This window comes from Hyperoodon ampullatus, assembly GCF_949752795.1.
Source record: "Hyperoodon ampullatus genome assembly, chromosome: 2".
In the NCBI taxonomy this organism is placed as follows: Eukaryota; Metazoa; Chordata; class Mammalia; order Artiodactyla; family Ziphiidae; genus Hyperoodon; species Hyperoodon ampullatus.
Window position 1 is genome coordinate 170,028,458 of NC_136915.1, and position 72,089 is coordinate 170,100,546.

The window sequence follows — 72,089 nt, forward strand, 5'->3', positions numbered from 1 at the left end:
GAGGAGCAGAGAGTATGGTGGGTGGTACATGGTGGTTTGAGAGACCTTGTTCAGAAGAATTTGAGAGTTTTAGAACTATTTGGAAATTTGGGAAAGGGGAGTATTGAGGGAAAGGTTAAAAGTTCTGTAATACAAGTTGGACCAAAGCAAACTTTTATAATGCAGTTGCTGAGTTAGAATGACTAACTGCATTATACATGAGCTAGCCACAGTGTGATTACTATTTGCTGTGTACCCTTGCCATGTTTCTGTAGGGCATAGTGTGACACTTGTTGAGGTCCATTTACTAAAGGGATGCACCATGACTGGCTCTACATTATTATTTGTTTTCCTGCATCCTAAGCCAGTAATCAATCCATGAGATATTCCATTTCCCTTAGAAATGACCATGCAACACTATGACATCAAGCTTTCTTGACTAAGTCTTTTAAATTGTATACTCAAAGCTAAATGCTTCTCAGATGATAGCTTTGGGTAAAATGAGGTAGAGAACTTGACACTTGAAAAGATAATATGTTCTAAGGTTAGAGCTCCTTATTATAAGCCCTCTACTTATAATGAAAGGCAGCTTCCAGATACTCTCAAATTATGCTTGAGAAATTATTAGTAATTATTAAGCTTGAGAAAAAATGACTACAGGAAAGAGCAAACAATACAACAGCTAAGTAAGATTGAGGACAGAACCAATGACTTTTTCCCTTAAAACTTTACCTGTGTCACAGTTTCTAAGTCCAGGAAAAACTGAAGGGTCTGCCCAGTTGATTAGCATATGTGTCTGTACCCCAAAGAGACTAGTATAATATAATTATAGTCATAAACACATTCCCCGTAACACAGTTTAAAAAGCTCAAAAGTCCATACCAGCTATACTCATCCAATTTCTATTTTGGGATCTTATGAGTCTTTTCCCCCAATCCTTCCTTTGAGTAGTTAGAGGAATGGTGACTATTTTAATTTTAAGATAAAAATAATGAATAATAAAAACAAAATTTCAGAATTCCCACATGACACAAGATTTAAGGTTCAACATGTATGTTATTGTCAGTAGATCTATTACTACTGCTTTCTTCTAGTTGATATTCAACTGTGACACATATTTGTATACACATTATTATGGATACACAAAAGTAAAAAATGGATATTGTGCATTGCTGTTCATTTATTGCCCCTCTCACCCCTCCCCTCCCCACCTATCAATATACTTTCTTTTATTCAATCCGGAGATCAAATTTTGTTGATTTTCATTGATGCATCTCCAGCATCATAGCACTTGACATATGGTAGATATTCAAGAATTATACGTTCAAAGAATGAAATTTATCAAAGGAGATCACTCTAATGGATTAAATCTCTTGAAACCATCTCCTCTTCTGAGAAATCTAAACAGGGTTTACTCTTAGGCTACACACTAAACTATATGAAGCACATAATTTTGAGACCTAGTATTTATTCATTTTTGTTACTTTACCCTGAAGAGTACATCTGTAAATCAGGCAAAAAAGAGGCCATATGTATAATCATAAGGTGGGAGCATTATAAACCTTTTCATAGAAAAAATATACACAGCTTCTGTGTGTGTAACGGCATTATTCCTCCTCCTCATCAGCATGATGATCCCCATCTTCATCATCCACTGTGGGCTAACAATCACCACAGAGAGATGTAGGGAACGAGGCAAAAGGTGATGCCCAGAAGGAAGCCTCAGGAGACAGTAGGATGTACTAAAAAAAGCACCAAAGTAGGAATCAGGAGCCTGGGGTCTTTGATAAATTGCATTACCTCTTGATCCTTCATTTCCTCAGCTATAAAATAGAAATCATATAATTGCTTTGTCAATCTTAACTGATTGTCAGGAATATCCAAGGAAATCAGTGCTTGAGAGCTCTGACATTCTCTATGGCTATAAAGTGCTATTATTATTCATGTAACAATCTATTTAGGAGATAGCAAGGCATTAGAATCAGACAGACATGAGTTGAAATCCTGAGTCCTTTATACTAGAGTTATATGGTCTTGGATGGGTTACTTCATTTTGCTGAACCTCTTTTCATTTTTATATGTGGCTAATCATACCTGTTAGAGCGGACATAACAATAAATAACTGCCAGGTTGCTAGACACAGCACTTGGGTACCTTGTTCATGTAAGCTTGATTTTGAAATGTGATCATTTTAAATGATCAGATATTTGTGGAGGATTTTGTCTCAAGAGTTTGACAAATTAGACCTTGTCATTTATTTAGTAAATAAATGGAAACTTTGTTGCACTATATAAAATATATAATGCAGGCTAAATTAATTTTCCTGAAGATGAGGCTGTAATCTGCTTCTTACTGGCAATGTGACCCAGAAGAACCCAAGAAATTTCAACCAATTAACAGTACCTTGGTCACACGATGCTCACAAACAGAATCATTGTTTTCCATCAGATCTCAGAACTCAGTAACTAACTTAAGCAGTAGTTGATATAGAATATTAAAATAGCATCAATCAACTGGAAAAGTGAATTACCTGTGATGAGTCACAAACCATAAAAGTAAGAAGGTTTTACTCATAAAAATGTTTACAAACGGTAGATAACATAATAAGGGGAGATAATTCAAATCAAATTTTAAAAATAGATAAAAGACTGGAAATAGACACACATAAAGCTTTTTCCCGAGACCACTGGATTTGGTGAACAAAAACTCTCAAACCTACTTGACCAGTTTACCATGGTATGAAAAAGGACAAAATGACCCTGGTGTCTTTTCTTTCAGTGTTATTGTTCTATTTCTGATGAAACTTGAAGAAGAAAGTCATTTGCTAATAGAAATAAAGCAGTCATTCAAAGGTGAGACCATTATTGATGAGACAGCAATAAAGAATAAAACAGGGGCTTCCCTGGTGGGGCAGTGGTTGAGAGTCCACCTGCCGACGCAGAGGACACGGGTTCGTGCCCCGGTCCGGGAGGATCCCACATGCCGCAGAGCGGCTGGACCAGTGAGCCATGGCCGCTGAGCCTGCGCATCCGTAGCCCGCAACGGGAGAGGCCACAACAGTGAGAGGCCCGCATACCGCAAAAAAAAAAAAAAAAAAAAAAAGAATACAACAATCATGAGAAAATATAGTAAGGTCAAAACCCAAGGTTTAATAAAAAACAAATATGAAGATTCTTCTAGAACTTCCGGGGAAGATGGCGGAAGAGTAAGACGCGGAGATCACCTTCCTCCCCACAGATACACCAGAAATACAGCTACACGTGGAACAACTCCTACAAAACACCTACTGAACGCTGGCAGAAGACCTCAGACCTCCCAAAAGGCAAGAAACTCCCCACGTACCTGGGTAGGGCAAAGCGGAGAGATTCCCGCACAAGGGATCGGTGCCGACCGGCACTCACCAGCCCGAGGCTTGTCTGCTCGCCCGCCGGGGCGAGCGGCGCTGGGAGCTGAGGCTCGGGCTTCGGTCGGAGCGCAGGGAGAGGACTGGGGCTGGCGGCGTGAACACAGCCTGAAGGGGCTAATGCGCCACAGCTAGCCGGCAGGGAGTCCGGGAAAAAGTCTGGAGCTGCCGAAGAGGCAAGAGAATTTTTCTTCCCTCTTTGTTTCCTGGTGCGCGAGGAGAGGGGATTAAGAGCGCTGCTTAAAGGAGCTGCAGAGACGGGCACGAGCCGCGGCTGAAAGCGCGGACCCCAGAGAAGGACCTGGGACGCTGGGGCTGCTGCTGCCGCCGCCAAGAGGCCTGTGTGCGAGAGCAGGTCACTGTCCATGCCCCGCTTCCCGTGCAGCCCGTCACTGCCAGGGTCCCGGAATCCAGGGACGGCTTCCCCGGGAAAGCGCACGGAGCGCCTCGGGCTGCTGCAACGTCACGCTGGCCTCTGATGCCGCAGGCTCGCCCCGCCTCCGTGCCCCTCCCACCCTCCCGGCCTGAGTGAGCCAGAGTCACCGAAGTGGCTGCTCCTTTAACCCTGTCCTGTCTGAGCAAAGAACAGACGCCCTCCGGCGACCTACACGAAGAGGCGGGGCCAAATCCAAAACTGAGACCCGGGAGCTGTGAGAACAAAGAAGAGAAAGGGAAATCTCTCTCAGCAGCCTCAGAAACAGCGGATTAAAGCTCCACAATCAACTTAATGTGCCCTGCATCTGTGGAATACATGAATAGACAACTAATCATCCCAAATTGAGGAGCCAGGAGTCAGTGCTGTGCCTCTGAGGTGGGAGAGCCAACTTCAGGACACTGGTCCACAAGAGACCTCCCAGCTCCACATAATATCAAACGGCAAAAATCTTCCAGAGATCTCCATCTCAACACCAGCCCCCAGCTTCACTCAATGACCAGCAAGCTACAGTGCAGGACACCCTATGCCAAACAACTAGCAAGACAGGAACACAACCCCACGCATTAGCAGAGAGGCTGCCTAAAATCATAAAAAGTCCGCATACACCCCAAAACACACCACCAGACGTGGACCTGCCCACCAGAAAGACAAGATCCAGCCTCATCCACCAGAACACAGGCACTAGCCCCCTCCACCAGGAAGCCTACACAACCCACTGAACCAACCTTAGCCACTGGGGACAGACACCAGAAACAACGGGAACTACAAACCTGCAGCCTGCAAAAAGGAGACCCCAAACACAGTAAGATAATCAAAATGAGAAGACAGAAAAACACACAGCAGGAGAAGGAGCAAGATAAAAACCCACCAGACCTAACAAATGAAGAGGAAATAGGCAGTCTACCTGAAAAAGAATTCAGAATAATGATAGTAAAGATGATCCAAAATCTTGGAAATTGAATAGACAAAATGCAAGAAACAGTTAACAAGGACCTAGAAGAACTAAAGATGAATCAAGCAATGATGAAAAACACAATAAATGAAATGAAAAATACTCTAGATGGGATCAATAGCAGAATAACTGAGGCAGAAGAACGGATAAGTGACGTGGAAGATAAAATAGTGGAAATAACTACTGCAGAGCAGAAGAAAGAAAAAAGAATGAAAAGAACTGAGGACAGTCTCAGAGACCTCTGGGACAATATTAAATGCACCAACATTCGAATTATAGGGGTTCCAGAAGAAGAAGAGAAAAAGAAAGGGACTGAGAAAATATTTGAAGAGATTATAGTTGAAAACTTCCCTAATATGGGAAAGGAAATAGTCAGTCAAGTCCAGGAGGCACAGAGAGTCCCATACAGGATAAATCCAAGGAGAAATACGCCAAGACACATATTAATCAAACTGTCAAAAATTAAATACAAAGAAAACATATTAAAAGCAGCAAGGGAAAAACAACAAATAACACACAAGGGAATCCCCATCAGGTTAACAGCTGATCTTTCAGCAGAAACTCTGCAAGCCAGAAGGGACTGGCAGGACATATTTAAAGTGATGAAGGAGAAAACCCTGCAACAAAGATTACTCTACCCAGCAAGGATCTCATTCAGATTTGATGGAGAAATTAAAACGGTTACAGACAAGCAAAAGCTGAGAGCGTTCAGCACCACCAAACCAGCTTTACAACAAATGCTAAAGGAAGTTCTCTAGGTAAGAAACACAACAGAAGGAAAATACCTACAATAACGAAGCCAAAACAATTCAGAAAATCGGAATAGGAACATACATATCGATAATTACCTTAAATGTAAATGGACTAAATGCTCCCACCAAAAGACACAGATTGGCTGAATGGATACAAAAACAAGACCCATATATATGCTGTCTACAAGAGACCCACTTCAGACCTAGGGACACATACAGACTGAAAGTAAGGGGATGAAAAAGATATTCCATGCAAATGGAAACCAAAAGAAAGCTGGAGTAGCAATTCTCATATCAGACAAAATAGACTTTAACACAAAGACTACTAGAAGAGACAAAGAAGGACACTACATAATGATAAAGGGATCCATCCAAGAAGAAGATATAACAACTGTAAATATTTATGCACCCAAAATAGGAGCACCTCAATACATAAGGCAAATACTAACAGCCATAAAAGGGGAAATTGACAGTAACACATTCATAGTAGGGGACTTTAACACCCCACTTTCACCAATGGACAGATCATCCAAAATGAGAATAAATAAGGAAACACAAGCTTTAAATGATACATTAAACAAGATGGACTTAATTGATATTTATAGGACATTCCATCCAAAAACAACAGAATACACATTTTTCTCAAGTGCTCATGGAGCATTCTCCAGGATAGATCATATCTTGGGTCACAAATCAAGCCTTGGTAAATTTAAGAAAATTGAAATTGTATCAAGTATCTTTTCTGACCACAATGCTATGAGACTACATATCAATTACAGGAAAAGAGCTGTAAAAAATACAAACATATGGAGGTTAAACAATACACTACTTAATAACGAAGTGATCACTGAAGAAATCAAAGAGGAAATTAAAAAATACCTAGAAACAAATGACAATGGAGACACGATGACCCAAAACCTATGGGATGCAGCAAAAGCAGTTCTAAGAGGGAAGTTTATAGCAATACAATCCCACCTTAAGAAACAGGAAACATCTCGAATAAACAACCTAACCTTGCACCTAAAGCAATTAGAGAAAGAAGAACAAAAACACCCCAAAGTTAGCAGAAGGAAAGAATCATAAAAATCAGATCAGAAATAAATGAAAAAGAAATGAAGGAAACGATAGCAAAGATCAATAAAACTAAAAGCTGGTTCTTTGAGAAGATAAACAAAATTGATAAACCATTAGCCAGACTCATCAAGAAAAAAAGGGAGAAACCTCAAATCAATAGAATTAGAAATGAAAAAGGAGAAGTAACAAGTGACACTGCAGAAATACAAAAGATCATGAGAGATTACTACAAGCAACTCTGTGCCAATAAAATGGACAACCTGGAAGAAATGGATAAATTCTTAGAAATGCACAACCTGCCAAGACTGAATCAGGAAGAAATAGAAAATATGAACAGACCAATCACAAGCACTGAAATTGAAACTGTGATAAAAAAATCTTCCAACAAACAAAAGCCCAGGACCAGATGGCTTCACAGGCAAATTCTATCAAGCATTTAGAGAAGAGCTAACACCTATCCTTCTCAAACTCTTCCAAAATATAGCAGAGGGAGGAACACTCCCAAACTCATTCTACGAGGCCACCATCACCTTGATACCAAAACCAGACAAGGATGTCACAAAGAAAGAAAACTACAGGCCAATATCACTGATGAACATAGATGCAAAAATCCTCAACAAAATACTAGCAAACAGAATCCAACAGCACATTAAAAGGATCATACACCATGATCAAGTGGGGTTTATTCCAGGAACGCAAGGATTCTTTAGTATATGCAAATCAATCAACGTGATACACCATATTAACAAATTGAAGGAGAAAAACCATATGATCAACTCAATAGATGCAGAGAAAGCTTTCGAGAAAATTCAACACCCATTTATGATAAAAACCCTGCAGAAAGTAGGCATAGAGGGAACTTTCCTCAACATAATAAAGGCCATATATGACAAACCCACAGCTAACATCGTTCTCAATGGTGAAAAACTGAAACCATTTCCACTAAGATCAGGAACAAGACAAGGTTGCCCACTCTCACCACTCTTATTCAACATAGTTTTGGAAGTTTTAGCCACAGCAATCAGAGAAGAAAAGGAAATAAAAGGAATCCAAATCGGAAAAGAAGAAGTAAAGCTGTCACTGTTTGCAGATGACATGATACTATACATAGAGAATCCTAAAGATGCTACCAGAAAACTATTAGAGCTAATCAATGAATTTGGTAAAGTAGCAGGATACAAAATTAATGCACAGAAATCTCTGGCATTCCTATATACTAATGATGAAAAATCTGAAAGTGAAATCAAGAAAACACTCCCATTTACCATTGCAACAAAAAGAATAAAATATCTAGAAATAAACCTACCTAAGGAGACAAAAGACCCATTTGCAGAAAATTATAAGACACTGATGAAAGAAATTAAAGATGATACAAATAGATGGAGAGATGTACCATGTTCCTGGATTGGAAGAATCAACATTGTGAAAATGACTCTACTACCCAAAGCAATCTACAGATTCAATGCAATCCCTATCAAACTACCACTGGCATTTTTCACAGAACCAGAACAAAAAATTTCACAATTTGTATGGAAACACAAAAGACCCCGAATAGCCAAAGCAATCTTGAGAATGAAAAATGGAGCTGGAGGAATCAGACTCCCTGGCTTCAGACTATACAACAAAGCTACAGTAATCAAGACAGTATGGTACTGGCACAAAAACAGAAAGATAGATCAATGGAACAGGATAGAAAGCCCAGAGATAAACCCACGCACATATGATCACCTTATCTTTGATAAAGGAGGCAGGAATGTACAGTGGAGAAAGGACAGTCTCTTCAATAAGTGGTGCTGGGAAAACTGGACAGGGACATGTAAAAGTATGAGATTAGATCACTCCCTAACACCATACACAAAAATAAGCTCAAAATGGATTAAAGACCTAAATGTAAGGCCAGACACTATCAAACTCTTAGAGGAAAACATAGGCAAAACACTCTATGACATAAATCACAGCAAGATCCTTTTTGACCCACCTCCTAGAGAAATGGAAATAAAGACAAAAATAAACACATGGAACCTAATGAAACTTAAAAGCTTTTGCACAGCAAAGGAAACCATAAACAAGACCAAAAGACAACCCTCAGAATGGGAGAAAATATTTGCAAATGAAGCAACTGACAAAGGATTAATCTCCAAAATTTATAAGCAGCTCATGCAGCTCAATAACAAAAAAACAAACAACCCAATCGAAAAATGGGCAGAAGACCTAAATAGACATTTCTCCACAGAAGACATACAGACTGCCAACAAACACATGAAAGGATGCTCAACATCTTTAATCATTAGAGAAATGCAAATCAAAACTACAATGAGATATCATCTCACACCAGTCAGAATGGCCATCATCAAAAAATCTAGAAACAATAAATGCTGGAGAGGGTGCGGAAAAAAGGGAACACTCTTGCACTGCTGGTGGGAATGTGAATTGGTACAGCCACTATGGAGAACAGTATGGAGGTTCCTTAAAAAACTAAAAATAGAACTACCATATGACCCAGCAATCCCACTACTGGGCATATACCCTGAGAAAACCATAATTCAAAAATAGTCATGTACCAAAATGTTCATAGCAGCCCTATTTACAATAGCCCGGAGATGGAAACAACCTAAGTGTCCATCATCGGATGAACTGATAAAGAAGATGTGGCACATATATACAATGGAATATTACTCAGCCATAAAAAGAAACAAAATTGAGCTATTTGTAATGAGGTGGATGGACCTAGAGTCTGTCATACAGAGTGAAGTAAGTCAGAAAGAGAAAGAAAAATACTGTATGCTGACACATATATATGGAATTTAAGAAAAAAATGTCATGAAGAACATAGGGTTAAGACAGGAATAAAGACACAGACCTACTAGAAAATGGACTTGAGGATATGGGCAGGGGGAAGGGTAAGCTGTGACAAAGTGAGAGAGTGGCATGGACATATATACACTACCAAACGTAAGGTAGATAGCTAGCGGGAAGCAGCCGCATAGCACAGGGAGATCAGCTCGCTGCTTTGTGACCGCCTGGAGGGGTGGGATAGGGAGGGTGGGAGGGAGACGCAAGAGGGAGGGGATATGGGGACATATGTATATGTATAACTGATTTTGTTATAAAGCAGAAACTAACACACCATTGTTAAGCAATTATACTCTAATAAAGATGTAAAAAAAATATGAAGATTTTCCATGGATAAACAAGAGTCAACTGAAAAGATGGGCAGCTACAATTTCCTGCACCAGAAGATCATAGGTCAAAGAGTAAGAGAAGGAGAAAGATGAGGCACATGGGCGCAGTTGTGGAGGCCTCCTGGGACAGCACTGTGGAATGCCAGCTGCCAGGTGATAGCTGTCGCCAGCTCTTGGACATTAGGCTGAAATCTAGGACTTCCATTCCCTGCTGTCTGATGAAAAGCTCTCCTGTATCCACCATCAGATTCTGCCTGGTCCTGACCTCCTTGCTAAGACACGTGCAGTCACCTGTGTCCTTGAGTCATCCTGGACTCTTCTATTCTCTTTTAGGGCTGAGTGCAGCATGTTTTTTTAAAAATCCTCATTTTTTCCCCACTTTTCTGGTTGGAAAATAATGTGAATATAAGATAATTAAGAATGGGTGGAAAATGCGGAAGGGCATTAGACCTGCTTGTAATCACGGTGCCTTGTTAGGACTGATTTATGTTTGTCCAACTTAGAAAATGTATTTACCAAAACAAGCCAGTCCTAATTCATAGAGCTATGAAGTTTTTCACCCTCAATCTGACTTAAACTACTAACATGATTTAAACTCTGAAATGCACACATTGCCCAAGGCAAGGATTTAAGGTGAGAGTCAAGTTTGCAGTCTTTTACAAAGTATACTTTCTCACCCCCTGTCCCTTCTCTAGTTACCAGATCTTTCCCAACCTGTCTGGACCTTCTGGGGCTTGGGCATAAATCAGGAGAAATGTGGTTGGAAATGGCTTCCTTTTCTTCAAAGCATCAGGTACCCACCTCAATGGTGCATTAGAAATCCATAATAGTGCATGTGGTTTCCGTTATGCCAAGGGAAATCCTGTCTTAATTGCTCTAAACTGTCTCTCCAGTGTATGACATCGCAGCCCAAGTTGATTTAAAAAATTCTGAAGTCCTTGGGTTAAAATCAAGAAGGGATCTTCTAGGCTCTCAGATCTAGTTTATTATTCTGAGAGACACAGACAGCGTGTGCTTGTGATGTACGTATGGTGCCTTGGCATGGTCTCTGAAGAAAAGATCGTGCTATGAGATTTCTGGACTCTAAATACCACTGTCCTTTTGGGACTTTAGAACTCCTCTGAGGCTGTTCCCAGCCTGAGCCAGAATGGTCACGAGAGTCCTGGGAACAAACATAAGACACGCAGCCTTGAGGCAATAGCGATATGTTCACGGCATATTTTCCTTTCTTTTTTTTTTTTTCCTCTCTTTCTCTATCTTCCTTCCTTTTTCCCTTCCTCTCTCCTCTCCTTCCCTTCCTTCCTTCTTCCTTCAATACCTTTATTACTGATTGTTTAACTTTTATTTTTGAGGTTTATGGTATATTTTTCAGAGGGCTGTACAGGTGGAAAAGGTTAGTAAATGATACATATTTGTCCAACGCCTTCTTATAGCTTTCTTGTTTTTTCCAAGATGGTTATTATTTTTACTGTGTTGCTGCTTCCAGCAGTGGGGAGTAGCATTGAAGTCCATAGATAAATGGGTTACCTGCCATGATGAATAGATCTTTATGTGCCATTGAGAGTCATCTAGTCATCAAACAGGGAGACCAAGGACTCAGAAGAAAACACTCATCAAAGCTCCTTGAAACACTCATCAGAGCGAGTATACCAAGAGATATATGCACAAGCCCTGTCCTCCAAAAATTACAGGCTATGGGGCTTCCCTGGTGGCGCAGTGGTTGAGAGTCCGCCTGCCGATGCAGGGGACACAGGTTCGTGCCCTGGTCCGGGAAGATCCCACATGCTGCGGAGCGGCTAGGCCCGTGAGCCATGGCCGCTGAGCCTGCGCGTCCAGAGCCTGTGCTCCGCAACGGGAGAGGCCACAACAGTGAGAGGCCTGCGCATGGCAAAAAAAAAAAAAAATGACAGGCTAGTGGGAAAAAAAACCCCAAAAAACGAGAACCAACACTTACTGCACACTGATTATTCATTAATTCATTTAATACACATTAATTGAGAACATGCTCTGTGCTAGGAACTCTTCTAGGTGCCAAAGATAAAGCAGAGAACAAAAGAGACAAAGCTCTGACTTACTTTGTAGTGTAAGGGACCAGGTACTCTGTATATATGACTTTATTTGATGTTCCTAAGAACTCTGTAAGCTAGATATTATTATTTCCAGGTTACACATGAGAAAATGAAGCTGCAGATAGGTTAAATTACCAGTTTATTAGGGAAAGGTCCCAGATCTCCAACTAAGTCTATTTGATTCCAAACCCTATACACTTTCTATCATCTCTCATGGCCTTCAGAGGCTAATGAAATCATATGAGGTATCACAAGGCAACGCAGACTGGCCTAGTACCAGAGGAATCCAGATGAGAGAGACCTGGGAAAGCCTGGAGCAGCCCATGAGAGTTTCATGGAGGCATCTAGTCTGAAGGATAGAAAGATAGACTTAGACAAGAGAAAAGAGGGGAAACAGAGCACATTGAAGGTGCCGAGGCACATGTGTGCGTGGCCTGGTTAAGGACAAGTAGAAATGGCCTAAATGAAAAGAAAGATTCTCATAGGAAAAAATTTGGAGACAGAGCTAAAGAGACAGAGCCACAGTATACGTCCTCCAGCTCTATTATTCCTAAAAGATTTTTTATCTTTTCAAAGTTATGATTTCCTTGTCAGTGAGATAGAGGATAATCATGGACATGTTTTTAGATGACTTCAACAATGACCAGCTAATAGGAACATTGGTTAATTGCTGGACAAAGGGTTAGCCCATGATTAGATTTCTACCCTGGATATATTTTTTAATACCCACTCAGATTCTTCTTTGGGCGGGCTTGGTGTTCATATAACTGGATACATGAGTATTTAGCCAATAAAACTGGTTGAAGAATGTGAGAAATTTATCTAGTACATGAAGTCATTGTTTCATATTTGTCTGAAGCTCCCAGCGGACTCTGAACACCAGATTTTCGTTCCCCTCTGCTTTCCACATTGCTCTTTCCCATGAGGAGATTCTTTTGATATCAGCATGGGGTATATGGAATTCTTTGGGGGTGAAAGGTGTTCTTTCTATTATAGTAACTTTTTATTTAACTAGTTCATTTCCATGTAAAAGCTGCTATTGATGCAATAAAATAAGAAGGGGCATATCAGATTTGTTTTTAATTTTCCTCTGGTGGGGCAGAGTTGCTGAGCAAATTTGTTGAGCAGCTGGAATGGCTAAGGTCACACTAACTTTGAAAAAAGAAGGTCCTGACATCAACATAGCCAAAGATCTGAATAATTCTGGGCTGCCTCCAATTCTGAAATCCATTTCTTCAGGCTGTTCATTTCTTCCTTTCTTTCTCCCACACTGGTTTCTGGCTTTTCCCGTTTTTCTAATGAACCGAATACTATGTGGATGTTTTAATTTTGCCTGCTCTAATGCAAACAGTTCCTATGGTATAACCTTTAGGTCAATTTTATCAAGTATTATTTGCTTGGTCGGTTCAGGAAGAAAAAAATCACATTCTTTTGCCCAGATCTCATGTAATTGCATGAATTCTCTGATTTAGTTGGCTCTGCAAATCTATCCCAAGGTGCACTGACTGCAGAAATGGAAGGGAATTCATTATACATTCCCTGTTGAAATAGTGACCTGCAAATAATGATGGGGAAATCAACCTTGATCGCTGTGCTTTCCCTTTAGTCTAATTTCTTCTGAACTTTAGACTATAACTTGTTTTTCGGCTGGATAGCCCCAGGACATACTGGAGTCTGACCAAGGGGGTGCTGAGACCTGGATTTTCACACCATGAAGCTGGTAACAGTTTTGACTTCAATGCCTTGAAAAGTGGGTGATTTCAATTGCCCTGTTTCCTTTCAGGGGAAAATGCTTTCTTTGCACCTAAACAATCTTCCGGTGCTTTTGACTGACAAGCATATTGTTATGATTATGACTGGACTTCTTGACTCCTGCAGGGATAGCATTTAAAACTGCCTGAGACTGGCACAAATCAAAATATTCATCAACTTAAACTATGTCAGCTAAAATGGAAAAGCCAAAATTGTAGTGTTTTATATCATGTCAAAAGTCCATGAACACGGTGTAAGACTGCTTAACTCTTTCCCTGCCTAAAGAAAATTGTAGCATATAATAGAAGGTATCTGGATACTTTTTCAAAATTATATCTGTCATGTAAATGCCTTATATTTCTCCCCTTATAGTATCCATTGATTTTGGGGGGAGGGCTTATTGGTTCAATTAACTCTTTTTTTTGTTCCCATTCATTGATTCTTTTTTAATTTATTTACTTATTTATTTTTGGCTGTGTTGGGTCTTCGTTGCTGCATGCGGGCTTTCTCTAGTTGCAGCGAGCGGGGGCTACTCTTCATTGTCGTACGTGGGCTTCTCATCACAGTGGCTTCTCTTATAGCGGAGCACGGGTTCCATGTGTGCGGGCTTCAGTAGTTGTGGTGCACGGGCTTTGTTGCTCCATGGCATGTGGGATCTTCCTGCACCAGGGCTCGAACCCGTGTCCCCTGCACTGGCAGGCAGATTCTTAACCACTGCACCACCAGGGAAGTCCCCATTGATTCTTCAATGGATGCTTTTGAATCCTGTATTCTGCAGGGTACTGTGTTTGCCCTTGTGGGGAGGAGAAACTAAGTTCTTGCCCATGGTTGCTTGTCCCATTAGAAGAGAGACATATCCCTAAATAGCTATGAAATGAGTAGTCTGGTAGGTAGGTAGAGATAAGCTGCCAAGATAGTTTTGGAAAGGTGAAGTCACTTCCACCCAGAGAACAGTAAACTAGACATCTAAAGCACTATCTGTCCAACCTCTTTTTTTCCCAAGAATTTTCCTTTCTTCTGTTGGGCATGGGCTCTTGGCAGTCTTTGTAAAATGGGATTCTGCCCTTCCCTACAAGTGCTCTCTCAGCTATTGTTGCTTGATCATTGACCACACTGATCGATCCGTTCCATTAGAATTCATATATTAGAACAAGATTTCAGTCTCAGCACAGTAGCAGGAGGTCAAATGCAGGCCCTATATACAGAGAGGCCAGAGAGCACCATGGTGTAAACAGAGCCAACATGAAAACAGAGAGAGCTTGGTTCTGATAGAAATTTAGGTCCTTGGTGGCTTCGTGAAGCATGTTTACTTTTCTGTCTCCAATCCTTCCCGCTCCTTCTCTCAGCACCTGCATTTCATTCAGGGAGCGGGTGGGCAAAAATGGGTTGACTTCTATTACTTACATCCCAAAGACCCCTTTCTAATGCAGAAGACTGTAAGAAAGGAGAAAGACGTTTGTCATTGAACAAAGAATGAGAAAGAGAATAGGAATCCTAGTGTAGCAGGATAATATTTTTATATATTAACAAATGTGTTTTTCCCCGTGATTTCCTGTTACCCTTGACCCTCCCCCACCGGGCAGCCAGACCATGAGTCATTCCTTGCCTCAAGGGAGGGTTGTCACAGCAGAACCAGAGAACAAAAGAGACAAATTCTTGGCTTTCAGAGTTTAAAAAGCTGAGCTTCAGGCTTCAGACAAAAAAGATTTGGAAGAATATTTGATCAACTTGAGCCAATATTTTCCTGCCCACGTAAAATAAAAATTCCCCTGGCTGGGAGACAAGAGGCCATTCTAAAGCAAAGCAAGAGGGCTAGATGCTGGTGACTCCCTGAAAGGGACTCTTGCACTCTATTCTTGCCCCCCCACCCCTACCCCAGGCTGAACCCTGGCTTAAGCGTGGTTTTTCAGGTTCTGAGAACAAGGAGACTTGTGCCTTATTTCCAGGTTGGAAGCCAAAAGATGGCAAACTTCCCAAAGATCCCCTCTACCCAGCATTGTGCCAGAGACACTGCCTGGCACACCTAGAGCAAAAGGGTATGGGTTGCCTCAGAGAATTTTCCATGGTCCTAGAGTGGCAAAGGAGTTGTGAGCCTAAAATTTTCTTTGGTCCTGAGAGGTATAGAAATGGCCAAGAGGAAGCCAGATGTGGAAGAATCCCACAGTCTGGTCCAAGCGATGTTGAAGATGTAATCCACATGAATTGAATATGAGGGACAAGTGGTACCATATACGACTTAAGAGGATGCCAGCCTGGACAGGTAACAACCAAGAACCAGACCCTAAGACAGGCAAGGGCAATTCTGGGAAAGTAGCTCAGCTTCCCTTTGGGTAGCGATCTGAATTTAACCCACAATTCTTTGCTCTCTGCACTGAATACTTCCTCAAATGAAGGCTCTGATCAGGTCGTTTAGGCATCATTTAGATATGGCACACACCTCCTTAGATGGGACAGAGTTTCTGCTAATCACCTTAAGGGAGGCTGACCTCCCTCATGGCCAACTTGTATTTCGTTGCCTCATATAAAAGCAAGAGCTCCTGATTCAATCTACTGCACCATATCAATTATTTATTGCTGTGTAAAAAACCATCCCTAAAACTTAATCCCTTTAAAACAAAAATCGTTTTATTTGCTTCTGATGCTGTGTATAGAACATAAGAACTGCCCCTCTGATCCTAGTCCGAATTGCTGACCCACAGAATGGTGAGAAAATAAAATAGTTGTTTTAAGTCACTATTTTTTTCTCAAAGTCTTATTTGTTGAGGCATGTTTATATAGAGTGAAATTCACCCTTTTTAAGTGTATAGTTTTATGTAAGCCATACCTGATTTAGATGATATTTAGATGAGACTGGACTTTAGACTTCAGATGCTGGAATAAGTTAAGGGTTTTGGAGCTGTTGGGATGGAATTTGTTATAACAGCATCCCAGTTCTTACATATATGTGTATTAGTCAGCTTGGGTTGCCATAACAAAATATGATAGGTTAGATGGCTCAAACATTAGAAATTTATTTCTCATAGTTCTGGAGGCTGCAATACCAAGATCAAGGTTCCAGCTGATTTGATTTCTCATGAGCATTCTCTTCCTGGCTTGCAGATGGCCATCTTCTTGCTGTGTCCTCATATGAGGGAGAGGGAGAGAGAGAGAGAAAGAGAGAAAGAAGAAAAGAGAGAGAGGGAGAGAAAGAGAATATGAGGGCTTTCTGTTGTCTCTTATGAGGACACTAATCCTATCAGATCAGGGGCCCACCCTTACGACCTCATTTAACCTTAGCTACCTCCTTATAAGCCCTATCTCCAAATACAGTTACACTGGAGGTTAGAGTTTCAACATACATATTTTGGGAGGACATAATTCAATCCACAGTAGAGACATTGGGTCACAGTTCCCTGACATATACAAGAGAATTGAATTGACAAAAGCACCAGCAGTTCGAACTAAAAGAGACTAAGACTTTCCAAAATGAAACCTCTGGACCCTCAAGTTTCTATGGACAGGAAGCAGGCTGAGAAAGCTACTCATTTGCAAACATGGGTCATTTCTTCTGGAAAAGGGAAGAGATCTCCGAGTGCGCAGGCTAGAATTGTGAACTAGGAAGCCACTCCCAGAGAGCAGAACTAGGCTCTCATTACATTCCCTGGCCCCAGAAGAGGGAGACCTGACAACATACCTCAGGCTAGATTTCAGAATGCCTTCTGTTTGCCTCATGTTCCTCTTCTTTTTAAAAGGGAATGTCTACTGAAGCTATCCTGTTCTGTCTCACCACTATATGTTGATATGTGGTCAGGACAGGTAACTTTTCATTTTAGTTCATAGGTCTTTAGATTAAGAGGAGCCACACTGGAGGAGTTACACCTGAGGAGCCTCACTGTGTGGCTGAACCACATTGACTCCATTTTGTCAGCTCCATCTTAGGCCCACAGTCCTACCCTCTCCCCTTTCTGCATCACTGAGCTTTAGCCTCCTCACAAGGAATGCACCCAAGCCAGATAAGTTCCCTATCAACTTTTATTCTTGCCTTCATTTAATATGAAAACTGGAAGAATGCCTTTTGCTGATGCAGATGATTAGTGATCATGAGACACCCCAGGGGTGGAGGCAAGGAAAACCTCCTGGTTCCTGTCAGCGCAGACATACTTCTCCCTAGTAGTCAGATTCTGTTTTTAGCTTTGACCCCCTTAAATTCCCCTGTGCCCTTTTTGATGGTACAGAGGGAAGCTGTGAATGTCTCTGGATCATCATCAGCTTGATCCTGCCTGTATGTAAGTTACCATAATAAACTTCATAATTGCACTTTATGGAGTCACCTACTTCAGTTCTTGGTCTCAAACTTTCTTAGTTTGCAGGATATTGTTCAATATATCAGCCTTGCAATACTCATCCATATCTGGACTCCATGCCTGAAACCAGACTAGGAAGGGACTTTTAGGGGAGGCGGTGAGTACATTTTGCATGTGAAATGGCTGTGACTTATAGTAGCGAGGGGGAGGGTGCAGACTGTGGCTAAATTGTTTGCAAAGATGCCTACAACAGTTCCTCCCTTTTCTGTATGATTGACCCTTTTCAGAGTGCCTTTCTGTTCCTCCCATCAAGATGTAGAGTACATTTTGCCACCACTCGAATCTGGGCTAACTTTGTGGCTTGCTTTGCAGTGGAATGCAGCAGAAGTAAGGTATGTGACTGCTAAGCCTGGGTCTCAGGAAGCTTTGCAGCTTACACCCTTGCCATCTTAGAACCCCCGGACGTCCATAAATAGAAATTCATGCTACCCTCTTGAGGATAAGAGACTAAATGGAGAAGAAAGCCCAGGTGACAAGCATCGCCAATTGCCAGAATGTGAGTGGGGCTTTCTTAGATCATCTAGCTCTGGGAAATTACCAAATTACTGCAACCACATGAGCGTTCCCCAGCAATCACAGTGAACTTCTCTGCACAGCCTAGACCAAAGTATTGACCCACAGAATCATAAGCAAATAAAAGTGGTTGCTGTTTTAAGACACTAAGTTTTGGGATGGCTTACTATGAAGCTACAAATAACTGGTATATGTGGCCTGAATGGCAGACTTGGTTTCTTTTCAGGTTGGAGTAATTTTCCTCAAATGAGGATTATTCCAGCATAAGCAATAAAGGCTTCAGGGACTCATTTCTCAGCTCATGCAGTAGGGTATGATTTCAGGATTTCCTCAAGTCCTCTCCAGGCAGTAGCACTATTCTCACACCTGCTCTCTGATGCTTGAAATTCCTTTAGCTGGGGGTTAAGATTTCCACTACACAAATTAAAATACATTACTTTAAAATATTCCATTACATTAAAATGCAGACACCCTTGGGAAAAGTAACCTACTGACTTAAAGTTTCCCCAAGATGTAAGTAACCGTTGTCTTGGTCTGTCTGGGCTGCTATAATAGAAACTTGAAGGACACTTGGTCCTGTCCAAAATGTCCATAAGAGACACTTGGTCCATAAGACATTTGGTCCATGCCAAAAGGTCCTTGATATTTGGTCCCATCCAAAACCATTTGGCATGGACCAAATATGCTCACAGAAGTTTTGGACAGGACCAAATGTCTGAAAAATTAACAGAATAGCATAGACTGGGTGACTCATAAACGAGTCACTTGAGAAATTTATTTCTCAAGTTCTGGAGGCTGGGAAGTCCAAGATCAAGGTGTTGGCCGATTCTGGGTCTAGTGAGGACCTGCTTCCTGGTTCAGAGATGACTGTCTTCTTGCCATGCCCACACATGGTGGAAGGGGTCAGGAAGTTGTCTGGAGTCTCTTATAAGGGCACAAATACCATTCGTGAGGGCTCTACCCTCATCACCTAATCACTTCCAAAAGGCCTTGCCTCCTGATGCCATCACATTGGGGGTTATGGCTCAACATATGAATTTTGGAGGGACACAAGCATTCAGTCTCTAGCAACTGTATTCAGATCTTTTCTCAAGAACAGATTTTGAGAGTGAGAGCACTGGTCACAAGAGGGCCTAGACTATCTAAGATAAATTGTTTGCATAGCATTTTGTCCAGAGTACAGCCTGAGACAAAATTCACTGGTATAGGGAGACACTGAAGTCCACAAAAAATCTTGTCTTCTGACTTTGGTTCAGATTTTTAACTATCTTCCAAAGTGATAAAGAATCATAGAAACATGGAGAGACATCTGGCCGTAAGATATCTACCTCTGTCTGCTGGGCTTTTCAGGGCATCCGTCAGAGTCTGGAAATTGTTTACCCCACTTTACGGCGACTGGGTATCGCACTTCTCATCCTAGTGAAAGGCTCACCTCCACCATACTGTGGGGTTCAGTTAGTCACTAGCTCTAGAGTTTTCCCTGTCTTCCACCAGCAACATAGCAGTAGGGAAAGGAAAGCTGACTAGAAAGCTGGAAACGTTTCTGGACCTATGTGACACTGGGGCCATGTCTACTCGTAGTTTCTGAGGGAAATGCATATGAGATAAATGAGCCAAGATAATAAAAATAACTCAGTGTGGTTGCTTCAGTTATTTTTCAGTTATAAAAGCCAGGTCTGAGCAACTGTATAGTTCTACCAGACTGCAGTTCCGTATATACGGCTATGAACTTTCAAGTCTGTTTGTGTCTTAATTACTTGGTTTTTGCTTGGCTAAGAAAATCTGAAATGGACAATTCTGGGTTTTAAACTAGGTGAACGCTCTGGTGTAAATACAGAGCTTCAGGATGCAGGGTACAATTAATGGTTACATGTAATGTACATATGGCAGTGTAACCCTACAACTGAAATAAGAGTTCGTGAAATGACTCTTCTAACTCCCATTATTCATTTGCTTCTTCTTTTCCCTCTAAGAGCACGATACTATACATTGCAAGGTTATTATTTCACTCCTCATATGAACCTTTGGCCTAGTGACTTATCCCTTGAGGCATGCTATAATCACTGAGAAATGTGCTCTCTGTCATGTCTTATTGCTTAATTATGGCTCTATTTTAGATGCCTAGAGTCATTTGGCTTGAAAAGACCTCTTTTATGTGTGATCTTTGAACATGCATCCACACTATCATCCCTGAGTTCACACCAGTGTGTTCCATTTCCATCTTGTTCTGGCTTGGGCAATAATTATTCAGCAACACCTTGAATTACTGTAATGAGATATTATATTTATGCTCTTCTCCACATAAGACACTATCAACCCTTTGTCAGAAAGGTATGTGCTTAAAGTTCATTTTACCAAGCTTGATTTTTTTTTTTAACTGATAAATCCCAGTGGGCCCCCGGTTTTAAATCATGTCATGCAAAAACTTCCTTTCACTCTTGTTCTGGTGACTACAGTTTTTTAGCTCAAAATCTGGACATGTTGTCTAGCAGAGTTTTGTTGTTGTTTTTTTAGTTGTGTATGTGTTGCTCCTCAGTGCTAAAGGCAAACTGAAATATGGCAGGTCCTAAATACATTCAGAGATCGCAGAACAACTGTATAGACTCTCTAAAATTAGAACTGTTCTAAAAATTTGGGACTTCTGGAGAATGCATCACCGGCCACTTATTTTGCTTCCCATTAATAATACATTATGTTCTTTTATCAGCATTTGTTTTATGCATGTAAATCTTAGTCCTTCAAGCAGACTACAAGCTTCTTAAGGACAAAAGGCAGACTGTATACCTCTTATATAGCTCTGCATATATGTAGTTACACACAGCTGTTTTTTTGATCAACTGTGTGAAGAGATGATGTTGTATTTTCAAGACAACTGTTTGGGATTAGGAGCTTGCCAAAGTAGCCTGACATTAAGGTAAAGGCAGACTGGAGAATCGTGTCCTGCTTCATCCCTCCAGAGAGCAGTTCAAGTCTGGCCTGGGATAGATCTATGTTGAGAAGGGGTATAATTACCCTGGTACAGAGCGGCCCCAGGTCTTGTCTGGCAGACTGAGTTATATCTATCAAGGACTTTTAAAATGCTGACTTAGCTCTTAGAAATACAAAACCCAAAACATGATTTATAAAGGTCACTGGGAATGGCCTGGGTCAGAATAACTTGAGTTCATTTTGTGCCAATGCCTCAGAAGAGGAAGCTGCTGAATACTTAAGGCTCCTTGAGAATACTATGTTGCCAAATCCAAACAAAGAATGAGAGAGGTTTATAGCTGACTTTTTACTCTATAATTCAAATGCCAATCTAGCAATGAAATATGTTCTAGGAATTCCAATCAGAGATTTCTATCAGCTGACTTGGAAACCAGCTGTGCTCTCAGTGAGTACAAAGATTTACCACCTGCAATTGCTATAATTCTGTAGAATTATGCAGAGGTGAAAAACTTGAGAAAAACTTTTTATTTTAAATGTATTGAGAACCATGCTATAGGAAATTTTGCTTCTCTGAAACCTATAAAAATGGCTCTAATTTAAAGAAAGTAGTAGGGTCTCAAGTTATAACTCAAATTCTGGAAGTCATGTTTACCCTTCAAAGTATGCCTTTTTAAATAATGAGTGAAAATTACTACAATTTGGTAAACCCTATCTTTTAAATAGAACAAGTGAGATAACAAAGCAGTTAACTCCTAAATTACATATCACGTCATTAAGAGCCTTGATAACATTACCCTCTAACTATCTGAGAAGAGGGAGGAAGAGAAGAGGAGTTAAACACCAGAGGGGAACAGTTCTACGAAGCATCCCAGTAAACTCATGGCAGTAATTTTGAACCAGTAATTTCGTTCATAACATTTCATGAATTGTTCATAAAATAACAATTATTGGGGCTTCCCTGGTGGTTAAGAATCCGCCTGCCAATGCAGGGAACACGGGTTGGAGCTCTGGTCCGGGAAGATACCACATGCCGCGGAGCAACTAAGCCCGTGTGCCACAACTACTGAGCCTGAGCTCTAGAGCCCACATGCTGCAACTACTGAAGCCCGCACGCCTAGAACCCGTGCTCTGCAACGAGAAGCCACCGCAATGAGATGCATGCCCACCGCAACGAAGAGCAGCCCCTGCTCGCCCCAACTAGAAGAAAGCCCGTGTGCAGCAACGAAGACCCAAAGCAGCCAAAAAGAAATAAAATAAAATAAAACATTAAAAAAAAGAAAATAATTATTGTGGATTTCTGAATCCATATATCAAAAGTCTTTCAAGTGTATTTTATGATTTTAAAAGACATCAGGGCTATCCTGGAAAAACCAGTGCATATGGTCCTCATACCAATGAGCCCCCCATTCTCACTCATTTGCTCTGTTCCTCTCACACATGGGAGACAGCTGCCTTGTACAAAACGGATGTAATATAACTTTGTCACTTATATCATCACCTGAGCACTTGGATACCACCCTGGGAAAGCCAAGTAAGGTAAGTTTTTCAAAATAATGGTTTCAGTGGACCTTTTATACACATTTGAAATCATTTCACATGTACAAACACAAACCCTGAATGAGTTATAAAGCAAAATTTTCAAGTGGAAAAATGCAGTGTACTTCATGGCCTAATATATGTACGAGATATATTGAGTTTAGAACTGCAACTTTACTAGCACTTTAACATGAGCCAGTTGGCCAACATGCCATAAGTGAAATCTCTAGCTCTCATTCCTCAACTGTAAAATAAGATGATTAAATCGAATCATCTCTGAGGTCCCATCCAATTCATTTATTTCATGGTTCTCATTTCTCCTTGTATATCTTATAAGTACTTAAAGTATAGACTGAGAATTAGATTGTACCTACCTGCATTTAGCCGATATTATAGAAGCTGAATTGATGGATTTTCCCTAAAAGAGGCTCATATAAAGGAGGTAAGTGTATCTACCGCATGGAGATACAGGATACATTACTGCCACATAGTGCTTAAGAATACACACTAAACTGCTTAAAACTTTGAAAGGCGACATTATAAATGCATTAGAATCGTTTATTCCTTAGAAAAATAAGAGTGTATTGGACAATGAAGCTTTCCGTTTTTACGTATGTAATTCATAAATAAAAAAACAACTATCTATATAAAAGCCTCTGCTTAGAGAAGTCAGTAATGGAAAGCTATAAATTCAACTCAGATTACATAATATAAAAATACAAAGTTCATCTGCATTACTAGAAGGTAATACCCTCAAACAAACTCATTTAAAAATAATATGTCCCCAACTTTTCAGAAGTTATTATGGATACAATGTTACATTTGCCCTTATCTTCTTTTATAATAGTTCTTTAAGACTTAAAATGTAGTATTTGTACTTTTGGAATTTCTGATAAACAGATCATAATTTAATGTGATATTCATAGATTCTGTGACGAAACTACAATATTTATTTACACATTCACATATAGCACAATGTAGTGGTCAACTATTAGTGACAGTAATTAACAAACTATTGAAGTAATAAGAAAACCATCATTTTAACAATTTAAATGTTTTATGACATGATAATTTATATCCAACATATAAAACACATCTTAGGGTAACTTTAAGAAAATATATCAACTTTTTTAGATAATCCGAAGTAGCAGTAAGATTTTTTATATTATTTTCAGCCTGCAGAAGGGTAAATTTAATCAATGTGCCAATTAAAGAAGAAAATATATTAATAGTGAAATTATTTATATACCATGGTATGTGTATATCTATCACTCTGCGTGTGTGTGTGCATGCGCTCGTGTGTATCAACTAACCAAAACTCAGGTTGTAAACTAAAGCCATTTAAAAGGCAAATTGAAAACAAAAGTGATGCTGGTTTAAGTTTTCTGGTTCTTTTCATAAACTACAACTTCCAAGTTGTGTTTTACAACTCTAGTGAGATCCAAAAAGATAATTCAACCTACTACTTTTGTTGGTTGTTCTTCATTCTTTCTTTTTCACATGTTAGTTAGCTTTTATGTCTCTTTACTGATTACATAAAATAGTACTCTCATTCTCAACATTTCTCCCAGGAGAAGTTAAATGAGTTCAATTAGGTACTGAGTTCATTTTTCACTTTACTTTTCAGTATTCTCTGGTCTAAAAACACTATTAACCGTGTAGTTTTTCTTCCATCCTTTTAAATCACTTGTTTTCACCCAGTAGGAAGCGTACAATGAAGGAACTGGATCAAAATCAAGGTGAACTATGCCCCCATATAAAAATTTATCATCACAGATTTTCTAGAATGTTCAAACGTTATACTAAAACTAATGGATTTAAAAATTAACACTGCTTTGAAGAGGCATTTATCAGAGGTCATGGCATGATCTACAACAGAAAGTTTAGTTTACTGAATGTTAGTTGTAAAGAACAAACACTGGCACCTCATGTGGTCAGAGCAGCTGAAATGTCTTTTACAGTAGTTTCAACTTCTTGATTTGGCTGGTCTGGATCAAGAAGGGCAATGCTACTGGAGCTTTCACACTGTTCATCTACCTTTGGGGAAGCAGCCTGGTCTTGATGCTTTTTGTTCTCTTCAGCAAACCCTAAGGTCATACTCTCCCCAGAAGGCTGAAATGGCCTCTCTAAATGAACCACTTGTTTCCCTACTTCTGCTTCTTGTTCACACAGCAGTCCCTCCACCTCCACCTCGAGCTCCAAAGTCTCCTCATCAGCGTGCACATCTAGTTGTTGCATCAACTCCTCCAACTTCTTGGCCTTGCGGAGCTCGTTTTGCTGTATGATCGTACAAAGGTGTTCAGTGAGCTGCTCTTTAAGCTCAGTCTTGCGCTGTAGATCTAGCTTTGCTGTAACATACTCTGCTTCAGCCCTGTCAAACCGCTTCCTGCAGGGACAGGTACAAAGACTGGTCCATTAGTTTTCCATTGAAGAAGACAGTCAAAGGAGGGCGTAGAAATAATAATTAAACTCCAAAATCGGGAAATACATATATATAGTGAAAATATGGCTATTAAATACTTTACGAACACTTATCTACACGTTAGACAAAGTAGGCTACTGCTGCTGAAACTTCCACAACATGCACATTTGAACTCTCCTAACCTAACAACGTTCTTCAGCACCCATTTCCTCTTTCCAAGGCTGTGCTTGAATGAAAGCAGGCTGAGAGGTTAATTCAGTGGTGTGCTAGCTCCAGTGGGGGAGAGCCCTAATTTGTAGCATTTATCAATTTCTGTAGTAAACGTACTATTACTATGGCCAATTTCAAGCTATCAATGTGACATCACTGAATACAGAATTGGGAAGAGATACACAAAATCTCTCTCATGAACCAGGGCAAGCCAGCTCCAGCACACAACTGGTTAAATTTATGAGAGATAAAATAATAAGAGATGGAGAAAGTAGAAAATCTATATCTTTTGATTAATGGAGTAGAAAAGGAAGAAAAAGTTTGGTGGAGAAGGACATGGACAGTGGTTCAGAAATGACAGAGCACAGCCAGCCCAATGATACTGGGTGAGAGTAAGAAGTAAACACCAAGTAGAAAAGAAAACTTCAGGATAGGTTTAAGCAGGGTTTCTCAACCTCAGCATTACTGACAACTTGGGCCATGTAATTCTTCGTTGTGGGGAGCTGTCCTGTACATTGCAGGATGTGTAGAGCATCACTGGCTTTCTCTCCTTAGTTGTCAGTAGCACCCACTGGTTGTGAGAACCAAAAATGTCTCCAGACATTACCAAATGTCTCCTAAGGGGCAAAACTGCCCCCAGTTGAGAAGCCCCAGGTTAAGTTGTTTTCACCCTCTCCACTCTGTAACAGACTACTGTTAGACTTTTATTAAGATAAGTTTATTATTTTACATATATAGAAACTCCATAGGTAGGTAGTGCCAGACTTTTTTGAAGTAGGGTAATTCTACTTGGGAAGTCACTTTGCAATCTTCCTTTTTCTTTTTTTTCTTCTTTTTTGCCTTTTCCATATAATGCGTTGCTTTTCTTTTTGCCCAGAAAACAGGATGGTACCTACCAACTAATTATTCTATTTAGTTACCACTAACAGTTGTGAAGGCCATGATGCCTTACCTGTTATGACTGCCTTACCTTACTCAACATAATAAATAATTTCTAATACTAGAGTTATAGCAAAAAAGAAACAGGTATATCTCCTTATGCAAGATTCTCTGTCTTGGAGGGAAATATAGTGAAAAAATAGAAGGCCTTGCTTTTAGAGAAGCCAGGGTTCAAAACCTGCCTTTGCCATTTACTATGTGTGTACCTCCTTTGTTGAAGGCTTTTTCTGGATGTAATGAGCAGATATTCAGTCATACTCACTCAGGTAAAAAATGGGTTTTATTGTAGGATACAAGAGGCAATCTCACAGGCATGTCATCAGAATCAAAGGCTATTGCTCATGCTAATGCTGAGAAACCACAGTTTCTCTCATTTAGGCTTTCCTATCATATTCACAGCCCAATATGGCCACCAGCTTGCCTTGACATCAAATTCACTCCACTCAATCCCTCAGTGCTCCAATCCCAAAATTCCAGAGGGAGGGCCTGGGTTGGCTTGGCTTGATTCGTATCAGTTTAAACAGAACTCTTAGTGCCAGGCCATGCCATGCACCCCAGTTTAGTCTATGGATTAAATGTTTTGGAGTTCCCATCCTTGTTCTTATCAGGTGTGTCCCAGGCTCAGCATCATGAATACAAAACACAGCCAGGTTCCTGTGGAAGAGGCTGGAGAAAAGGCATGCAGTGACTGAAAATTCCAGTATGGTGACCAGGGATGGTTTCTTGAACTAAGTCTTGGTTTATCTGTAGAATGGTGATGATAATAACACCTCATAGGAGTGTTAATTAAGCATTAAATAGAATAAACAGGGCAAGTGTCTAGCCCAGTGCCTGGTAGGCATTCAAGAAACAGAACTTCTTCTTCAGAGTGCCAGAATAAAAAAGCACTGTTAGTATACCACTAAACATGTATCTAAAATTAAAATTATGTATAATTTAAGGACTTGGTGTTTATATTTGAAAACTTATTTATATTATGTTCATTTCTCATATTTCATTTTTTTTACTGTCATCTAGTAAATATAAGAATGAGAACTAGATGTTCTTCAATTACCCCTATGTTAAAAGAATTGTTATAAAGGAGCTGTGTTGGGTATCTGGATCCCTTATTTCCATACTTAATAACATATCCTGTTTATGAATGTTCTTTCATCAAGCTTAAGAGCTCTGACAACATTCTCTATTGGTATACATATCTTGTCTCTCCCCCCAGCTCAAACCTCCCTTCTCTGCAAGTCTGTGGTCTCCCTCAGCCAAAGTCAGTTAGTAAAGATTTACTGACTGGGCTCATGAATGCTGAATTGAAATTAAAATTTGCAAATAGGTCCCTAGGTTTCCAATGATCTTTCACCCTGGAAAATCACTGAAGATTCTGCATTTTGTTTATTTATTTAAAGTCCTTCTGGCCAGAAACAAGCATATATATATATATATATATTTTTTTTACAGAGTGATTTATGTTCAAAATATTGATTAGTTTCACAAACTGCTCTATGAGTCTGGGGGTCAGGGGGATAATACCAAATCAGAGTATGAAGACATACTTTGGAACAGAATAATAAGAGCATTATACACAACACAGTAAGACAAATTGAACTGGAAATGTAATTATAGAATTGTTTTATTATTTTAAAGGAATGTTGAATGATTTAATGAATCTTATTTAAAGGATTCTAGAAACTGTCTCTTGGTTTTGGTTCCCCGAAATTTTTAGAAACACCATTAACCCTTGGCATGTCATTAGGTTCCACTGAAATACTTAGTTCTTCAGTTTCTTTCCTGAGCAGTTCTATTTGTAAGGATCAACATATCATAATTTTTATCCTTTCTTAGAAGTATTCCAGAGAACAAAGAGAAAATTTACTTATATTTTGAAAAACAGACTTTAATTATATTTTGCAATTACTATATGGATCCACTTTTATAAACCTAAGATACATTATGGGATTGTTGAAATATATTTTTTCCTATATCTTGAAACATTTTGCCATTTCATCACCCTAGGAATTATTTACTCATTACTCATCAATTATTCACATTTATGCTAAAAAAATTAAAATAATAAGAAAACAGAGAATGATGGAATGACCTAAAAGGATGATACTATAATGAAATAAATCATCATCGCTTAGTTTCCTCACTGTTTTGCCGAAGTATTACATCACCTTTAAATAAGGTATAAAAGAAGACTGGAAATACCACACTTGTAATCTGCTCTTAGCTTTCCCTGTTCTGATGAGAAGTATTACTTTTCATTTTCTACCCAGAATGACAAAGAAAATTGACAGATGAAGACATTTTGCAGTTATTAGACAAATCAAACGATGCATGTTGTGGAGGCTAAAAAATGACACCCCCCCCCCCAAGATACTCATTTCTTAATCCCAAGAACCTGTGAACATTTCCTTAAATGGCAAAAGATGTGACTAAGTTAAAGATTTTGAGAGGAGTCTATTCTGGACTATCCAGCTGGGCAATCACATGTATTCTTTTAAGAAAAAGGCAGAGGAACTTTTGAGAAAACAGGAGGAATCAATGAGACTATGGAGACCCACACTGAGTAGTGTGGCCACAAGCCAAGGAATGTCTTCATCCACCAGAAGAAGCTGGAAGAGGCAAGGAATGTATTCTTCCCTAGAGTCTCTGAAGGAATAACAACCCCACTGACACCTTGATTTCAGACTTCTGGTTTCCAAAAGCATAAGAGAATAAATTTTTGTTGTTTTGAGCTACCCAGTTTTTGGTAATTTGTTATGGCAGCCCTAGCAAATCAATATAAATGCAGAGACAGGCTAGATTCTAGATGGTAAAACTGACCATGTAAGTGAAATCTCAGAGTATGAGTCTTCAGAAAAACACATCCTAGATGAATTTTCTCAAACTCAAGAATCAATGAGTGAAAAATATATTTCTGAGGATAAAAAGGAAATACGTTATTCTCCCAGAGTTAATAATTTCAAGAGGAAGAATTTTATCATACAATAATTTACAAGTACCTGGACCATCCTGTGTGGCTGCAAGGATATAATGATATTCTTTTAGCTTTTTGTAATGTTTGCAGTCAAACATTACTTGATACAAAATTTTTTAACAAAGGTGTTTTCCACAATCCTTTATTCTTACTTCTTTAAATTATTCATAAAATGACTTAAAACATTTATGTATATATGTTTACACGTGTATGTGTGCATGTGCGTATGGGACCATCTATTAAACATCGATGGCAAATGGTGATCATTGTTTTTCCTGGTATACTGAGGGTTAAAGAAATGTTCTACAGGCAGCTACTCTAGTTTTACAAGCTGCCTGCGCAGCACATGGCAGCACTGTAATCACAGCTGTGAACAGCAGCAGTGACAACTCTCTCCGCTGGGACACTCCAAGTGCCATCTCCTCAGAGGTGGATACCCTGATACTGCTCTACAGAAACCAATTTTAGGACAAATTCTGGCCTAGTCGTATACAAGAACATTTTGTGGACACAGCACCATGCCAGCCACTACAGAACTACAATGTTTTTATTAAAAAAAAAAAAATCAAGGAAATCTCCCACAGAACCACAGAAACTGACTGCCCTGGGGATTATCTTCTAGTAGAAATCTAGACCTTAACACTATATCACCAATCTATAATTTCGTAATAACCACAGATGTAAATTTAGAAAATATTGTCTTAATCTTATGCATGAACAAGATACAACCCTGGTTCTAATCTAAATTGTCAGTGGCTTCTCTTTGACTTAACTCAAGAGCTTATGTTTTTAAAAATAACCTCACACATACGATAAGGATATTCACATATATCTATGTCAATACTCGTAACATGATAAACTGTCATCTTTAGCTTAAGAGATGTAAAAATTTACCATATAAAATCTTTTTACTATATAAAAATGTACTAAAATGTCATTAAAAATATTCATATACTATGGGATGTCTTCTCTTTTAACCAGAATCCCACCTTCTTTGTGGTTCTCTGAAGGCTAAAACTATGACATTTCTTATATAATTTTCAATGTACAAAGGCATCCTCTTCAGCCTCCCCTAGGACAAAATTAAAACATGATCAGGGCTTCCCTGGTGGCGCAGTGGTTGAGAGTCTGCCTGCCGATGCAGGGGACACAGGTTTGTGCCCCGGTGCGGGAGGATCCCGCATGCCGCGGAGCGGCTGGGCCGTGGGCCATGGCCGCTTAGCCTGCGCGTCCGGAGCCTGTGCTCCTCAACGCGAGAGGCCACAACAGTGAGAGGCCGGCGTACCACAAAAAACAAACAAAAAAACACGATCAAATGATTTTTCTGTGGAGATATCGAGAATAATCGGAATTCATTTAAGGAGCTACAAAGGCATAAAAATGTTCCTCTGGCAAACTTAAGTTACAGAGAATAAAATGTGCTAAAAATCTAGGCTTAGTTTAATCTTAATAAAATCTTGGTTACCTTCTTAATGACCTTATTAATAGAAATGGAACCACAAGTTATCAGCTACTGATGGCATTAATTTACACAGTTAATTAATAAAAGCAACCCATTAGGTCTAAGAGCATATGGTCAAACAACAATTACAAAAATCACAAGGACACCACAAACCTCTTTCTTAAACAATAAACAGTGAATTAAAAACCACAATCAGGGCTTCCCTGGTGGCGCAGTGGTTGAGAGTCTGCCTGCCGATGCAGGGGACACGGGTTCGTGCCCCAGTCCGGGAAGATCCCACATGCCACAGAGCAGCTAGGCCTGTGAGCCATGGCCGCTGAGCCTGCGTATCCGGAGCCTGTGCTCCTCAACGGGAGAGGCCACAACAGTGAGAGGCCCGCGTACCGCCAAAAAAAAAAAAAAAAAAAAAAAAAAAAAAAAAAAAAAAAAAAAAAACCACAATCAAGCATTTCCGCTTTATTAAATTGTTATATAAACATTCTGATGCTGTGGTTTACCCTGGACTAATGCGGCACTCTGATTTCTAGTGTTACAGAGAAAGATTCAAAACCGAGTCACTAACACAGCAGTCCCTTGTGAAAAAGGACAAACCAGGATGATTAAAGCAACGTTGAAAGGACTGATAACCCTGAAATTGGGCTTAATTTTTTGCTTTTATCTGTTTGCAAAGCTCATGTAATTCTTTACATGTGTTAGTTTGTTTTGAGAATATGCAATGATGATTTTTTCTCTTTAAAAAAATGTCAATCATTGAAACCAAGGAAACACATGATAGCAAACCATTTTATATAGAGTATAATTGAAAAAAAAGAAAAAACTTCAAGCTTTCAGGACAGAGTGGTATTTTCTTTCAAATACTCAAAGGTTTTAAAAAATAAACTAAATCTCCTTCCTTTGATGAAAACTGAAATGAGAAATAGGCTAGTCGCTATACCATCTCACAGAATCAAAATTTTTAAAAGAAAGAGCATAGACTTGGTGTTAGAATAATACATAGAGTTCTGGGGCAAGTCATTTAGACATTTAAAGAGTCTCAAATATTAAACAGCTGATGGTTTAGCAGGAAAGACTAAAATGTAAATAAATAATGCAAGAAATGCTCTAACAGGGATATAAACAAGGTTAATGGGTAGGGCAGAGTTAAGGAAGACTTCAAAAAGGAGATACTTGATTTAGTATAAAACTGGAATAAATACAGTGCCTAATAGGGTCATTATGAGGCTTAATGATGATATATATAAATGCCCTGGCCTAGCCAGCAATAAACGTTAACTAAATTAAACTCCTTGTTGAGAGTTCCATTCCCCCAACTTACCAAGCATATGAATAGTCAAGGCTGGCCTGATCAATCCGGTTCCTGAGGATTCCAATGTCAGCTGACACCATGTCATCTAAAGCCTGTAACTCCTTCTGGATTCTCTTTAGTTTCATGGTTTCTGCCTGAGTTCTTTTAGATCTATAAAATGAAGAATATGAGTGGAAAAATAAAAACATTTTAAAATCATGTATCCATACACAATATAAGTGAAAAAAGCAAGCTACTGTATACCCAATATGATTATAATATGTAATTTTTAAGAATTAAAAAAAAAACAGAAAAATTGAGATAAAACAAATGCTAGTAACATTTTGGTATATCTATAAAACTGCATTTGCACTTTTCCTCCTTACTAGTCCAAATTATATATTAGTATATACTTTTTTATACACAAGAAAAAAAGTAATAAAAAAAAAACAATAGAGAGTTCACTCATAGGCCTATATTCATTCCATAAGGATGAGAATAAGCACTAAAAGGACGTATCTGTATAGAGAACTGGATATGCTGGAATACTGAACACAGCTTTCCAAATTCCAGCCTTAAACTCTTCTTGCTAAGCCTACTTTCATTTGTCTGATACTTAGTGGACGCCAAGAACAGATGCCTACATTAAACACCATTCCTTTGTAAGTCTGAGAACATCTGCTTGGTTTTATTTTTTTAATAATTTTTATTGGGGTATAGTTGATTTACAATGTTGTGTTACTTTCAGATGTACAGCAAAGTGAATCAGTAGTGAATCAGTTATACATATACATATATTCACTCTTTTTTAGATTCTTTTCCCATATAGGCCATTACAGAGTATTGAGTAGACTTCCCTGTGCTATACCGTAGGTTCTTATTAGTTATCTATTTTATATATAGTAGCGGGTATATGTCAATCGGTTTTAATTTTCTTAAGATTCATTTCCCCAAACTTCTTTGATTCCTCTTCTTTAGGAAAACTATAGGTCCTCAAAATTCTTCTTTCTGGGGCTCAAAACCAAACACTCTTTTTGTTCTTTTGTTTAGAAGCAACCTCAGCCTTCTCTCCAACCCCAAGTACATCATCTACTTAAGAAACAGAATAAACAAATACAAAAGCCAACCTTTAATCACAATTCCACTCATTTCAAAATTTCATACACATTCTCACAGGAGAATAAAACTACCAATAAAACCACTATACTGCAATACATTCTCCTGATTTCTACTCCATTATGCATTTACCCTTATTTTCTGCCTACAAAAGTTAACCACGTGATCTTTTTACTTCAAGTGATTCACTATCCATTTAGTAATAATCTAATCAGGTTATATTTCCTTACACTTCTGTCTACAGTAATACTTTCTGTCTTAAATCAAAAGCACATAGAGAAGAGTAAGTGCTGAGCCTGTAAATCTTTTTGTAAAATCCCGAGTAAACAGCCTCCCCAACCTCTTCCAAACTGAAGACTACTAAAATGCTTTTCAATAATCATTTTTCAATAATCACATTGTTTTTCTTCTTGAAACATAAGTTCAGTAAGTTGAATATTTCCTATGCTTCATGAAAGATCAAGGTGTACCAGTAAGAAAAAAAAATCATTATTTTCAAATACATACATCCCTTTGGCAGATAAAATCCTGAATTACTCTTATACCCACGTGCCTTTCTGTCCATCCCTATTCCTTCCTCTCCCCCTGACACATACACCAGCTTTAATGAGTAATAGTTGTGCCAGACTTTTCTGGAGATCTAAAAAGAAAATGCCTCTGAATACTTGTTTGCATTTAGTTCTCACTATTCTCAATCATTGCTTTATTGACTGAGCTTGGTTTCCTAAGGCCACAGCACACTAGAAACTACAAAAAGGGAAGAGTGGGTGAGGGATGGGAAAAGTGGCTCAAATAGGAATGTTGTTGTTCAAGGCTTGTATAGTGCAGTAAAGGAAAAGAGATCGCTGACAAGCTCACTCTGGAAGGTGAGAGAAAAACTGAATTGTATACAGTATGGGACAATGCTCATAATGGTGACCCACAGTCAAGGATAAAAAGTTAAATTATATCATGTATCTTTTATCAGTGGGGGCAGGATACATCATTTAAGAAAAATGGCCATAGGAAATACAATTAGGATTTGTGGGTGTATAAGTCACTTATGTGGAATAATCTTATTCCTCTACATGTCAGATGATAAAGGCCTATGTGAAAATTAAAACCTGCATTTGTTGCTGATTTACTTATGTTGATAGCTATTTACTGCTCCCTTATGAACGTGTAGATGGTCAAAACTAAAAACACTGATGATGATCCTTAAGTTTTAATTGCCCCTGTATTCATAAATACATTATAATCTATGCTTAAGAAGCCCTCCTTAATAAATTAAGACTGTAATTCCAGTATCATTTGTAAAGCATAATTTGTTTAGTAGGTCTTAAAAGTAATGGTTGTAGAGGAAACGCCATTTATTAGAACAGACATAGGAAAATAAATATAAAACATGACAAAACTAATTACAGATTACAAACAAGCTCTCCTGGTTCAGGTGCCTCACCTTTCTGCAATAGCTTTAGCCAAAAGAGCTTTCTTACGTTTATTTTTCTCTTCCATTAGCCGCTGTTCTTGTTGGAGGACTTCCCAACGAGATTTTTCTTGCCTAGGGAGCAAAAGTATAAAAATGAGTTTCTGAAACCCCATTCCAAATCTTACCAGTCTCAGTTCCTAAGTATAAAATTTAATCAAAAGTCCTCTTAAAAGGAACCCGTCTTTCAAAAGTCCTCTTAAAAGGAACCCGTCTGTAGCTCATTATTTTGTTCTAATAGGAACAAAGACTATGATTTGAAGTAAAGAAGGCTTATATAAATTGGTCCTTTGAAATCCATTATACATATATAATCTAGGAACCCAAACTGGAAGCCAGAGTACTATGGCATTTTTTAGGAGTACAAAGAAACTTGTTTAAGTTAATCATGCATTATATGCAAAATAGAAAGCAAAATAAGTTGTTCTGTAACTAATTTCATATCTTTTATAGTTTTCTATAATACACATCTTCCCCATGTAATAACCCTTAGCACAATAACCAATGTTTATTTCATACATTCTCTTACAATTTGCTCACTTCTTTCTAGCTCTTAAACACTTTAAACAGAGTGAAACACTATGAACTAAGACTTGAATGTTGGGCTAAAGAAAAACTCCAAAGATCTGCAAACATGAATTGTCTTCCAATCTTTCCAATTCTAAAAGAAATATATTAAAATTTCCTGTAAATTCATGAACTTAATGTCAACTCAAATTAAACAAGGTAATGACAAAGCTATTTGTTCCTATTAGTGTCATTTCTCACAGCCATTATATCAAAAATCTCTATTCCCAGACCTAGTAACCACTTGCAAAATTATCCTTTTCTCTCCATTCCTACAGCCTCCACCTTAGTGCTGGCATTGGTCCTTTCTCATTTTTACTATCTGCAGGTACTTCCTCCCCAGATACCTTAGTTCCAGCTCACCCAGCACCCAAATGGTGTGCAACAGTGACACCTGGATTTTCTCTAACCATTATTTTTATCAGGGCATCTCTCCTTCAGGGGTCTTGCTGGTGTATTACAGCATCAAGGAACTCACTAGGCAGGCATCTTCTGCTTCCAAGTCCTTCTTCACTTCCTTAATTCTCTACTATTTTCTGGCTTATCTTGTGCCTCTTTCAGAAAAGTGAAATATCATCTCTGACCTTCTCTAGTATATAGTTTTCCTTTCCCCCTCTTAGAGCCTCAGAATTTCTCCGTTTTAACAACAGTTCCTGAGATTACATGTCTTCTATGAATATCTTCTCAAGTACCTAAAAAGAGAATAATTTTCCTAATGACATTCAGTCTAAATTCTCCAGCTCAATTTACACACCCCTGCAACAACTTGTCTCAGGACTTTGCTGGTAAACTACACTTAAGACATTAAACGTATGCACTTGTTTAATTTGGGTCTCATACTTCATGTGGCTTTCTATCTCTTGTCAAAATGATTTCTTGGCTGTAAACCCCTGGTGGGCAGGAAACACTTAAAACTCAGTACAGAATCTGGATTAGCAGAGATTGGAAAAATAGGTGAGATTAGAAAAAATGTAAGACACTTTGAAAAAGACTTGGAAAATGGAAAACAGAAACAAATACCATTCTTTCTTCCCTGTGAGTGATAAATCAGGAGGAAATAAAGAGTGGATATTCAAACATAAACTATATAATAAAAAAAAATTCTGATTATAAGAATTCACAAGTCATAGAATGGTAATTTCCACAAAAATGTGGCTAAACCAAATTCTGCAGGTGGTTTCTAATACAAACACATTAAATAAAGAAATCTAATGATGCAGCTGAATTATTTAATTAGTCCTCTCAATTTCCAATACTCTTTCCTTTGACCATCCCTTCAGGTCTCTTCAGAAGTACCCTTTTCTGGGCCAATGGAGATGCAATCTGGAAGTTGAAAGAATGGGTTCAATTTGGGGAGGAGTATCATGCATATAAGAACCAGTTCTGGTGAGTGTAAAGGGCATAGACTCTGGATCCAGAGTTGTGAACCCCAACTCTGCTACTTATTAGTGGTGTATTCACTTTGGGAATACAGTATCTTTTGAGTCCAAGATATCTCATCTGTAAAGTGAAAATAATGGACATGCATTGTAAGACTGCTGTAAAGACTAAATAACATAGAACAGAAAAAGTGCGTAACACTGCTACTTATATTTAGGTGGTAGCTATTTTTCAATAGTTTATTCATTACATTTCTACGTTAGAATATAAAACAAACAAAATGTTAAAACTGTATTTCTTCAAAGGCCAATGGGAAAAAAATGGTAAAATGGAAAAAAGTCTCATGGATGTACAGACTTACTAACAATTCCACTTTCTTTTCTTCCAATTTGCAATCTGGTTTTGGAGGTAGAACCTCAGCATTTTTGTGACCTTCATGGGAATTCTTAAGTCCTAGTTCCCTTGGTTGACTTTCAATACCCTGTGATTTTCCATCACCAATAGGAGAGGTGAGAGTGGGGGGAGTGGGGGGAGAAGAACATGGTCTTTGAGTATTAAATCTTTGTTTTGGTGCAGAAAGCAGCTGCTCTGGAGGTAATGAGGTTGATCCATCTTGAAGTCCAAGTTTTTGGCTTTGCTCTTGAAGGGCTTTTTCTCGCTGAAGTTGCTGTCGACTTTTCTTCACAGGGAGAAGACGCCGCTGTGGTTCAAATGGATCTATATAAAAAAGAGAATGGAGAAAAATTCCTTTGTGTGAGCAGCAAATAATTATAATTTCTCTAAGAAAATAAAGCATTAACATTAAACTCTGATAATTTTGCAGAGTTTTTCTCCCCTTCTCTTTCTTAAAATCCCAGAGAAACACAGCCATCTTCTTGCAGAGTTTTGACAGTTCTCTGATCATACCGTTAATATTTAATAAAAACTACCTTAGTTCTCAATTATCTTTGAGGAGGTCCATTTGTCTGTGAGTTAGGCCTTAGAATACAAAGCAAGGTTTCAACTTGGTTTGCTAACTGCCAAAAGAATCTAATATGACCAAAGTAGGTAGACAAATGAATTCTCTGATATGTCTTAAATTTGATTTATGGTTCTGTCTGTTCTTTTGAAATAAAATGGTGGTTGTTTTCAAATAGGCTTCATCTTTCTTAAATTTTAACAGATCTTAGGGTAATTTGATACATAGGTAGACATGATACACAAAGTATAGCTGAATGAAGTCTCTCAATTTTAGGAATGCTAGTTAACTCTACATTGTTTTCTTTCATCTTCCAAACAGTCCAGGGCTGTGTTCCCCAAAGTGTAGTTAGCCTTTAATCAATGTATGCAAGTTAATTTTAATAGCAGCCTGAGCAAAGCAATAGAGGAAGATAAAACAATCAGGAGAAATTTTGTTTAAAAGCATTACGAACTAAATGATAACACTTCTATTGTACTTTTTGGATTGTCCATACCAGTGTTAACCTTGTAGGTCAGACAACTGGAGAATCTTGACTCACATTCATACTATACTAAATAAGATCTGTAAGAGATATTCTTTACAAAATGCCTGAGAAATGAAACTATGATAAGTTCTAATGAATGAACTAAATGGGTTTTTTAAATCCTGCATATTGACCTTTGAAACAACATAAGCTTAATATTTAAATTTCCCAAAGGAGAGTTAAAAGCTTTGGAGTCAAAGTTCTGGTGTTGCTTTTCTCCACACCTCAGTAACCTTAGGCAAGTCAATTAATTATTCTATACCTCAGTTTCTTCATCTGTCAAACTGGTTGAAAATTTACTTGCTCTACTTATCTCATGGAGTTGGTGTAAGAATTAAAGAAAATATTTTCAAAGACATACAATCAAAAGTAAAATGTTATTGTTGACTTTAGACAGAAACACAAAGTAGAGTACTACATCTTGCAACAGAAACTTATTCTTGGCTACTCATCTTTATTCACACCATCAGAAAATGTCATGGAGCCTGCTTACCTTTCAGTTACACTTGTTAGCTGAATTATTAATATCCCTCTGAAAGTCAGTAATGCAGCTTCCATTTTATTTTGCATTTTCACAGAACCTATCTATGAGATTAAAAATGCTAACTTTTAAACTCCCAAACAACAAATCAGGTCACTTAAGGATTAAACATATGACAAAAAACCTCTTGGAACTAATGAGTCATTATAGCAAGGTTACGGAATACAAGATTAATATACAAAAATCAATTACTTTCCTAGCAGCAATGAACAAGTGGAATTTGATATAAAAAACACAGTAACATTTACATTAGCACTCAAAAAAAAGAATTACTTAGGTATAAATCTAACAAAATATGTACAAGATCTGTGAGGAAAACTACAAAACTCGAATGAAATCAGGGAACTAAATAAATGGAGAGATATCCCATATTCATTGGTAAGAAGACTCAGCATTGTCAAGATGTCCACGTCAGTTCATCCTAATTTGATCTATAGATTCACCGCAATACCAATCAAAATCCCAGCAAGGTATTTTATGGATATTGACAAAATGATTCTCAAGTTTATATAGAGAGGCAAAAGACCCAAAATAACCAACATAATATTGAAGAACAAAGCTGGACTGGCACTACTTGACTTTAATACTTACTATAAACTACAGTGGGTATCAGCAGAAGAATAGAGATCAATGGAATAGAACAGAGAGCCCAGAAATAGGCCCATATTAATACAGTCAACTGATCTTTGGCAAGGGTGCAAAGGCAATACAATGGAATAAAAATATTCTTTTCAACAACTGGTGCTGGAACAACTGGACATCCTCAAGCAAAAAAAAAAAATAAATCGGGCTTCCCTGGTGGCGCAGTCGTTGAGAGTCCGCCTGCCGATGCAGGGGACACGGGTTCGCTCCCCGGTCCAGGAAGACCCCACGTGCCGCGGAGTGGCTGGGCCCGTGAGCCATGGCTGCTGAGCCTGCGCGTCCGGAACCTGTGCTCCGCAACGGGAGAGGCCACAACAGTGAGAGGCCCGCGTACCGCAAAAAATAAAAATAAAAAATAAAAAATAAATCTAGACACAGACCTTATGCCTTTCATTCAAAATGGATTATAGACCTAATGTAAAACTCCAAACTATAAAACTCCTAGAAGACAACACAGAAGAAAATCTAGATGATCTCAGGCACAGCAATGACTTTTTAGATATAACACCAAAAGGCACTATTCATAAAAGAGATAACTGATAAACTGAATTTCATTAAAATTAAAAACTTCTGCTCTGTGGAAGACAATGTCAAAAGAATGAGAAGACAAGTCACAAACTGGGAGAAAACATTTGCAACAGACACATCTGATAAAAAAGGACTGTTATCTAAAATATACAAAGTAAAATATACAAAGAACTCTAAAAACTCAATAGTAAGAAAACAACCTGATTAAAAAATGGGCCAAAGACCTTTAACAGACACCTTGTCACCAAAGAAGATACACATGCAGCAAATATGCATATGAAAAGATTCCAAATCACATGCCATCAGGGAAATGCAAATTAAAACAAGATACCACTACACAACTATTAGAATGGCCAAAAATCTGTAACACTGACAACACCAAATGCTGGTGAGGTTGCGGAGCAACCAGAACTCTTCTGTTGTTGGTAGCAATGCAAAATGGTAGTCACTTTGGAAGACAGTTTGGTGGTTTCTCACAAAACTAAACATACTCTTACCATACGATATAGCAATCGTGCTCACTGCTTTTTTTTTTTTTTTTTTTTTTTGCGGAACGCGGGCCTCTCACTGTTGTGGCCTCTCCCATTGCGGAGCACAGGCTCCGGATGCACAGGCTCAGCGGCCATGGCTCACGGGCCCAGCCGCTCCGCGGCATGTGGGATCCTGGACTGGGGCACGAACCCGTGTCCCCTGCATCGGCAGGCGGATTCTCAACCACTGCACCACCAGGGAAGCCCTCACTGATATTTTAAAGGCAATAAAAACTCATGTCCACACGAAAACCTGAACATGGATGTTTATAGAAACTTTACTCATAATTGCCAAAACCTGGAAGCAACCAAGATGTCCTTCAGTACGTGAATGGATAAACTGTGGTACACACAGACACTGGAATATTATTCAATGCTAAAAATAAAAGAAATAAGCTGTCAAGCCACACAGAGCATGGAGGAACCTTAACTGCATACTACTAAGTGAGAGAAAACAATCTGAAAAGGCTATATACTGTATGATTCCAACTATATGACGTTCTGGAAAAGGCAAAACTACGGAAACAGTAAAAAGATCAGTGACTGCTAAGGACTGAGGAGAGAAAGGATGAATAAGAAGAGAAAAGAGGATGTTTAGGGCAGTGAAAATACTCTGTATACTATGACAGATACATGACATTATGCATTTGGCCAAACCCATAGCATGTACACCACCAAGAGTGAACCTTAACGTAAACTGTAGACTTGGGTGATAATGATGGGTCAATGTAGGTTATAACGAATGTGCCACTCTGGTGGAAGATGTTGATAATGGGGGTGGCCATGTACATGTGGGGGCAGGGAGTAAATGGGAAACCTCTGTATCTTCCTCATAATTTTGCCATGAACCTAAAACTGCTCTTAAAAAAAATTAGGTTTTTAGGAAGAACTGGAAAAAAAAGGAACATACTGTTTTACATACTTACATTGGGGGCTGCAAGTATCCAGAAGACTGTGGTAAACTGGGAGCAGAAGTACAGTTTAAAGGGGGCAATCCATAGCCACCTCTAGCCATTAAAAATGGCAGCTGTCACTAAAAAATTTAGGTCAGTGTTATCAGACATTTTGATTTTTCACCAGAAAAATTCAGATTTTTATGTAAAATATAGGGAATTGCATCAATCAAGAAAGTCTAGGTTATGCTGTAGAGGCAAAGAACCCTGGAATATTTGTGGTTTTAAACAACAAAGGTTTATTTCTCATTAATGCCATGTGCCAACTGAAGGCCAGCAGCAGCTTTCTGCTGATCAGTCTCTTAGGGCTCCAGGCTGACTGCACAGCCATTTAGTGTTGCTAGCCCCCATGGCAGGTGAGAAGAGAGCTCAGGAAGGTCCTGGTTCAGCAATTAATTGCTCTGACCCAGTAGTGACATAACACTTCTGCTCACAATTCAATGCTGAACTAGCACTTGGTCTGATCCAAAAACAATGGTAATAGGAATATACTGGGAAGAGAAGTGGACTAGAAGTATTTTCACCACTATTAATTTAAAAAGAAATTTAAAGATTAGATAATCCAAAAAAGGAAAAATAAAAAGACAAACACATTTCTGCGTTAAATCAATCCAAGAGGCTGAGTTTGTGAACTTTGTTCTATATCCTTTACGCTCTACTTTCTCCTACCAAGACAACCATCATTTGAATCATGTGTTGATCATTCCCTTCCTTTGCTTTTTATGTCATACTGCATCTACAAATATTTCTTTAAAATTTTATTTTGTTTTAACTTTATATAAAGGGTGTCATGGTGGATGTAATCTTCTTTAACTTAATATGATATTGCCAATATTCATCCATATTGTTCATGTGGCTTTAGCCATTCAATTTTAATGCTAATTTAATTTTAATGTCTCCTCTTGTATAGGTACAAGAATTTACCTTAGATACCATCTAGGAACTGTTGTGTCATAAAGTATAACTTTAGGAGAAATGTCAAATTGCTTTCCAAAGTGCATTCCCTCTGGCAATGTATAAGATCCTGTGGATGCACTTTCTCTTCAATATATAATAGTATCAGACTGGTTTTTGTCAATCAAATGTGTATGAAGTAGTATCTCACTGTGGTCCTGATTTGCAATTCTGATTGTTGATGGTGATAAGCATCTCTTCATATTTCCCTAAGAAATATATATTCATATCTTTTGTTGATTTTTCTTTTGGCTTGTTTGTATTCTTCATATGTCAGCAGCAATTGGAAAATATAATTAAAGAGAAGATATTTCAATACTAGAAATTATCAAGTATCTAGGAACAAATCTAGCAAGCGGGTGTTCAAAACCTCTACAGGAAAAATTCTAAAATTTTATTAGAAGATATTAAAGAAGACCTAAATAAATGAAGACACATACTGTGTTAGTGGTAGTGTTCACAATGTGAAAATGTGAAATCTCCCCAAATTGATCTAAAGACTCAATGCAATTCCAATAAAAATTTCAACTGGGTTTTCCATGAAATTTGGTAAAATCACAAAATTTTTATATGAAGGGGTAAAAGTTCAAGAATAGCAAGGAAACTTACAAAGAAAAAGAACAAGGGGACTAGACTACTGGCTATCAGGAATATTGCAAAACTTTAAAACACTGTGGTATCAGTGCAGGCATAGATAAGACGACCAATGGATTAGAATAAAGAACAGAGAAACAAGCTCATACATGTTTGAAGCACTGCTGTACAACAGAGGTAGCATAGCAAATCAACAACAAAAGGTGGGATCTCTTCAATAAATGGACCCGGGGGAAAAATGGTTATCTATATGGAAAAGATGAAATCAGATCTATCCCTCATACCATATAAAAACAAACAAAACACTCACCAAATGGATTAAGGACTTAAATGTCAAATCAACACTTTAAAACACATCAGAAACACATTTCTTTACGCAATGTTTTGAATCTGCTACAGCTTATAATAAAAACGATTTTTAAAAATTCTTAATTGAAAATAGGGATTAATATCTTTTAGAACTTACAGTAGGGTGCTAATTTCTTAAAACACAGAAAATGTTGACTATAAAAGAAGAACTAACAAATCTGTCCATATTAAAATTAAATACTTTCTTCATTAAAAGATAAAAGTTAAAAGATAAATTACATACTGTGAGAAGATATTCATAATATAACTGGCAAGGAACTAGTATCTAGAAAAAAGAACTCAGAACTTCCCTTGGGACACAGTGGTTAAGAATCTGCCTGCCAATGCAGGGGACATAGGTTCGGTCCCTGGTCCAGGAAGATCCCACATGCCATGGAACAACTAAGCTAGTGCGCCACAACTACTGAGCCTGCTCTCCACAACTAGAGAGCCGCATGCCACAACTACTGGGCCCACATTCTGCAACTACTGAATCCTGTGCGCCTAGAGCCTGTGCTCCGCAACAAGAGAAGCCACCACAATGAGAAGCCCATGCACTGTGATGAAGAGTAGGCCCCGCTTGCTACAACTAGAGGAAGCCCGCACGCAGCAACGAAGACCTGATGCAGCCAAAAATAAATAAAATTAAAAAAAAAGAACTCGTGAATATTTTCTTTAATTAGAAATTGACAGCACTGTTTGTTTACAATTTTTATTACAAAATAAACTATACATTAAATAATATGTATGTCTCTGTTACATATACACATCCAACTTGTACGAATTATAAAAACTCATAACACAGTTTTATAAAACATGACTACAGTAGACGTAACTGATGTTCAAGGACTGACACATTACCCCTCTTTTGGAACACACAAGATAATTTTACTTCCTGTCCTACAAGTCATATGACTTACTTTTGCTAAATGAAACATAAGTAGGAGTGACACCTGTCATTTAGTGGTGGAAGCATTTAATTCCCAATGCTCAATTCTCAATCTTCTCCTGCCATGGTGAACTCCTATGACAATACCAAATCATGGTGTGTAGTGACCATGTCAACCCATGGAAGACATGAAACTAGAGTGAAAAAGAGATCTTTATTATTCAAACAGCTGATACTTTAAGGATATGTGTTACTGCAGCTTAAATTGGCTTAACCTGATTTCATAATTATCAGTACTTCTGAAAGTGTATTTGCCCCTTCTTGTTCATAGTCCCTTGCCTTCCCACCACCCTGAATTTTGTGTTTCATTCCTTTGAATTTCTTTATATATCTCCTATATTCCTAAAAGAATATACCTGCTTTGTATGATTCTGAATTTCTATAAATGGTATCAGATTGTATATATTCTTCTGCAATTTGTTCTTTTCATATATTAAGTTTATGAAATTTATACATGTTAATACATGTGACTATAGTTCATATATTCCTATACTATATATACTATATTCCTATATATTACTATACTATTCATATAGTAGCCCAGTGGATGATTATACCACAATTTATTTATCCATTCCCTTGTTAATGAACACTTGGGTTGTTTCCAGCTTTTTAATATTATAAACAATATAAACAAGATTATTAAGAACTTTTTGACTTTCCCAAATGCCCATATGGGCTTCTCTAGAGTAGTCGTGTCTTTATTTTTGCTGGCAACCAACTCCATCTTCATAGATTATTTAAATATATTTTTAAGGCTGGAGAACAGCTGGAAGGAGCCTTAAAAATTAAAGATTCAGCTGTTCTAGTCTTATAAATAAGAGCTCCAAGACAAAAAGATTTAGAAGCAGAGCTGGGAGATCTTCTATATACCAATCAGTGTTTGGCTATGAGTATACAAAGATGCTGAGATGTTTTGTTAAGGTGATCAAAGACTAGTGAGTTGACGTCTATGCTCTAACCTCTCACTGAAATGATAGGTCTTTAAGTTAAGGTCCTTCCACCCCCTCTCTATGCCAAATTACGAAGATATTTAGAAACGTAGTTCCACATAATGAACCCAATGTTTAACTCAGACTTCTACAGTAAGTCTTCTTTCCCCTGGCAAACTCACCTCTGCTAGCACATAATCTCTGTGAAATTTTGCCAAGCTCCATCCAACCACCAGCACAGTAAAGTTCCTGCTAATTCTGTAGCAAGCTCTTGTACAACATCTACTATCACATTATATTATAGTTTGTCTCCTCATTAGACTATAAGCTCTTTGAAGGCAGGGATGAGGCCTTGTTCATATCAGCATCCCTAATGCAGATGCTGATACCTGTAACTTCTGGTCAGACCAGAAGCACGGGTACTAGTACTCCATACATCTGAACATGGGAATGTCAGTTAATTACAAACTGTAGTGTAACTTTTATGATATGTTTTTAAAGGTCTCTGGACCAGTCAAAATTTCCTCGATCTACATAATCTACACTGGCCTTACATTACAAATTTACTTCCTTTTCCACTTGTCAGTCCTAGATTATTTTCAGAACCATGCTAAAAATGCACAAGCTTACCTGAGAAAACATCCAGTTTTCTCACATACTCTAATTAAAGGCATGGCAGAGCTTATTTAATTTTCTCCCAGAATGTATAAGTTACGGCACCAAGAATGGTGTAAGCTCACAGAAGTGGTGTGCGCTGCCAGTATCACCGTACAGAACTTTACGAAATTTCAACCACAATTAAAGCACACTTTATATTACCAAGAGTTTCTCACAAAGTATCAGCAAACTTAATTTCTTCACTGAAAGATAACAAAATTGTACAAGTCCATTCAATGATTACGTTATAAAGCTGGAGAAGGAAGCACAAAATTTTAGCTTACACTAAAGTCAGTAGATATGGATGGATGGATGGACAGAGGCGTAGATAGGTAGCTAGATATTTCACATCTATCTTCTCAAAGACCCTTTTGGTTTGCTGACTCTCAAGAATTGGAAAGAACTGCAAAAATCACCTGGCTGGTGAAAGCAAGACTCCAGATGTCTTATGAAAAGCACCAACTTTTTGCATTTATTCAGACCCCTGTGATCCTTTTTCCCAATCATTGCCTGCTTCTATAAATTCATCACAAATCTAATATGGTGTGCGCCCCTTCTCCTTCCTTTACTCAGACCCCAACCCTCCAACCACTGGTCTATGCAGCAATCCCCCTAATAGGTCACTTCCTCTCCCAAGTCCCCTTCCTTTCACCGGAAAAAGTCAGATCCCTGAAATAAATACCTGAAGTCTCTTTTCTAAAAGTAGACCCCAGTCTTCTGTGCCTGCCCCCCTCCCCCAGCGGTGGCTCCAAGTACATCCACTTCTGGCGCCCTCTCAAGCCTCTCCTCCCACTTATAGCTCCTTCCCCTAACACAGATAACCCTTTTCCCCGCCCCCTTCCCCTCAAAAACTGCAGCCCCGCCCCTTCCCCTTAACAGACCCAAGAATTTAATCTGTGCAGACCCGTCCCTTTACCTTTAGTCTGCTTTAGTCGCCTCAGCTCCTCCTCAGAGAATCCGGCCCAACCCCGCGCCATCCGCCTCGATTCGCCTGCACGCCTAAAACGCCCAAACCTCAGAACCCCAATTGCCAACACAACTACCCAGGTACATCCGGGTTCTTCCCCGGCCGCGGCTGACCAACCAATCAGCGCATCGAGCTCTGGACGCAAGGCCCCCTCTCCCCTGCAGCCGGACCCGGCTCTCTTCGAGGCTCTCTCCGTCAGTGCCGGACAAACTGCGTGAAGAAATCGTGGCCTCGCAGACATTCATTTCCCCTGACCTGGCTGCTCTTTCTCCCTGTCTCCTATACTTGTTGGGTTATCGCTTCAAGAGGTAAAGGGGGAAATAGCGATGGAAATAAAGGTGGAGATAAACAGGCAGTGAGGAAGTGACTACGAGTCGGTGGCGGAAAGGGAGGACAGTGCTGCCTCTTGGCGCCCTCGAATTTATTGGGGCGGAGCACTCTACGTGTTGGTGGTGGAGGGTTTCGGTGCGTGGCTTGTAGTGGCTTATTCCAAAACTGCGCTGAAATCATCCCGCAAGTTGACTCAAGAATGTTCAGATTTAGGCTTTTAATTACAAAGAATCATTTCAGAGGGCTGGTGTATAATAGTGGAAAAGGAACAGACACGTTTAACAGCGTAGCCAGGTCTCCCCCAGGCTGCAGCGACTCATAGATTTCTGTTCATTGGGAGTTGGTTCTTCGATTTTGTGAAAGATTCTCGCTAATCTGTAACCTTTCTCCTAAGGGATGTCTAAATCCCTCTTAAAAATGATCTGTCCTCTGTTTTTATGTTCAGAGAAGACAATGTAAAAACGTCGGCGCTGGGGGATGGGAAAACACTTCCTAGGCTTCTCCCTCCTGGAGTCCTGATTTCAATGTTCTGGTACCACCTTGAACACGTTACCACTCTGGGCTTCCATTTTCTCATTTTAAGCAAGATTTTGGAGATTAAAAGATGCAAACGTTGTCAAAGTACATATAGATCAGGATGATTTAAATGAGACCACTTCATTTTTCGTGTTTCTCTTTTCACTGTTTTTCATTTTTAAAACCAGTTTTGGCTTAAATTTAAAAATCACATGTGTGGTTTCTGGTTTTAGTGTGTCAATATTTTTAAACAAATTGAAATAAAGACTACTACACCAAGAAAAGAGTTGGAATGAATATTTCAAGCTTAAATAGGTGATTAGAAGGTGAAGGCTGTTTGGAATTCTCTTTGTAAACTTTAATCTTTTAAACTTAAAAGCGATTTCATAAATTTAGGTGTGCACAAACTCTTCATTTTAACTGTGGACTCATTTTTCCTAACATTTAAAAAAATGCTATCCAAAAGGATTGGAGGAGCCAGATTCATCCAGTTTTTGAAGCTAGACTAAATACGTTAAAGTATACAGATAATCTAGCTTCAAAATAGTACATGGGGATCGGTACATTCTGGTAGTTAATTCAGTTTGCCATTTACAGGCATCAGCTCTCTAGTTCCATCTAATAAAAATGAACCACCTTGTATGGCCCATGTTAAAATTTATACATAAACATTCTTTAGCTCACTTTGGGTAGATTTCAAGAAGTATCAGTAATCATAATAGAGATGGAAATTAAGGTATTTTTTAAAGTTTTGCATTAACCCTGAATGAGAACCAAAGCATGAGCAAGATTATGGTAAAAGACAACATCTGTATGAAGTTATAATTTCCAATTTGCAAGCTTCTAAATCTACTGTTTTTTGTTTCTGTTAGCTCTTCCTCATGGTGACTGGTTTCTTCAAATAATGTATATTTTATTGGGAGTTTATCTTCAAAAAAGTTCTGTAAGAGCCCTTTATATCTTGGATTGAGAGACTACAGATTGGTTTTGCTGGTCCCTAGAACTTTCATTTGCTTTAAACCAGATTTAAGGTAAATTTTTAAACTTGTAATATAAATTTAGATCTAACCCCCAAGTATGATACAGGCCTCAAGTATCTGTAGATGCCCTTAAAAAAATATATATATATATACATATATATATATATATATATATATATATATATATATATATATATAAAACTCAAAGATAACAGTTTTCCTTACTGCTTTTACAAAGCAGTAGGCTGAGTTTTTTCTAGTCCTCTGTTACCATGTGGACCATCCTTTCCACACTGAACTTTATTTCGGTGATCTTGTCTTCATATGTGTTTAGGAATCAAATCCCCAGCACGCATTCAGGTAGAGTACCCCTTGGATTTGCTTTCTACATCTCTTTTTGCTTTCTTTTAAGTTCTGTGATGTATTTTTTCTTTTAAATAAAAACACGTTGTGTAGTATACAGCATTTTTGTGTTTGTAGCAAAAGGAGACCATCTGTGACAACTTAGACTATTATATTGCCTCCAGTTGATTCTCCAACAGAGAAGCTAGAGTAATTTTTTAGGAAAGAAAAATCTAATGTCTATAGCCTGCTTAAAACTGTAGAACAGCTTCCCGTTGCCCTTTGAATAAAATCCCAGTTCCTACATGAGCCTGCATGATCTGATCCCTGCCTACCTCTTACATGACCATTGTGCTGTCTTTCCCTTTATTCCACATTCCCTACACTCCAGCCAGGTTGGCTTTCTTTGGAGTTTTAGAACATGCCAGTCTCTCCTGGCATCCCCTACTGCCCTACCCAAGGTGTTCCCAACTCCTGTTCCATTTGGCTGTAATGATCTTTACCTTATCTGGCTGGCTCTTTCTGCTTCAGGTTTTGACCTGAATGTCCACTTAGACTTCAATGACTACCCTATTCTATCCAAATAGCACCCCAGTTTTTTACCTACATTTCTGTGTTCTTTATTACTTTCATTTAGCACTAATTACAACTCCTAAATTATTTGCATTTGTTTATTTTGTTTCCCTTTACTAGTTAATATCTCCACAAGATCAGCTGATGCATCTTTTATTTACTCAGTGTATAACAGTGTTTGACACCTACTGAGCGCTCACATAAATACTGAAAGAAGAAACCTTTCAAACTTAAGTATTGAAATATTTCCACATCTTATATATTCTGAGATTCCTTTCCAGTATGAGTTTCTATGAACCCCATTTGTTACTTATTGCTAGTTGCAGCCATGGCCTCATGGTTTAGTAAATAAAAAACATTAAAAATAGGCGGAACAGGGACTTCCTTGGTGGCACAGTGGTTAAGAATGTGCCTGCCAATGCAGGGGACGTGGGTTTGATCCCTGATCTGGGAAGATCCCACATGCTGTGGAGCAACTAAGCCCGTGCGCCACAACTACTGAGTCTGCGTTCTAGAGCCCGTGAGCCACAACTGCTGAAGCCAATGCACCTAGAGCCCATGCTCCACCACCACAGTGAGAAGCCTGTGCACTACAATGAAGAGTAGCCTCCACTCACAGCAACTAGAGAAAGTCTGCACGCAGCAACCAAGACCCAACGCAGCCAAAAATAAACAAATAAAATATAAATAAATTTATTTTAAAAATAGGCTGAAAAGAATCAAGATGCTATTTTATTTTTTATAAAGCCTTTAAAATAGCATTTCATCAGTATCCCATAATTTTCAATATATCTTGCACATCTATCAGATTTATCCATAAGTAATTAATAACATGATGCTATTGTAAATAGCAATTTTATTCAATTTTTAATATTTTGTGTCTACTACATAGAAATAAAATCAATTTTTGTTGATCAACCATGATAAACACACTTAATAGTGTTTTTTTTAAATTTTGTATTTATTTGTTTTTATTTTTGGCTGTGTTGTGTCTTCGTTTCTGCACGTGGGCTTTCTCTAGTTGCAGTGAGTGGGGGCTACTCTTCGTTGTGGTGCGCGGGCTTCTCATTGTCATGGGTTCTCTTGTTACGGAGCACGGGCTCTATGTGCACGGGCTTCAGTAGTTGTGCATGGGCTAGTTGCTCTGCAGCATGTGGAATCTTCCCGGACCAGGGCTCAAACCTGTGTCCCCTGCATTGGCAGGCAGATTCTTAACCACTGTGCCATCAGGGAAGCCCAACACACTTAATAGTTGTAGCAGCATTTTTTAAAGTAGATTTCATTGGATTTTCTACCTGGATGATCATGTTGTCTGCAGACGACAGTTTTACTTCTTTCTTTCTTCTAATCTGCATACCTTTTTTTCTTTTCTTGCCTTATTGCACTGGCTAGACCCACCAGTATAATGTTGAATAGAAAAATGAGATTGGGTATCCTTTCTTGTTTCTGATCTTAGGGGCAAAGCATAAAGTCTTTCACCATTAAGTGTGGTGCTAGCTTTAGGGTTTTTCTTGGTAGATGTCCTTTATTAGGTTGATGTCCTTTCTATTCCTAGTTTTCTAAGAGTTTTTTATCAGAAATGGATAATGGATTTTCTTTCATGTGTTTTCTGGGTCTATTGACATGATAATATGATTTTTCTTTATTAGATTCTTAATATGGTGAATTGCATTGATCAGCTGGCCAATGTTACACCAATCTTGCATCCTGGGATAAACTTTACTTAGATGTAGTATAGTACATTATGCTTTTTGTATATTGGATTTGATTGGCTAAAATGTTGTTAAAATTTTTGCATATGTTCATGAGAGATATTGGTCTAAAGTTTAATTTTGTGTAATGTTTCCCTTGTTTGGGGGTCAGGGTAATACTGGTTTCACCAAATGAGAAATGTTTTCTTCTCTTTGATTTTCTGAAAGACTTGTGTAGCATTGGTATTAATTCTTCCTTATATACTTGGTAGAATTTACCAGTGAAGCCATCTGAGTTTTTCTTTGTGGGAAACTTTTTAACTACAAGTTGAATTTCTTTGATAGATAAAGGCCTACTTAGATTATTTATTCTTGAGTGATTTTGGTAGTTTTTCCTTCAAGATATTTCTTAGTTTCATCTAAGTTGTTGAATTTATTGGCATAAAATTGTTCATAATGTTCTTATTGTTCAGGAAAGGGTTAGCTCAGAGGGTTTGTGATGTTCAAACTCTGCACATTCCAAAGAAATAACTGGCCCTTGACTGGCTCCTGGGAGAAAACCTCTAAGCATCCTTCATGATAAAATTGTCTTTATATGCCTAGGGTCTTTGTGCTTGTCAGATAGTTTATGCTAACAATGTGATTTATGGTGAATGCCTATTTTTGTTTACCTGGATTTATGGGCCATACTTTATCAGTTTGATCTCTGGAGGGGCTGGAGACTGGATAGCTAAAATCAGTGATGTTGGTGTTCCATGCCTGCATGACTTGACTCCCAATAAGAACCCTAGACAACAAGGTTTACATGAGCTTCCCTGGTGGCAATACTTCATATGTGTTGTCACACATCATTGATGGGAGAATTAAGACCTGTCCATACAACTACATTGGGAGAGGACAACTAGAAGTTTATATCTGATTTCTTCTGGGCTCCTCTCTGTGTGTTTTGCCTTTTCTGATTTTAGTATGTATCTGTTCACTGTAATAAACTGCAATTGTAAGTATAACAGTTTTTCTGAGTTCTTTGAGTCTTTCTAGTGCTAATCATCAAAACTTAGGGTGGTATGGGGACCCCCAACACTTATTATCCTTTTAATATCTGTAGATTTTGCAGTGTTATCACTTCTCTAATTCCTGATATTGGTAATTTGTATCTTATCTCTTTTTATCTGATCACTCTCCTTAGAGGTTTAGCAATTCTGTTTTCTCAGACAATCAGCTTTTGGTATTACTAAATTTCTCTATTGTTTATTAGTTTTCCACTTTGTTGAGTTCTGCTCTAATCTTTACAATTTTATTTCTTCTGCTTACTTCATGTTTCATTTGCTCTTCTTTTTCTAGTTTCTTAAGATAGAAATTGAGGTTGTTGATTTAAAACTTTTCTCTTTTTGAAATAGGTGTTTAGTGCAATAAATTTTCTCCTAAGTACTGCTTTGGCAGAATCCCATGAATTTTGATGTGCTGTGTTTTTTTAATTCAATTCTAATTTCTCTTTTGATTTTATCTTTGAGTCATTGATTAAAATTCTGTTGTTTAGTTTTAAATATCAATATTTGGAGATTTCTAGAGTCCTCTCTTACTACTGATTCCTAGTTTAATTTCATTGTGATCAGGTAAGTAGTATATATAATTTGAGTCCTTTTATATTTATTGAGATATGTTTTATGCCCCACAATGTAGTCTCTCTTGGAAAATATTCTGTGTGCAAATGAAAGGAACATGAATTCTGTTGCTGTTGGATAGAGTGTTCTATTAGTGCCAATCAGGTCAATTTTGTTTGCCTGTGGTTTTTAAGTCTCCCATATTATTACTGGCTTTCTGTCTACTTATTCCATTTATTGAGAGATGAGAAATGAAATCTCCTACTATAACTGTGGATTTGTCATTTCTTCTTGCTGTTCTCTCAGTATTGTGTTAATGTCTTGAAGCCCTATTATTAGGTGCATGAACACTTAGGATTGTATGTCTTCTTGATTATTAGACCCACTTATAAAATATGTCCTCCTTTTGCCTGATAATATTTGTCTTAAATCTATTTAGTCTGATATTAATATGCCACTCTAGTTTTCTTTTGAATAATGTTAGGATGGTATATCTTTTTTTTTTTCTTTTAACATACTTGTACCTTTCTTTTAGGCAGCATTGGTCTTGCTTTTCTAGCCAATATAGCAACTTCTGCCTTTTAATTAGTGTGTTTATACCATTTATATTTAATGTGATTATTATGTTTAGGTCTTAAACCTCTAAGCTAAACCTTAAACCTTAAACCAAAATATTCCAGTCTTTGATTTCTCCTTGTCTTTGTTGTTTGTTCCCCTTCCCCATCTTCTTTTTCATTAAAGTTTTTAAATGATTCTATTTCCTTTGGTAACTTATTAGCTATAACTCTGTTTTATTATTTCAGTGGTTGCTTTAGAATGATAGTATACAGCTTTAACTTATCACAGTTGACATTCACATAATATTATAACACTTCACATATAAGAAACTTACAAATATATATTCTACTTCTCTTCTGCCCTTTATGTTATTATTTTCATGCGTTTAACTTATACATGTTATAAATCTCACAATATATTGTTATTATCTTCATTTAAACAATTATTTCTTTAAAAGATTTAAATTAAAAAGTCTTATATATTTACTCATATAGATACAGATTTCTGTGCTCTTCATTCCTGTGTGCAGATCCGTATTTTCATCAGGTATAATTTTCCTCCTAAAAGGCTTAACATTTCTTCTAGTACTGTTAAGGTCTACTGTTGATGAATTCTTTCAGCTTTTATATATGTAAAAAAGTCTTTATTTTGCCTTTGGTTTTTGTTTTTGTTTTTTTGTACTTGAATATACAAAAAAGTTTTATTCATATCAGGCAAAATACTGGGAACAATCCCAATGTCTATTGCTTAATAACTGGATAAACAAATTGTGTTTTACTCATGTGATAGAATACTATTCAGTAATAAAAAGGAATAGACTACTATTATTTCTTCAAATATATTTTCTGTCCTCCCTGCTGTCTTCTTTTGGGGTTTCCATTACACATTTGTTAGCCACTTGAAGTTTTCCTGCAGTTCACTGATGCTCTTTTTATTTTTTAACATGGTTTTCTTTCCCTCTTTTTGCTTCATTTTGTATAGTTTCTATTGTTGTGTCTTCAAATTCACAAATATTTTATCCAATGTCTAACCTTCTACTAATCCCATCAAGTGTATTTTTTCAACACAGACATTGTAGTTTCTTTCTATAGATGTTCTGTTTGGATCTTTTTATATCTTTGGTATCTCTCCTTAACTTTCTGAACATATGGAATACAGTAGTGATAAATAATGTCATTGTCTGATGATTTTAACATCTGTGTTCTGGGTCAGTTCTAATTGATTAATTATTTTCTTCAATATGATTCATATTTTCTGGCTTCTTTGCATGCCTGGTAACCTTTGATTTGATTCAAGATGTGAATTTTATCATGTTGGGTGTTAGCTATTTTTGTTTTCCTATAAATATTTTTGAGCTTTGTTCTGAGATGCAGTTAAGTTACTTGGAGATAGTTTTATCTTTCTGAGAATTTTAACTTTTAAAATTTGTTAGATGTGACCAGAGAAATGTTTACTCAAGACTAATTATTTCCTACTACTCCGGCAAGAATCTGTTGAATACTCTACCAAACGCTCTGTAAATTACGAGGTTTTCCAGTCTGACTGGTGGCAATAGCCCCTATTCCTGGTCCTATGTGGGTGCTGTGTACTGTATTCTCTGGTGCTTTTGGATAGTTCTTTCCCTGGCCTCACACAGTTTCCTCACACACATGTGCTGATCACTATTCTGCTGCATATTTGAGGGGACCCTCTGCTGATCTCCATCATTCCTTTCCTGTGCAGCTCTTTCCTTTCTGGTACTCTGTCTTGGAAATCCTGACCCCCTTGTTTTCCTGGTACTCTGAACTTCATCTCCTCAACCTAGGGAGTCCAGCAGGCTTTGCCTGGATTCTCCCCTCTCCCCAACCCCATTTGGTGGCCTAGGAGCTCTCTCAAGGCATTAAATTGGGGAATCATAGGGCTTGTTTCATTTGTTTCCCATGTCTCAGGGATAACTATTCTCCTTTGCCTATGTCTTGAAAATCATTGTTTCATATATTCTATTTGCTTGTTTGTTTGTGGTTGTTTTAGGAGGAAACATAAATTCAATCCCTCTTACTCCATTTTGGTCAACAGTGCAAGTCCCAGCACTGTTTTAAGTGCTTTACATATATTAATTAAGCCTTTCAACACTGTGGAATACTTTCAACTCATATTCCCGTTGTGTAGATGAGGAAACTGAGGCACCAAGAGGCTGTGAGTTGCCCAAACTTGCATAGCTTGTTAGTAATAGAGCTAAGACTCAAACTCAGACAGTATGACTCCAGAATCTATTATCTTACCTACCTGCCATTCTGATTTTGTAGTATTCCTCAGTTTATAAAGAACTGTGGCATACATCTCATTAAATTCTTATGTAACTGAGTTCTTAATTCCATGTTATTTGCATTTTCAAAACAGTATGCTTATTCATCCAGAAGAATCTTTAGTAAGTGAAATACCATGTGTCCTGACAAAGAGAAATGAGAAATATTTGTGAAGTGTAGCAGAAGCACTTTTTAGTCATTAACTCTCCCAATTTCACTCAACCTTGGAATTTTCTGACTTGGTTTCCCTTAGCTGGTCTTGATTTTTGCCAACTTCTCTTACTTCATTCTTTAGACTGTTACAGATTGCCTAAAAGTTTCCCTTTTTTTAACCTTTGTATTCATGGCATCAGGTACTAGGAAAGATGGTGGTTATTTGTAAGCAAGAGGCTTGTAAAAATGAAGTACTACAAGTAATTTAACAGTTTGCATTTTCCTTTGGGAAGCATTCAAAGCTCTTTCCATTAGCTTTTGAATTCTAATTTATTTCTTTGTGTTTGAACTGTTGTCTGTCTCCAAGTGTGTAACCATTAGGCAGCTAGGAGAGGTATGTGGGAAAGTATTTCTGTTTATGGCTACATTACAAGTCACATTACAAGTCACTTGAGATGGTGACTCAATGAATGAATGGATGGATGGGTGAATCAGAATATGCTGGTGGCCAATTGGAGGAGCCAAAGGGAGACCGGAGGGCAATATGCTGCAGACAGCATATTCACTATGAAGTGAATATCTAGCACAGAGACAATTGAGTCTTGACCACATGATGTCCTGGCTTTGGGATGTCTATTCTATTTGCATTTGAATCCAGTTGTTTTTTGATTTCAGAATTCCTCACACTTAAAATAAGAAATCATACTGAGTTTCTCTTTCCTTTTCCATATACTGTCTTCACTGGAATATTTTAAATATATTTCTCAATGAAGAGGCAATGCCTTTTCATTACACTGCTATTTCAAGCATATTTAAGAAATGAAAATACATTAAAAGCATTAATTAGAACTTCTGGGCAAAATAGGTCTCCTGTTTAGTCTTCAGTTTAATTACTGTGTCATTCTGCCAGCTTTCTCCAGAAATAATTGACTGAATGAAGTAATTTCCTTGGATATTTACAAACACCATGACTTGTAAAGGTCTGTGAAGTCCCATTTGGCTGGAAGTGGGACTGAGGATGACCTGGCAGTGCAGAACTGTTATTTTGGGCTTAGCATATTTTCATAGTCACCAACTCAGGAAGATAATAGGAAGCAAACAGAGGAAGGTAAAATGTTTGGCCTTTATACACAGTCCTAGTTTTGTAATTTTAGCTATAAGTTTACTTAAAAAATGAGAGAGTGAAGCATTGATTTAGTCTAAGACACAAGTGGTTGGATAGTGATTTCTGCGTGTGTGGTTGTTAGAATATCTTGTTAAATTATGAATAGTCTAGAAGAAATTTACAAAGCTTTGACTATCAATAGTCAAAGCTTAAACATTGGCTTATCAGTCATAGTATAAATGAATCACCAAGGTCAGTCTTTTAATGTTATTGATTTACTATTCTGTAATAAAGTGTTTTGTTTTGTATTAAATAATAAGATCTGATTTTGAAGGCATAATGTCAAACTAGAGAGCAGACAAGAGGAAGATTAGACTGGAAAATTTTATCTGAGGCAGCCTACAGGAAATTCCAAAAGACAAGTATAAATGAAGCTTTTAAAGAATTGAAGTGGAATGCCAAACTGCAGTACTGTGGGTTCAAGTTTAAAGATGTCAGTCTCTACTCAAGGAAAAAAAATGATACAGAAACTTCAGATGGTCTTCAGAAGGAATTTCAACTGTGGTAATATTTACAATGTGATGATTTCAAAGTGGCTATTCATGGTCTTAAAATATTGAGAAGTAGGGAGAGTAGAAGTAATACTATTGGGTAAGGTGTTTTAAAAAACAAAAGCAAAAACAGAATAATAGAGGTGATGAATGTCCTAAGAGGAATTCTAAAAAGTGAGATGGTTGAAGCTAATGTTCTTATGGAGCATATAGAGGGAATGAATCTACTTTTAGTTCTTACTTGGATCTACATTTTACCTGCACAGAAGGATGAATACCTCTCTCTCAAAGGTGACTTGAGAGTAATCTAAAGTGAATTTTAGTCTGTCATATCATGAGTAATTTAAGTTCAGCTATCTCAATCATAACTTACAAATTTGGTGACAAACTATCGAGTCATTTTCATCTTATATGGTAACAGCAGGTTTTGTAGGACATGAAGATTATACAGTTTTGTGGGGCCTCCTTAAGAAATAAAGATTACAATATTATAAGTGCACACTTACTTTCAGAGACTTGGAAGCCTCAAGCAAGTGGAAGGCCCTCAAGCTTGAGCTGTAGTAGCCTCAGGTAGTCAATCTGCTGCTAATAAACAAATTTCATTTAATTTATACAGGATAAAAAGATTCATGTAAGTGAAGTGTAACTAGAATATCAGTGTGGTGGAAAGAGGAGTGGATTGGGATTTAAGATTTGTTTTCTAGCTTAGGCTGATTCATACATTTCATTGTTTATTTACTGAGTGCAGCATCGTATTGGGCTGGCCAAAAAGTTTGTTCTGGTTTTTCTGAACGATGCTACCAAAAACCTGAATGAACTTTTTGGCTAACCCAATAAATGGCATTATGGAAGTGGCTGTGAATTCAAAGAACCTGTACTTAAGGAATAAAGCATTCCATGCTCAATTTGAATTTGGGAAAGAGTGTACACACCACCCCTTTTAGTGAGACACAACGGACTTTAGCATATTAATGGCTCTGAGAGGTGTTACTGTTAACAAACACATCATGTACATACACACAAGGTGAAGCTTCATTTGTTCCAGTTTTTAGCTCTTTTCTTTTTTAGTATGTGTAACACATAGTAACATCACCTGGAAGACATTTTGGGAAATACTGCTATGAGGAATTATCTCTTTCAGCCTCCTTAACTGTTACAGGTGTTCTTAGATTTTCCTCTTTGGCCAAGTGGGAACTGTCATTCTTGAAGGACTCCACATTCCCAGCAGTGTATTTTAGGCAGACTTGCACACTTGGACTCAGTCAGCAGCTCTTATTAAATGGTACCACCCATCGAGCAGAGATTGGCAATGGGGTGTGAATAGGTGCTTAACAGGGGTGGAGGAACTGGCCCGTCACAGCCCAGGCTTGTTCTTCATGATTCCCAAGAAGACTTGCCTTTAAGCATCCTTCAGCCTTCTTAAGTGAGCTCTCTGCTTTGATAGTTTTCCTTCCGTGCTTGTTTGTAGAAGTCATTACACTTAAGTGGGAATATCACCCAAGCAACCTGTGCAGTGGTTCGGGGGCCCAAACAAGAGGGAGATTCTGCCCCCTCTTCGGAGCATTTCTGAATGTAGAGGCCTGAAAGGAAGTCTTTTTGCCAAGAATGGTTTGGAATTCAAACTTAATGCCAGAGCCACCACACCCTTTTTAGGGTAATTACCACTTAACCAAACATTTCTGAGTTCCTTATAAATTGGTCCCCTCAGTCACTTAATCATTTTAGTAGCTCTTCTCTGAACTTAGTACAAGTTTTCCACAATTTTGGTAACAAGGTGCTCTGTAGGGAATGCAGAGTCCAGGTGCAGCAACCTTGCCAGGGCACTTGGTGTGGTGGGAGTGAGCAAGAGAAAGATGACAACCAGCCAGTATCCCTTAGGCTCTTATAAGTGTATGGCAGCTTTCCACCAAATGGAGTTGAGCTCACAGTAAATGCATAGGTGAGTAGACAAGAAATTGCCCTTTCCTCGATTCAGGGGGAAGAAAAGCCAGTGGCCTGCCAGCAAGTAATATGTGTGTGAAGTCGAAGGAGTCCTTCACCTGAAATAACATTATAGCCAGACTTTACCATAAGAAATCTTTCTAAAGCAGAGGCTGAGAAGTTCTTAAACGGAATATTTTGAGGAAGGGCAGTGGCCTAACCTGAAAGTTATCATTGTTTTATAGTTTTTCAGAATGTATACCGTATTTGTATAAATAAGATCATTAAAATAATGTTCACTATTTTTTCCTCATTTTTTGATGGATCTGAAAGGAAATCTAATGAAATGTAGAAATCACTTGAAGTTGAGTGATTTCCTGAGGGTCAGGCAAAACAGTAAATGGGAGAGTCAGAATGATACCCCAAATATGCATGTCTTCAAGCCCTGTACTTTTCACTTAAGTCTAAACAAACAAGCCAACCAAACAAAAACACTCCTATCCCCATATCCTATTTCTAACACTGGTTCAGAGATAAAGACTTATTGGCAAGTCTTTTGGCCTTTTAATTTAGTTACTGTATCTTTTGTGTCCATGTTTTTTAATCTTATGTCATTAGTTCACTTTTTTTTTTTTGATAACTCTCTTTTCTACCAAAAATGAAATTCCAAAGACATCAGCATCTGGCACTAAAGTAAAAGTAAGTTATTTCAAAGTTTGTTGGGGTTCTGGGAGAGACCCTAACAAGGATTGTTAAGGTTTAAGTACAAAAGTCAATAATAAATTCCTGAAAAATATAGGGTACTTATTTCCTGATACTTGGGACATTTAAACAAGTATTTAACAATCTGATTCTAGGGCTAATTAAACATACGAATAATGGGCCACCCTAAGAACTACATTAATGAGTGATTCATGCATGAAACTACATATCTTTGTGGCAACTAATGTTTGAACCATATTTAAAATGCAGAAGTATTGCTATAAAACAAAACTAGGCAAGGAGAACCATACCAGAAGGAGTATAATATTTAAAGACAAATATGCATATTATTGTAGCATTTAAAAAAATACTTTTTATAATCATGAGAGCATAAGATTTCAACTGAAATGTTATTATTTCCCACAACCTTGGAAGATTGCTTGCCATTAAGACTCTCAATTCACCATTGCTGACGTGAGGTCACATGCTATCAATATTGGAATTGGGCTTTTGTTCCAAGCTCCTTGCTCTACTGTAGATTTCTTTTTTTAAAAAATAAATTTATTTATTTATTAATTTATTAATTTTTTGGTTGCGTTGGGTCTTCGTTGCTGTGCGCGAGCTTTCTCTAGCTGCGGCAAGCGGGGGCTTGTGAAGCATGGGCTCTAGGCGCACGGGCTTCAGTAGTTGCAGCACGCGGGCTCAGTAGTTTTGGCTCACGGGCTCTAGAGCACAGGCTCAGTAGTTGTGGCACACGGACTTAGTTGCTCTGAGGCGTATGGGATCTTCCCGGACCAGGGCTCAAACCCGTGTCTCCTGCATTGGCAGGTGGATTCTTAACCACTGCACCGCCAGGGAAGTCTCTACTGTGGATTTCTCCCTGATCATTGCAGGATGACTGTTTCATTAAGAAACCTATAATTAAGTGAGGAACTGGAGGGAATAGCATACTAATATTGCACCCCAAATTATTCTTCCCTTCTCTGGTCAGCCCTATCCACCTCTGGAGGCTAAGTTCTAGAGATCTTTGAACACAGCTGGACTCTCAGGTAGTTTGGTCTTTGGAGCCTGATATACCTAAAATAACTGAATAGTTAAATCTGACCACGTGTGAAATGGCAGTTGCCTTTTAATTTTAATGGAATATTTTAGAGCATTTTTATGGAAAAGCTCTCAAAGTTCTGTTTTTCACTACCTTAATGAAAGGGGAAAATGTGTTGCTGTTGCTGTTACTTTTTATAATAAATTTAAAGCAGTTCCTGCAAATCTTAACAACTAGAATCAAATATTTAGTGCTTTTGGCAAAGCATCTTTATAAAATTTCCAGAGCAAAATAAAATATTCTGCATTTAAACTTCTTTGAATAAAACAGGCTGAATTTCTAAGAGGACTTACTATCATGTATCAATATTTCCAAGTTAATTGAGTATGTGGAATCATCAAACCACATTACCGCTATTTCATCTAAAAAGAGTTATGCTCAAAATTTTAAACCAGAATAGAAAGCTAGATTCACAAGTAGGAATATTATAGATAAAAACACACTTTTTTTTACACTGTATTTCTTTTGTATGTTCAAATCAGGATGTTTTCTGATACCTGCTTTTAAAATACACTGCACTGTAAAAGATAACGTAGACACTCTAAATCTGGGATTTCACAAAGACTGGTTCTTTTGAGCTAGAGGCTATGATTTGCTGGTAATGTTTAATGAAAGGCTCTCCAGAAAGAAAAGAAAAAAGCCAGCAACCACCTTGATTTCTTGATTCCCATAGTGTAAATATGAAATGTGGAGTTAAGAAGAGATGCATACAATCACCTCTTATCAGTTGATGCCAGCCTGCTCCAGCAGACCACTGAAGAGGAATTCTTTTATACTTACTAAACGTACATTTTGGAAGCCATCAGTTATAAAGGTCTAAGTTTAAAGGGAAAATTTGATTTAACTGGGTAAGATGGACTAGCACCATTTCTTTGGGGATATACCACCTGGGAAAGTTTTGACAGAATTTAGTCACCTTACCAAATGGAGAATTTTGAGCAAATGCCTAGTTATAAACTTTAAGTAGCTATTGAATAAGTGGCTTGGCAAAATGAATGGAAATAGAAAAAGTCAAAGTGGTCATGTTTTATTTATATTACTTGTTTTTCACAAAGAATCTGAATGAGCTTTGATCTGGATCCCTTGAAACAATCATTTGTATGATAGAATGCTAAAATGTTTCTGGGAAAGATGTCTTTCAGGAAAATATTTCATTAAAATAATTGTAGCTAACATTTATTTTGGCATTCTCTGTTCTAAGAGGTTCTCATGTTTATCTTTTTAAATCTTCACAACAACCTTCTTATTATCCCTCCCATTTTGCAGGTAAGGAAACTGAGGAACAAGGAGTTTAAATAACTTTTCCAAGTTGCCACACCTAGTAATTGGGATTAATCCAGGAAGTCTGACTCAAGAGTTCATGCTCTTAATGCACTCTTTTGCTTCAAAAGCAAAAGAGTACTGTTTTTGTATAGTTTTTTTTTAAGATTATGGCAGTTAGCCAATCACTTTGAATATTAAAAAATGTTTCTTTTTGGTCATTGAATTTACATAAGATTCAATATGTGGATAAGAGATATAGTGAAGCTCTCACTGATATTCAGAAGGGTAGACAGTTTGGAAACCATTTTAAGGTTAAGACATTTCTAGGCCAGATAATCTTTGGATTACATTAATAAAATGGAGATTAAATAGTAATGTGGCTAAGGTGTACCCTTGCCTTTAGTTAATGGAAATCATATATCAAGAAATGATAAATTTGTACTCTTTATAGCCCTGCCTAGGCCCGAAAGAATTTGAGGTGATGCTTATGTATACATACACATATATATTGAATAGGTACGTATGTACACACATTTGCCAATGTATTTTACTTTAAAGGAAATGAGGAAATCCAAGTTAAGGGAAAGTAAGAGCAGAAAAAATAAAATGGAGCCAGGAATGAGGGTAGTTTACCAAAACCATGTTTCAAGGTTTCATATACTTTCTAGAGCTACATAACGATTTTGGCTCTGAACCATTTTAGGGCCAAAGCAGAAGGGAGAAATAATATGCAGTGTCCATGTTATGCTAATTTAAGAATAAATACTTTTACTTACACATTTATAATTACATACTGATACTGACTTTTCTATCAACATCAAGAATTAATCAGAATCTGAATCTCCTCTATCTCCCAGAGCAGACAAATCCTTTACCATACTTTCTCTTTAACAATGCACTGCATCATCAATTTACATTTGAAGATTTTTTGGAATCCTTTTGGATTGATCTGGGTGTATTTGCATCCTCTTCTATCATTGTGTTTGTGATTGCTGATGAATCACTTCTTGGCAATTGAATTAACTTTAGAGTCAATTGTCAATTTCTACTTGAACTTAACTGCAGGCTTCATCTTTCATTTGCTCACGTTTTTTCTTATATTAGCCTCTTTCTTAAATTCTGTTTTTAGTTATAGTACATTATTTTGTATTTTTTCAGAAAGATTATTGGTGTTCAACTCTTAGACTTTTCATATTATTATTAGCCCTGGCTTTCAAATGATAGTTTACTTTGTATGTAAATTCTAATTGTCCCTTATTAAAGTATTGTACTGTTATCTTCTAGGTATTTGTTGCAGATGAGAGGTCCGATGCTGTTTTAATTTTCATTTCTATTTAGTTATACTCCTTGTCTCTTTCATAGTTTATTACTTATTGTTGGAGTACATATAGTTTAATAAAATGTGTCTAGATGTTATTCTTTCCCTGCTGTCAGTGGGTTCTTTCACTATGAAAGGACTTTCTTTATCTAGGGGAAATTTTGTTGTTGGTGTTCTTTAGTGTTTTTATTATTTATTTGATTTTGTTCCTTCTACTTTTTACATTTCTCTTTCTTGAACTCCTACTAAATGGCATTCTGTTTTGGTTGATGTAATTTTTTTTTGTTAACACCTTTTTAAAAATTTATTTATTTACGCTTTCTCTGATTTTTAGGAGGTGAAACAGATGAATAATTATGTTTAGCTTGCCTTCTTAAACCAGAAGTCTTATCTTCTTTATATTGGTTTAAGTAAGGATTTAGAGTGTTTTAACAGTGGTCCTCAAACTTGCAGAACCCTTTTAAAGAAAAGCCAAAATTTTTGCAGGCTCCTAGTATCTACTGACTTAGCCTGAGAAACACTGTTGTATATAAAATCTTCATTGGATTTCTTCTTCTTCTGTTTCTGCTTCTGCTTCTTTTTTAAACTAAGGCATTTGTAAATAGAGCAGTGTTTATCTTACAGTTCTTTCCTTTGACTCAGCACACCTCTCCAGAGTTTTTAGTGGTCTGTGTAACTATCATCATATTCTTTGGTGAGACACCTGTCTCATATCAGACATCTATTATTGTGATTTGTTTGGTTGCTGTTTAAAAATAAATTTAGTGAAGTTCCATGTGTGCTTTATTTGTCTGGTTACACTCTTGCCTGATATCAAGGTAGTTCCTATGTTGGAACCTTATCAATATGCACCCAGGATGAGTCACACTTACAGGGACTGCCAACAATAGAATTCTGTATGCTGAGTTTTCCCACATCTAAAAAGTCCCAGTGATTTGACATTGACATAAATATTACAGATATTTTGGCTTGCACCAAATTAATTTGTGATCACTAAAAATTGGAGATTAAAGACATGGTCTCTGCTTATATTTTTAATTTATTAAATAAAGCTTTGCTTCTTAACATTATTTAAATTTCATTTTAGAACTAACTCATAATGGAAATTCTTCTTAATTTCAGTTTTTTAATTATCTCAGAACTTTTCAAATAATAGAGAAGAAGAATTTTGAGGGAAAGAAGATAAGAGAATTGAAAAAAAACTGTCCTACTTCCCCCAGTTTTTCACGTGAAATTCAATCTAAAACTTTTAGTTCCATCTCAGGTTATAGTTAAACAAAAGCGTATCAACAGTTGGCTCCCTAAATATCACCAACACAATCTGTGGGTAAGATAGAGCTGAATTTATTGCTAAGGTAAGGTAATAAGTACCACCTCACAAAGCTTTGGCAGTATATGGGAGGGGAAAGGGGGAACGGTAAGATCAGAATTTATTGAGGATTGGAAGTCTGGTTTAAATCTGCTCTCTTAATGTGGGGACTAGATTAGGATTGGGTAAGAAGTCCAGGATTGGTAGAAAGTGCAAGGGGAAGGTTTTGAACCAAGGGATTCCAAAGAATTTGAGCATTTGTCTGTTGATGTTTTCTGTTGAAGAGTTGATGGGTCTTTGGGGAAATTCCTGTATTGAACAATCAAACAGTAGGACAGTCCTGGAAGAGTTAAATAAATAAATAAATAAATAAATATTTAAAATGCTAATGAAGACAGTGGAATAGCAAAATCACATGAATCTAGGCAGTAAGTTATTATTTCCTTCCTCAGTGCCCAGGCTGAGTGTGTGGGTAGTTGGTTTTACTTCTCAAGATTCTCAAGAGTTATCCAGGTTATGTACTCTTCTATTTGCTCTGCAGTCAAATCTCCTAATTTTCCAACTACTACTCTCTAAAAAGTGGTAGAATAAAATTTTGCCTGGAAGCAGGAATACTGATAGTCTGACTGGCACATTCTGAAGTCTTTGAATCATGGTGTGATTATCTGAAGCTCAAATCTAGGAGGCCCTAAGACCTGAGGGCCAAGTTCTCCACTCCCAAGCGTGGGCAGGAACAAAGCATATGGACTAGCTGGCTCAAGCACTGTGACTTCAATGAGTATCAAGGGAGCCTTAGCCATGGAGAACAAGGGCCTAGAGGTGATGACATTGAAGCAATTTGTTTCCAGAGTGACTTGTGAGATTGTGAGGACAGGATTAGAAACAAAGAATCTTCAAAGGTAGCTTTCAATTATCTTTTGAAACTGGGCATTTTAGAGGCCTCAAACTGAGCCTTAAAACAGCTGTCATACTGTCTCAATGCAAGGAAGATGAATAAGCCTTTCTTGTGCCATCCATTCTTCCTCCTCCAAATACATATCACTTTCCTGCCTCCATATGAAAGATCCAAATTTTTATTTTTTAAAATTTGCACAAAGGCTGCTGTTAATATACCATTTTCTATTGTATATTTAAAGTACTTCAAAATGGACATGACACCCAAAGTCCCAGAGCACACATCACATTGTTCTGTGCCTGTGTATTGAATTGGAAAAAAATTTTAACCAAAAAAAAAGAAAAAGAGAGAGGATGAGCAAGAGGCAAAATAAACACTTCAAAATCTTATTTCCATGATGCTCAAAGGATCTCTCTTGCTCTCAGAAACTTCAGAGCAAGATAGGGGCCTTTCTTTTTTTGTAGCTTGAAGCAACTTTCCTGTCAACCATCCATCTAACCTCTGTCACTAGAAAGCTATGCGCTGGCAAACTGGCCTCAACAATTCAAGGTTGGAGAACCACAGCCAATGCCTGAGGGTGGGACAGAACCCAGGCGCCAAGCAGTATCCTTGGGCTGCTAATTTGCTGGACACACAGAGCCCTGTTCTGTAACCTCCCCCTAGGTTGTGGGTGAGTGGAACCCATTAACATTTAAAAATATTTGCAGAAATCAGAGGGGTGGAAAAGGTATTTCTGGAGAGCGAGTACTCAGTGCACTTTCATGTGTGCCAAAGTTTGCTGCCATGGCTTCGGCTTTGATAGAGAACATCTGGGCAACTGCTGCTGCAGCATATAGATGGGGGCGGAGGGCAGGGAACAAAGGGGGCTTGTGAGAGAACGCTCAAGTGGGGGAAATGGTCTCGGAGAAGGAGGTCTTACTTAATGCCTATCCCATGGTTCGCTGGGGGAAGGGATTGAGGACAGGAATGGAAGGTTTTGCCTTCACGTTGCCTCATTAATGAATGCTGAAGACAGAAGCAGCACAGCACCAGCTAGTGGGGCTGCAGAGACCTTTGTTTCCACTGCTAGACAGACATGTGCCTAAGTTCAAAGATGCAGCCAACAGCAGTTACCACTGGTAGCAATCTAATGCTACTCCTCTCTTGAAGCCACTTGTTTGGGGCGGGGTGCCGGGGAATGGGGGAGGCAGGCAGGGAACTGGAGATGGATTGGAGAGGAGGGAGGATTGGTAGAACACTTTCAGTCAAGACAGATTTGTCATTGTTTCCCCCATTGCCAGCCCCATCCATATGGAAACAAGATAAAGTGAGTTGCATATCATGAATGGGTATATTTCAAACACAAAAATGCTTTTATTAACTAAAGGTTAAGGTCAGACTGTTGAAAATCTGTCATTTATGAGTAGAATTTTGTATTGAATTCTGGTTTATGCATGCTGCACCTTACCCAGCATGCACATATATGTAAGAAAAATCCATGTTTAGGCATTTATTAAATCACAGAAAGCTTGACTTGCTGATATATGATAGGAACCACTATAGTTCTTTATAAGAATGAATAAACTACTACCCCCTTTACCAATCAGATACTGGTTATAGATATAAGCTGGTCTAGGTATTCCAATAAATGTGATGTATATACTTCATTTTCAAAGTCCTCCCTCCCCTCTTCCCTTTGCTCCCCAGGTCACTGGCACCTTCTGACTCAGCTCTGAAGAACTAGTCCCATGTTTTTAATATTACTAAGAGCTCTCTTCCCAGTGGATTCATCTCAGTGTCCAGACATTAGCATTTGAAAGTGCTACAGGTTTTGTGATGGTAGGGGAGTTTCTGCAATATCAAACTCCATTCATTTAACAAATATTTATCAAGTGTCTATTGTGTAACAGGCTCTCAGGTTATGCTATTCAACAAGATAGTCCCTTCATTCTAAAGCTGAGAGCCCCAAATGATGATATATCAAATAGCGTATTCTGGTTTGCTTGAAAATAGGGCAAACTTTACTTCATTTAATTCCGTTTATTATTCTGATGAGTTTTATTCTATATTGGCTCTTACTACTTCATATTGTTCACAGTATTTTAAAACTTATATAAGATTGCCTGCTCTGTTGTTCAAAAAATGCTAATAAAATAAGGCTACTCCATGGCTTTGAATTTTAGGTGATCTTGTATCCACGGTTGATCTATTTACATCTGTCTCCATTATCCATCTAGCTATATCTATCTTTAGCCTAAAAATAGGCCAAGTAGTTTCAAAAGTTTGGCTTTGGCAAAAAGTAATTTTAAAACTACTGTTATTCCTAAGTTTGTTTAAAATTTGAGTTTACTTCAATTGCTTGTTAAGAATTATATGTTGCTGCTCATGTTTTCACATTTCTAATTGTTTTTTTAAACATCTTAACTTTTTTTTTTTTTTGACTTTTAATCGTTTCTAAGACTTTCACCTTAGAAAATCTTCCTTCCCCTCCCTTTCCAAAGCAATAAACCAGGTCCATCTGAATGGCAGATTTATGGCCAGTTACACCAAGAAAAACAGTTTTTAAAATTAAAATCAGTAGAGGTTACTTCAGATCCTATCAAGTATTCTCTCTTGATAATAAATTATCAGCACCCTTATCTCAGAAATAATAGGCATCTGGTGCTATGTGGAAACAGAATCTACAACTCAAACTACAAAACAATAATCTTGACCAATTTTTAGTCTGATGAAAGCTATGGTTCCCTTTTACAGAAAAAAAAATGTATATTAACACCAAATTTTGCCTCCATCCTTTCACAACTATGTATCTGTTAGTAAGAAACTGTACTCCAGGTAACTAACTCCATTTCCTTTTGAGGTTAACTTACATTTTTATGCAATTACTGCCTCTTGGACAAAAAATATTTCATATTTATCTGAGTATCAGTGTTTTGGGTGTATTAGATATTCAAATATTAAGTGGAACTTACATTCTTAAACTTAGGACATTATAAGGATTGAGAAAATGGGATATTAGTCTTAGTCATGTTAGTGATCTAAAAGTTGACATCAAAATCGTGAACATACTCTCAAATTTATCCAGCTCGTGTTGATTGAGAGCTAACCAATATGTAGAAAGTTTGTGTCTCTCATCTCCAAATTGTTGGGTCCCTTTTATATTATGTGGAGGCTGAAATGCCAGAAATGATTCATTAGCTTCCAAAGAAAATCTAGAAGTCATCATTAAGTCCAAGAGTAATTCTTTGAATTCACTGTCCTGAGCAAATAATTAAGTCTGAACTAAAGCCTTAGGAGAGTCTACTCTTATTTTATTTTCTTCACCAAGCTATATACAGTGAATCCTTTGAAACTGATCCTTCATTTAAGAGTAGTCCTAATGGTATAGGTCCATGTCATAATTTTTTCCTTAATATGTATCCAATCACCAATGGCATCTTATATTCGATGTCTATTTCATTTTTTCATCAACTAGAAAATTGATTTATGTGACCATGTCTTGGCTTGCAAGACAGTGAAATCACAAAAATATCCAGTGGTCAGTCTTACAAATGCAATGGATGATTCAAATTACCCACAATTAAATAGTTTTCAAAGAAGTCTTCTGAGTTTGATATCAGGGACCCACTGCCAATGAAGCATCTCAGGAGTTAAATCCACCTCATGCCATTGTTACCTAGTCCCAAGATGTCCACTAAGATAAACCATCTGCATACAGCGAAAGAATTTGGAGTTGCCCATCTGGGCATGAGGGGAAGATTGACTCAGCTGCTACATATGATCTCAAAGCTGTCTGTTTTCCATGACTGATTTTATTACCTTATTTGAGTCTGTTTCTGGATGAGCTCAACTGTCTTGTCCAGCACTTTGCATAGTGGCCCTGCTCTGCTGTTTCAGCCAGTCCCAGCCTTGCCACATATACAGTGAGGCTTTATCAATGGTAGTAAACAGTGTTTCTAAGTATCCTTCACGTAAGGAGATGTAACTTGTTTACTGAGCTGCGTAGGCATTTCTTTTATACAACTCTAGAAGTAGCCTCTACTGTTGTCTGAGATTCTCAGCTCTTAACATCCGTTTGGCCTTGAGCCCATCCTTATTCTAACTGCAGTATCAACCAAGCCCTAGCAAGACTCAAAGTGTCACAACCCCCTTAACCATCACACACAGCCCAGCATTGATGCAACTCAATTGTCTCTAGCATGTTTATTCCCTTTATAATGTAAATATTGCAGTGATTGTATCAATGTAAGCTTAAGTGTCAGCTGATAATTTTGCCATATAAATATGTACTTAAAACCATGAACTGTCATTAGTAACAAACTTTCCTGAAACATTCAGAAATTCAGCAGCAGATGAGATATCAGAACTTGCCATATCTATGGTTCTTTAGTCAGCACTGTGCAAATCATCTTTAATTGGTCATTATTGCCCAAAGAGAGCAATTTTTTGTGTGTGAAATATTATTTCAACTCAAAAATCTAATCTTAATGAGAAACCACATTGAAAAAAATGGGGTTGAAAACACACTGAGCAGAAATCTCAATGATGCAAAGAAATAAAAATCCAATGGAAGTTACTGAAGTCATATACTTCATAGCAGAAGGCAAGCAGACTCTTAGTATAAGCAAAAAATACTTGGCTCTTATAGAAAATTTGTGTGTATCAGTGCAAGTCTCATTTAAGTGAAAGGTCATTTTTAAAAGAGTAACCTGTATTAAATGCATATAAAACTGGCATTTATAAGAGTAATATTTATTTTTTCATTTTTCTTTTTAAGTGAGTGTAGGACTAGCAGTGTGTAAAGATCCTTATTCAGGGATCTTGTTCATTTGACTATTCCTAAGAGAACTGATAAGAGCAAAGGTCTGACACAGTCACTGCAATAAAATCTTTGGTGGAACCACTCGAGCTAGTATTCCAATGTTTATAATCTGATTTTGGGGGGCTCCTTTTACCACAGAAGAAATTAAAGGCTTCAATTCCTCTCCTTCCTGTAGCATGCCTCATGGGGGGAATATGTTGTCCCTAGTGATGTTTAAATAGTTCTCCAGCTGATGGGTTTCTAAAGGTGTTTCTCAACCTTTTTATAACCTCTGCCCCTCTTTGATAAAGAAAAATTTCATGTTTCTCTGGAAATTATATTATGGCCCGCCTGAAAAAGGGGAAAGACCAAAATGAGTGAGGCGTGGAGGAGGGATGATTGCTTCATTTGTTTTCTGGTTTCTGTTTTCTGGTTTCACCAGCCAAGAAGTTTATATCAAGCTTTTGTTTCTTTTTCTGTAGCTTTTGAAAAATCTTATTGATTTACATGTTTTTAGATATTAAAAATTATAATACTGAACATGTTTTATTCAAACTATGTATCTTCCACTCTTTGATTCTATTACCCCCTCTAGATATGGAAGACAAGAGCAACTTGCTCTGACAAATGGAAATAACACTGTTTTTCTCAAATGTTAAAAACAAACTAAATTTTTGGAGCACAGGATATGTTTTTAGCCTCTTTGGGTATAAAAATATGTATTTGGCTTATGTAAACCTCAAAATTAAATCTAGTTTTTAAACTATGGAACAAATGGTTTGGGGACACGATGGGCAACAACTGACTTTAGTGGACAATGAAAACACTACTGTATAATTTTCCATTTATCCAGCCAAGTGAAGGAATTCTTAAGGGGTATCTTGAAACTATTAGTGATCATAAGCAAGTAATACTCTGAAGACCATAGTGCTTTCGACTTTTTTGTCCTCTTTAGTTGGTACACTTTTCTACTGCCTGATGATACTACATCTAGATATCCTTTACCCTTATAGTTCTTCAAATTATCTCTAATTATTAGTGGAATCTAATTTTCATTCTAGTTGTGCATTTGTTTTATATGGTTACTAATAAACAAGCATTTCACTTAGAAAATCAGAAGATTTAAATGAGGTTTCTGATTTGCCATGCCCTCTCACTTGAAATGGTAGGACACTAATCCTGTTTAGTCCACATAACCTTTTGGTTACATCTTTTCCCCTGGAGTAGCCATTTTTTTAAATCTCTTGCTGTGTGCCAGGCACTGTATTAAGCATTCACAATCAGGTGCCCACCTGACCCC

At 37.8% G+C, this 72,089-nt stretch overlaps 1 protein-coding gene across 1 annotated transcript; it reads right to left on the reverse strand.

The window, feature by feature from the left end:
• Positions 1 to 24,845: 24,845 nt before the first annotated feature.
• Positions 24,846 to 46,860, reverse strand: GORAB (golgin, RAB6 interacting; the record flags this gene model as incomplete). The annotated part of the gene is made up of 5 exons (XM_079697665.1): positions 46,765 to 46,860; positions 37,102 to 37,453; positions 34,763 to 34,864; positions 32,239 to 32,379; positions 24,846 to 25,305 (listed from the first exon to the last, which is right to left on the reverse strand). The coding sequence occupies exons 1-5, from the start codon at positions 46,823 to 46,825 to the stop codon at positions 24,846 to 24,848; spliced, it is 1,116 nt and encodes a 371-aa protein (XP_079553791.1). The 5' UTR covers positions 46,826 to 46,860.
• Positions 46,861 to 72,089: the final 25,229 nt, after the last annotated feature.